Source organism: Miscanthus floridulus, chromosome 3 (genome assembly GCF_019320115.1).
Source record: "Miscanthus floridulus cultivar M001 chromosome 3, ASM1932011v1, whole genome shotgun sequence".
NCBI lineage: Eukaryota > Viridiplantae > Streptophyta > Magnoliopsida > Poales > Poaceae > Miscanthus > Miscanthus floridulus.
The window spans coordinates 42,595,940-42,667,011 of NC_089582.1; the positions used below are offsets into that span (position 1 = coordinate 42,595,940).

General features: G+C 45.3%; 4 protein-coding genes and 2 pseudogenes across 5 annotated transcripts; 2 read left to right on the forward strand and 4 right to left on the reverse strand.

Moving 5' to 3' along the window:
- Nucleotides 1–19,922: 19,922 nt before the first annotated feature.
- Nucleotides 19,923–22,029, reverse strand: LOC136545557 (protein LURP-one-related 10-like). Its single transcript, XM_066537564.1, has 3 exons — nt 21,616–22,029; nt 20,368–20,595; nt 19,923–20,268 (listed from the first exon to the last, which is right to left on the reverse strand). Exons 1-3 carry the CDS (start codon nt 21,889–21,891, stop codon nt 20,128–20,130), a joined length of 645 nt encoding a protein of 214 aa, XP_066393661.1. The 5' UTR covers nt 21,892–22,029; the 3' UTR covers nt 19,923–20,127.
- Nucleotides 22,030–24,378: 2,349 nt separating this feature from the next.
- LOC136543618 (protein LURP-one-related 10-like) lies at nt 24,379–25,657 on the reverse strand (annotated as a pseudogene).
- Nucleotides 25,658–26,888: 1,231 nt separating this feature from the next.
- On the reverse strand, nt 26,889–28,092 carry LOC136543619 (protein LURP-one-related 10-like; annotated as a pseudogene).
- Nucleotides 28,093–51,064: 22,972 nt separating this feature from the next.
- On the forward strand, nt 51,065–51,775 carry LOC136543620 (uncharacterized). Its single transcript, XM_066536008.1, has 2 exons — nt 51,065–51,202; nt 51,347–51,775. The coding sequence occupies exons 1-2, from the start codon at nt 51,065–51,067 to the stop codon at nt 51,773–51,775; spliced, it is 567 nt and encodes a 188-aa protein (XP_066392105.1).
- A 9,044-nt stretch (nt 51,776–60,819) lies between these two features.
- On the reverse strand, nt 60,820–64,114 carry LOC136545558 (amino acid transporter ANT1-like). The gene is made up of 3 exons (XM_066537565.1): nt 63,726–64,114; nt 62,004–62,648; nt 60,820–61,553 (listed from the first exon to the last, which is right to left on the reverse strand). The coding sequence occupies exons 1-3, from the start codon at nt 63,972–63,974 to the stop codon at nt 61,161–61,163; spliced, it is 1,287 nt and encodes a 428-aa protein (XP_066393662.1). The 5' UTR covers nt 63,975–64,114; the 3' UTR covers nt 60,820–61,160.
- A 1,619-nt stretch (nt 64,115–65,733) lies between these two features.
- On the forward strand, nt 65,734–66,863 carry LOC136545559 (protein CHLORORESPIRATORY REDUCTION 7, chloroplastic-like). 2 transcript variants are annotated; one of them, XM_066537566.1, is made up of 2 exons: nt 65,734–66,120; nt 66,235–66,863. In XM_066537566.1, exons 1-2 carry the CDS (start codon nt 66,018–66,020, stop codon nt 66,624–66,626), a joined length of 495 nt encoding a protein of 164 aa, XP_066393663.1. In that variant the 5' UTR covers nt 65,734–66,017; the 3' UTR covers nt 66,627–66,863. The 2 variants fall into 2 exon arrangements, with proteins under 2 accessions (XP_066393663.1, XP_066393664.1); XM_066537567.1 differs by having other exon boundaries at nt 65,734–66,114.
- The last annotated feature ends 4,209 nt before the right edge of the window (nt 66,864–71,072 follow it).

A 71,072-nucleotide genomic window follows, 5' to 3' on the forward strand; every position in this document is an offset into this window, starting at 1 on the left:
GGTAAAACCGTCTTCCTCTTCTTGTCCGTATTAGCTTCACAATTCGGGTTCACCTTGACTTCCCTCTTATTAAACTTGTTCTAAAGACAGGGAAAACCATAATGCTTGCAACATTAACATTGATACTGACTTCCGAGCGTATTACTACCAGCACCTTCATTGGACTTGATTTTCTTCCAAGCTCTACCACTTGTCTCTTCACTGGTCCCTTTGGTATGTTGGTTTGACCCTATGGCAAGCACTATTGAAAACTCCCATGTTGAGTCATTTCTTCTAATACTTGTTATTGCATAGCTAAAAGCTTCTCCTTGTCGAACGCAATCAAGGACAATGTAGCTTGGTCCTCCTAACCTCTGATGCTGGTGGTCTCCTCATTACGACCCATCTATTTAGACAAAGAGAGACAATTTAGAATAGAGACAAGGCTTTCATAATAGAACAGAGGCTGAAGTAAGCATAACTTTTAGCAAATAACAAGGTTAGAGAGAAAGCAAGAACTAAGCAAAGATGGAAGCATGCTAAAACGTCCAGTTCTATCTAGGCTTGCGTCCTACAGTCAGCATTGCTCTGATACAAGTTTATAGCACCCGGTTTTAAGAACAAAACCAGATACACACCATATGTGAGCCTAGAAAGTCAAATCTCACATATAGCTACAAATAAAGGAAATATCGAAAGACAATGCTCAATATATAACGTACTTAGTATAAAGAGTATAACCTTAGACAGTAAACAGTGGAAAGACAACTCCGATCTTCGAGTGATGACCCAAATTCCACAGGGACAACTGAGTGGTTGATCACAAGCCTAATTCCTCCAAACTCTAGCAATCTGGTACCCATCCAAGATTTTTCCAAAATTTTAAAAAATAAAGTAACGGTAAGTACATGTCGTACTCAACAAATATAACATGGGGTTTATAAGGCTCAAAAGGCTGACACTGGTTTAACTGTGATTAGCTTTTAATGAGTCATCTTTTAGCAATTGGATGGCAACAAGTTTATTCACAAGCCCAGATAAACACATGATCAGGTAAGCATGATTAATGAATAGCATAAATAGTAATCATTAGTGAGCATCTTTATCATCAGTGTTCATCATCTATTCCGTAAGGGTTCCAAGGCCGCTCGTGACCATGAGCACGGCTGTTATAACAGTTTTACATTCTGCAGAGGTTGTACACTTTCACTGTGAGTCATGATTTACCCTTTCGCTCGAGGTCCTGAGCCTCTTAACCCACTACCAAGGAAGGTCGCTAGGGTTCACTATGAAGCCTTTCAAATATTTGTCTAACAAGTTAGGGCCATTAGATTCACTCGGCAAACAGATGTAGTGCCCCCTTTCCTGATGGCACAATGACACACAGCCTATACTCAAGGGGACAGAGGCCGCACTATACCCGATTCATCAAGATATTCTTATGCCAATAAAGGTAGCCACTAACAAGCTACAAAAGGTCCTCATACTGAGCTAAAGCCAGAGCCATGTAGCCCTCATAGTTGTACTGTAAGTCCCGGATGATCACTTACAGGTAAATCCTTAGGGAGAGGAATCTAGAGCACCATATCAACAACCCAATGCTCTAGCCCTCTTGTTCCATGTTGCTAAAAAGCATCTTTTAGTGTTTATTACATATACCATTACTCAAGTTACAAGATCATGGCTTTAGTTGAGCACTAGCATCATACTACCCAATGCAATACCCCATAGATAACAAGGTACGAGGTAACAAAGTACTAGGAAATCCTTAATAGCAGTCAAGGTAGACACATGCAGTATGAATTAGATGATTAAAGGTGTATAGGACAACTAGGAAGATCCCATGCTATACTTGCCTTAAAATTAGATCATTCTCCCAATCCAAATCTTCAAACATCTACTTCTTGATTCACCACGTATAGCTCACCGACTAGACATGATCATAAAGCACCACACAAGCATCCATGCAATCATACACGAAGCAAACAATAGATCTAAATTAGAACAGTACACCAAACAAAAAATCAAGATGAGAAGTTTATAAAATGAATCTACGTCTCGCTACGAACACACAGATGTGAAAAACACTCTAATCGGAGCTATAACGAAAAAGATACAACTACCGAAAAAATTACTTTAGACGTGGAAAAGAAAACTATAGTCTTTATTTATTTTATAAAAGTATATATATAGAATATTCTATACAAATATCTAAATCATATTAAGTCAAATTAGTTTTGATTTAGAAAACCAAGAGAAAGCTAATCTTACTTTATTTAGAAAAGATTGGAGTGAAAAACCTAAGTTGCTTTTAATTGGAAAAGTAACTACATATAGATTAATTACTATTTTATTCAAAACCTTTAAACATGTTAAAAAAATGCCACTAATACATAGATTATGTCGTTACGAATCTAACGCAGCTTTAACGGGTCAAATCGGAGTTAAAACGAAGAAGATATGGCCTACAGAAGGTAGTGGTAATTTTGTAAATAGATGAAACTTAATTTTTGAATTGAAATAAATAAAATCTAATTTTTAAATCTGCCATTGGAATGCGGGCACTAATAGGAGAAAGGACAGGGGCTCTTTAGAATAGAATCAAGGATGGTAGGTTCAATTTCATGAAAAGGCATGGGTGAAAACAGAAAAAAGGACTTCTTTCCAAATACTTTTGAACACAGGTAGACTGTGAGTTGATTTTGAAAAAGCTAGAGGTCTCTTTTGCAAAAGTGCCAGGACAAAGGGGTATCGATGGATCTGGACGGTTGGATTAGATCTGGACGGTGAAGCAAGAAGGGAGGGAGATGGGGATCGGCTGGCGTCATAACAGACGGCAGCGCCACCGCTGGCGTTCGGCGTTTGGCTGGTTCCGGGCATCATAGGCCAAATCAAGGACACATGGAGACCCAAAGTAGGAAGCGGCGAGCTCATCTTGGGGTTTGGAGATGGCAGTGAGCAAGCAGGGGCGAGCAGAGGCTCGAGGAGGCGGCTTAGTTTCACCGGCAGTCGCGCGGAGATAGTAGAGAGAAGGAGAGGGCAAGAGCGAGTCACCGGGGACTTCCTTACCAAGGTGTGAAGGTCGGGAAGCAGCTTAGATCGGCAGTGGAGCACGGTAACATCGGGGACATGTGAGACGATGGTGAGCTAGGGTTTGGCGGTGCGGCAAGCTTGAGCGAGGGCGGCTAGGCCTGCTAGGGTTGCGGGTAGAGGTTGCGGTGCATGCGCAACCGCTATTTATGAGGCTGGCGCGGCTTAGGGCGCACGCCAATCTGAGGAAATAGGGCGAAGGAGGATTTCTAGTCAGAGCAGAGCCCTCTCTAGACACGGCTGGCTGAAGAAGACGACACTGACAGGTGGGGCCAGTCGGTCAGCCAGAGAGTGGAGAGGAAATGCGGGGTGCGGCCGGACTCTATAACACCCTAAAATTTGAATTTTTAGAAATAGAGCTAAAAAGATTTAATTTGGGAATTTTGCGCACATGAAATATAGGAAAATAAAGATTTTTCATTAAATTAAAATTTATCATAAGGCATAGCAACATGTTTGAGCATACATACCCTTGCATTTGATTTATTTGGTTGAGTGGTTTTGGTTGAAATTTTAAAATGGTTCAAATTGCTTTTGCAAAAGAAATTAAAAATGGTTTTGAAGTAAAAGTAAAGAAAATTTGAAAATAAAAGAATTTAAAAAGTTGTAAAAATAGTTTTTGGGAAGACTTACTAAAATTCCTCATTTTTACTTGAGTTGAAAAAGTATATTTGAAACCCCATTTGAATTTGATTTGATTCATATTTGAAGTCGGTTTGAAAATGAAAAAGGAATTTCTTTTACTTCTCCCTCCTTTGGTTTCTGGCCCGGCCTGCCCCTCTCCTACAGGCTCTCTTCCTCCCAACCACATGGCCTGCTTCCCGTTTCCCATTTCCTCGCTCGGCCTTTGCTCCAGGCGGCCTGTCCCGGTCTCCCTCTCTCGCGCACCGGACCCGTCGGCCCATTCTCGCTCCCCTCCTCTCCTTCAGCCCAGTGCAGCAGCAAGCCACACCGATGCGCCGTTTCCTCATGTCTACGCTCACTCTCTGACAGCCCAACCCCGCCATGCTTCGCTAACACCCTAGGCCCCCATGTCAGCCGGTTTTCTTCTTCCTCATGTCGTCGCCGAGCCAGACTCCTCCGCCGCCGTGCCGAGTGTCCGCGTCCATCCCGTCGCCACCTTGCCTTGCGACTCAAGTAGACCGGACTCATAAATACCAAAACCGAGCCCACACCATTTTCCCTGAACCCAATTTCCAGCTGCTGCATTGCCCAAGCGCTACCCGCCAAGCGAAACGCCATCGTCATTCGCTCCGCGCCGCCAACCTTGGCCTAGGTGAGTTCGCCATCTCCTTCTCCTTCTTCTCGTGCTCCCAGTTGGTTCTCTCATGGCCCGTAGGTGTTTTCCCCTGCTCGTCGCCGAGATCCTCAATGCCGGCAATGGCGCCGCTGCCTGGAGCAGCACGCCGGTGACCTCCATCCCCCTCTCTTCGCTCTCACCGTCCGATTCGAAATCAAGTGTACAGATTAGAACGTACCCCTTCGCATGGTCATCTTGCTAAAGAGTCCTTGTGTTTTTCAATAATAGAACCCACAGTCCAAAACGTTTTCCTCGGTTTCATTTTCTTCTTTTGAAAGCGTATTTTGTTTTGGTTAAGTCTAAAATATGTTTTCAGTTATTTACAGATTTGCCACCGATTTTGTTTTAGCCATAACTTCTACGTTTTAGCTCCGTTTCGACCCATTCAAGTTGCATTAGATTCATATCAACAAGATCTACATGTTAGTAACAATGTTTATCATGTCATTATTTCTAAAATTTCATGGTTTAAATCATATCTTGAATATCAATTACGTAACTCGATTTTATAAATAAAATATGATTTGTTTCACTTTAGTTTTATAATTCAAATCTAAATTTGACTTAATTTATATTACCTATAAAATATCTTATATATGTTTCTATATAATTAAAACACATGAAGCTAATGGTTTTATGATTAGATCTCTTATAAGTTGTATCTTTTCAACCGTAGCTTTGATTAGTGTGCTTTTCGTGTCTGTGTGTTTGTAGCGAGACATAGATTCGTTTTACAAACTTTTCATCTTGATTTTATGTTTGGTGTACTGTTCTAATTTAGATCTATTGTTTTCTTCGCGTATGATTGCATGAATGCTTGTGTGGTGCTTTATGATCATGTCCAGTCGATCAGTTATACGTAGTGAATCAAGAAGCAGATCTTTGAAGTTTTGGACTTGAAGAAGGATCTAATTTTAAGGCAAGTATAACATGGTATCTTCCTTGTTGTCCTATTCACCTTTAACCATTTAATTCATACTGCATGTGTCTACTTTGTCAACCGTAGTAAATTTTCCTAGCTACTTGATATCTTGGAATCCTTGATACCTATGGGGTATTGCATTGGGTAGTATGATGCTAGTGCTCAACTACAACCATGATCTTGTAACTTGACTAATGGTATATGCAATAAACACTAAAAGATGCTCTTTAGCAACATGGAATCAGGGGGTAGAGCATTGGGTTATTTTTATGGTGCTCTAGATTCCTCTCCCTAAGGACTTATCTGTAAGTGATCGTCCGAGACTTATAGTATAGCTGTGAGGGCTATATGGCTCCGGCTTTAGCTCAGTATGAGGACCTTTTCTAGCTTGTTAGTGGTTACCTTTATTGGCGTAAGAATGGCTTGACGAATCGGGTATAGGACAGCCTCTACTCTTATGTGTATAGGCTGCATGTCATTGTGCCATTCGACAGGGGGGTTCTTATATATAATTGCTGAGTGAATCTAATGGCCCTAACTTGTTAGACGAACCTTTGAAAGGCTTCATAGTGAACCCTGCTGACCTTCCTTGGAAGTGGGTCAAGAAATTAGCTACCTCGGCCAAAAGGGTAAATCATGACTCACAGTGAAAGTGTACAACCTCTGCAGAGTGTAAAACTGGTATATCAGCCATGCTCATTGTAACACCCGGTTTTAAGGACAAAACCTGATGCACACCATATGTGAGTCTTTAGAAACAAATCTCACATATAGCTACAAATGAGGGGTGTTATCAAATAACAATGCTTAATAACATAAGGTACATAGTATAAAAGATATAACCTTAGGAATAATCAACGGATAAACAACTCCGATCTCCAGGTGTAAACTCCACTCCACTGGATCCAACTGACTGGTTGATCACAAGCCTAACTCCTTTGAAAACTAGCAATCTGAACTTCGTCCTGAGGTGTGGGGGAAATTGCAAGAGTGAGTCCATGTCGAACTCAACAAATATAGCAACAAGGTATTGTAATCCATAACCACATGATCAAGTGTAATTGAGTAATGAATTGCACATAAACAATTTAAATGAACATACAACAATTCCCTCAGTTTTCCGGGCCGCCCGTATCCATGGGCATGGCTAGTATACCAGTTTATTAAACTCTACGCAGAGGTGTACACTTTCACTGTGAGTCGTGATTTGCCCTTTTGCCCGAGGTGATCAGCCTCTTAACCCACTACCAAGGAAGGTCGGCAGGGTTCACTATGAAGCCTTTCAAAGATTTCGTCTAACAAGCTAGGGCCGTAGGGTCATCAGATATAGGAACCCCCCTTCCAAAAATAAAGAAAGGCACACTTTCAAAGCTATGCTCAATAGGACAGAGGTTGTCCTATACCCAACTCGCAGACCTCTAACCCGCTAGAAAAAGGTTCTCATACTGAGCTAAAGCCATATAGCCCTCATAGTTGTACTATAAGTCCCAGCTTTTGCCAAAGGTTAACATTCATCATTTATGTTTATATCACATTTCATTAAACAAGCCCAAGATCATGGTCATAGAAAGAAAACCCAAGCTATACTTGCCTTAAACACCGATCCTTCGGTAAGCTTTAATCTTCAACATTCTTCTTCTTCTTCTTCTTGATCACCACCGTATATCTCACCGACTGTACGTAATCATAAAACACCACACAAGCATCCATACAATCATACATGAAGCAAACAATAGATCTAAATTAGAACAGTACACCAATCATAGAAAAATAAGCAAAAGAGTTTGAAACACGATTCTACGTATCGCTACAAACACACAAACACGATAGACACGCTAATCGGAGCTTCGGTGGCAAAAGAACGGCTATGGAAAGATTCATCACTTTATAAAACAAATAAATGTAAGCTTTATTTATTTTAGCTAAGCAAAAGCCACGTGAAGTATATTAATTCAGATTAGTCAAATCATCTTTTAATTCAAAGGTCAAGTAATGACTAGTCATATCTTATTAATAAATACGGCGGAATAATTTAAGTCAAATCAAACTTTTAATTCGCAAAGATAGAAGAACACGTGAGAATATCTGTTCGAATTATATGTAATGCATGTTTGAGCTAAGCAAGTTGAAAACATATATATATATTTATTTGGTTTAGCAATTAAGCATATTACTATTTGCTTATGAAAGACCATGGTGTAGAACCTATGTTTGCTTTACATTTAGAAAACTGGTAGCATGGACACTGATCAATTTAGTATTTTATTTATAAAACTCACAAAACATGTGACATGATTATCGCTGCTAGATTACATCTAAATGACGCAGGCATGACGTTGATAGTATTTATGGCCAATAAAATAATAGGGCAAGGAAGGCTGGGCTGACCATTGAACATAGACATCCTGTCATTTACTTGCAGCCGATGCAACGTCCGTCAGGCGGCTCGGCGAGCTCACGTTGGTGGTTCTCGACAGCTTGATGGATCCTGCACTGCATGCCCGACAATGGAGGAACGACTCTTCACGTAGGTGTGCCCGTCAGCTGGTGGATCAATGATGTTGATGACTTGTGACTTGTAGACGTCGGGGCACCGGACACCAGATCGGCAGCAAGGGCTTTGGTTAGGCTTGGGCGTCCATCTTTGTAGAGAAGCTCAGGCGGTGATAGAACGCATAAGACATCGTGCAAACATTATTGGAACTGGCCAGCGAACAACTCTGTTCCATTGTGTCTGAGGTGAATATATGAACATGATGTCCAGCTGAGAAAGATTTGCAGGGCATCTGCATGACGGCTTATTGGCTAGTTGGAACACATACCTTAGGGCTCGACAATGAGTAGCAGATTGCATGGCCACAGAGCAACGACAGGATGTAGCCACGAGTTGGAAAACGGCAGGGACGGCGGCGGACTTACTTGTTGCCGAGGAGAGTATGGCCGGGCTAGGCAGTGCGGCGGCGACGGCGAGAGAAGGATGAGAAAAATATGATTTACTACACGAGAGATTTTCCAAACTAGGGGCTCCCCTTATGGTAGTTTTGGTGTACTTTACCCAAGGGGTTGGTTGGTATATATAGGAAGAAAAAACTCCCCACATCTACGTCAACTAGCGATATGGTACTAATTGACGTTGCACCATCCACCTGCACTAATGGGCCTAAATAAACATTAAAGCCCATTAGTAAATAAATGCATGGGCCTTTATGATTTACTAGGATTATTGTACATGGGCTTTGAGCGTTGGAAAAAATGAGAGATTTATTATTTTCGGAATTAATTAATTTCATAGATAAAATAATTCTAGAAAAGTCCAGAATTAATATTTAAGCCACGAAAAATACTCCGAAGGCTCCAAAAATTCAGGGAAAATTACTAGAGGTAGGTATGAACATGATAGATCAAAAGGAAGAGCTTGTATCTCATAAGAGAATGTAGAGATGATCGAGGAAAAAGAATAAGCTGAAGGAGAAGTAATTTTAATTGCAGAAAAGGTTAGAAACTTTTCCGAAGACAAAGAAATGTCGTCCTATCGTAATTTTGAAACCATCAGCACTCATCAACACCAAAACAAGCAACAAGCAAATATCACATCAACAAACAAGCCCATCATATTAGTTCAGATAAATTTAAAGATTCATATTTTTCCTATAATTAATTGACGCTATTTTAAACTAAACTTGAAAAAAATTTATCCAAATATCAAAACATTTATTTTAATTAGTGTTTTCTATGCACAACCCAAAATTAGAAATTTTGTGGTGTGACACTCATGGTCACAAGCGGCCTTGAAACCCTTATGGAATAGATGATGAACACTAATGATATGGAAGATGAAGATGCTCACTAATGGTTAATTGTTTATGCTATTCATTATTCATATTTACCTGATCATGTGTTTATATGGTCTTGTGATAAACTTGTTGCTACTCCTATGCTAAAATTGTGACAATTAAAAGCTAATCGCAGTAAACCAGTGTTAGCCTTTTGAGCCTCATGAATCCCATGTTATATTTGTTGAGTATGACATGTACTTACGCTTGCTTTACTTTTTAAATCTTTGGAAAAATCCTGAATGGGTACCAGATTGCTAGAGTTTGGAGGAATTAGGCTTGTGATCAACTAGTCAGTTGTCCCTGTAGAATTGGAGTCTTCACCCGAAGATCGGAGTTGTCTTTCCGCTGTCTGTTGTCTAAGGTTATATCCTTTATACTAAGTACCTTATATATTGAGCATTGTCTTTTGATATTACCCTTATTTGTAGCTATATGTGAGATTTGACATCCTGGGCTCACATATGGTGCGTATTTGGTTTTGTTCTTAAAACCGGGTGCTACAGACTCGGTCGTTGGGCCTATGCGGTGACATGGGCTAGCGTGAGAGAGGGGAAAGAGTTGGCCTACGCGCGCGGCTAGGCTTCCAGTCCGAAAGAAATGGGAGAGGAGTAGGCCAGGGTGGGCTGGACTGACAGGAGGGAGAGGACAGGGAAAGGATTTTTTTTTTCTTTTTCCTTTTCTATTTTTTTTCAAAACCAAATTCAATTATGAACCAAATGCAAATCCAAATATAGTTTTCAAGATGATAACTTTTGTGAGATTTCCAAAACTGAACTTCTGCAAACTTATGAAAACTCTTTTATTTCTCAATTCTCCTTTTGTTTTCTTTTATTTTAAAGCCATTTTCAAATTCATTTTCAAAAGCAATTTAAACCATTTTGAATTTTAATCAGAACCACTCAACCAAAATAAATCAAATGCACCGGCATGTATGCTCAACCATGTTGCTACACCCTATGATGAGTTTTAATATAATGAAAAGTATTCTTTTTCCTATATTTCTTGAGCATAAAATTCATAAATAAATCATTTCAATTCTATTTTCAAAGGAGCAAATTTTAGTGTGTTACAATTCTACCCCCTTAAGATGAATCTCGTCCTCAAGACTCAAAAGACATTGATTAGGAGTTAGGGATACTTCGCCTTTGGATTCTTCTTTACTTCCTCATATAGTTCCATCGTGTAGCTCCATCTTCTTGAAAGGATTCCACTTTACTTTGCATACCTGTGAACCTTACGCCAAGTATCTTGCCAAACTGATTCCAAGATTCTGACACATACTCCAACCAATACTCAGGTAACTCCAATCACTAGGCCACCTTTCCTTTTAAGTCCATAATTATTAGACCTCTTTCTTCATATGTTCGCCTTCCAACAGAGCCTGACGAATCTCTTGGTCAGAAGGAGATTCTACTACCAATCTTCAAAACATTAAGGATTCTGGTTAAGTTGCTCAAACTTGGAATACAATTCTTAGTCCTTGTGTCACCCGAACCTTCTTAGCACAATTCTCTGTTGCTAAGAGCATCGGCCATGACTTTGCTCCTCGAAGTGATAGCACTTTTCCAAGTCATAATCAATTTCATTCCAACGAGGATATCACAAGCTCAAGACCAACTTAGTGAAGATGTCCTGTAGATTCTTGTGACCCTCCTATATGTCCCTTTTACTTCCAAGAAGATATTACTTCCATGCTCCATAATGGATAACTCTAGATCATTCGTCAGATGTTCCATCTCATGCCTTCCTGCATAAACTTCTACTTTTCTTATTGCATAAGGACACATCCCACATGTTTACAAGATGCATCATTGTAGATATAAAGCCCTTGTCCGGATCTGGCAAAGCTAATACAGAGGTTTTACTTCAACCTCTCTTTTTTTACTCCTTCAAATACTTAGCTGAGGTCTCTTGATCCAAGCAACTTAAAAGCTTCTTTAGTAACATTGTCAATATCTTGATGGTCTTGGATAAACTTCCCTTAAACATCTGAAAGTATTTTACTATTCTAAGGAACTCCATGTCACTCTTACATGCTTGGGTGGGTTACAACCAAACTCATCATTAAAAACTCTGAGTTTCTCTCTCACATCCTTGAGTACCACCTTACCCATCAGATTAACCGATTCTTCCAAGTGAGAGTTAGAGAGCATAACGGAACTTCATATGGCACCTTGAGCATTCGAACCCTTCTTAGTTGGATAGTTTGCATAGGTATGATTGTCTATCTTATTGATCTCCTCCAAATGTGTTTGTTCCTCTAAAGGTTTCGATCCTAGGATCTGTGGGTTATGGGCCCAGCACGCTTCCGCTACGTAAACTAGAACGTACGATACTTCAACTTACAAATCCTTCAACTTGGCTACCCCCCTTAAGAAAAGATAAAGTAGAGGACACCAAAGTATAGCTTGCACCTCCTTCTAGATGAGCTAATTAGTATCAAGACACTCTGACATCCCAATGTTACTCTCGTGTTTGGGCAAGAACAAGAAATCTAAAATTCCTCGTGAGCTAAAAAACAAGAATGCAATAAAACAGCTGTAACTCTCATTTTGTTAATCCAATGATGCTTAAGATTATACCTTTGGAAAGTTTATAAAATTCTCCACAACTTCCTTATCGAACACTTTTCCAAATTCTGCTATTCAGGTAGTCGAAAAACAGTGCACAACAAAAACTACTGTAGATTTTAGACAGCACGGTTGCATCATCTTGTGATTTTCATAACTCCATAACCAAAATAGCTACCAGGGTGATTCTTGTGGTTAGAGAAAGATGTTGAAATCCACCGTTGTACAGAATTTTCTCATGATTTTTTAGTCATCCAAGAATAGATATATAATCCGATAAAGACAGGTTGCTCCGAGAGACAAGATAGAGGAAATAGGAGAAACCAAAACCCAACTATTTATTACACTGATCCTTATACCTTAGGCCTATAAACTAAATGAAATTGTGGGAACACCCAACAAGATCATTGCAATCATCACAAAGATTCAAAACAAGCATAAGCACCTTGACAATTCAACAAAGCAATAAAGGTGCAGAACTCAATCATTGACTCAACTTTCGATACTATCGTTTTCATTACATAGAGGGCACAAACTCATATTCCTTAACTAAGGTCATCTTGGGTAGTCTAGCATGACTTCTTGATTCATCAATCTCACCAAATGCTTCTTTTGAGTTGGGTATCACTGACACTTTTTGGTAGCAAACTTGTAGTGATCCGACTCTGGCCACTTACATGGTACAATTGTTGATTCTTCTATGGGCAAAGTTTAACATAATGTCCATCCTACTGACAACGATAACACCATTTCTTAGCTAGATCTTTTGTGATGTCATACTCCACAAAATTGTTGCTTAGAGTATTGTCAGCTTGCTGACTCTGAAGGTTCATCTTTGTTTGACTGGACAGCTTTCTAGCTCGCTTGATCTTTTGGGGTTGAAACTCCTTATAGGTGATTGTCCACCCATCTATGCATACCTCCTATGGAAAGAGTGAAGTAATCTTAGCTTGAGAAACTTCTGACTCTTTAGAGTATGAGTTTATCTGACCATGGATTAGAGCTGGATGTGACCATGTAGTAGAACTTAAATGTTGATTGCTTCCCAATTCTGGCTCTGGTGCGACCGTCTTCCTCTTCTTGTCCACATTAGCTTCACAACTCGGGTTCACCTTGACTTCTCTCTAATTAAACTTGTTCTAAAGACAGGGAAAACCATAATGCTTGCAGCATTGACATTGATACTAACTTCCGAGCATATTACTACCAGCACCTTCATTGGACTTGATTTTCTTCCAAGCTTCTGCCACTTGTCTCTTTACTAGTCCCTTTGGTTTATTGGTTTGACCCTGTGGCAAGCACTGTTGAAAACTCCCATGTTGAGTCATTTCTTCTAATACTTGTTGCATAGCTTAAAGCTTCTCCTTGTCGAACGTAATCAAGGACAACATAGCTTGTTCCTCCTGACCTCTGATGCTGGTGGTCTCCTCATTACAACCCATCTATTTAGACGAAGGGAGGGGATTTAGAATAGAGACAAGGTTTTCATAATAGAACAGAAGCCGAAGTGAGCATAACTTTTAGAAAAATAACAAAGTTAGAGAGAAAGAAAGAACTAAGCAAAATGGAAGCATGCTAAATTGTCCAGTTCTATCTAGGCTTGCGTCCTATAGTCAGCATTGCTCTGATACAACTTTGTAGCATCCGGTTTTAAGAACAAAACTAGATACACACCATGTGTGAGCCCAGGAAATCGAATCTCACATATAGCTACAAATAAGAGTAAAATCGAAAGACAATGCTCAATATATAACGTACTTAGTATAAAGGGTATAACTTTACACAACAAACAGTGGAAAGATAACTCCGATCTTTGGGTGAAGACTCCAATTCCACAGGGACAACTGACTGGTTGATCACAAGCCTAATTCCTCTAAACTCTAGCAATCTGGTACCCATCCAGGAATTTTTCAAAGATTTAAAAAAAAATAAAGCAAGCGTAAGTACATGTCGTACTCAACAAATATAACATGGGGTTCATGAGGCTCAAAAGGCTGACACTGGTTTAACTGCGATTAGCTTTTAATGAGTCATCTTTTAGCAATTGGGTGGCAACAACTTTATTCACAAGCCCCAATAAACACATGATCAGGTAAGCATGATTAATAAATAGCGTAAACAGTAATCATTAGTGAACCTCTTTATCATCAGTATCATTAGTGTTCATCATATATTCCATAAGGGTTCCAAGGCGGCTCGTGACCATGAGCACGGCTGTTATAATAGTTTTACACTCTATAGAGGTTGTACACTTTCACTGTGAGTGATGATTTACCCTTTCGCTCAAGGTCCCGAGCCTCTTAACCCACTACCAAGGAAGGTCGTCAGGGGTTCACTATGAAGCCTTTCAAATGTTTGTCTAACAAGTTGGAGCCATTAGATTCACTCGGCAAACAGATGTAGAGCCCCCCTTCCCGATGGCACAATGATGCGCAGCCTATACTCAAGGGGACGGAGGCCTCACTATACCCGATTCATCAAGCCATTCTTACGCCAATAAAGGTAACCACTAACAAGCTAGAAAAGGTCCTCATACTGAGCTAAAGCCAGGGCCATGTAGCCCTCACAGCTGTACTGTAAGTCCCGGATGATCACTTATAGATAAGTCATTAGGAAGAGGAATCTAGAGCACCATAAAAACAGCCCAATGCTCTAGTCCCCTTGTTCCATGTTGCTAAAAAATCTCTTTTAGTGTTTATTGCATATACCATTACTCAAGTTACAAGATCATGGCTTTAGTTGAGCACTAGCATCATACTACCCAATGCAATAACCCATAGGTAACAAGGTACGAGGTAACAAAGTACTAGGAAATCCTTAATGGCAGTCAAGGTAGACACATGAAGTACGAATTAGATGATTAAAGGTGTATAGGACAATAAGGAAGATCCCATGTTATACTTGCCTTAAAATTAGATCATTCTCCCAATCCAAATCTTCAAAGATCTGCTTCTCAATTCACCACGTATAGCTCACTGACTAGACATGATCATAAAGCACCACACAAGCATCCATGCAATCATACATGAAGCAAACAATAGATCTAAATTAGAACAGTATACCAAACAAAAAATTAAGATGAGAAGTTTGTAAAATAAATCTACGTCTCGCTATGAACAGACAGACGTGAAAAGCACTCTAATCGGAGCTATAACGAAAAAGATATAACAACCGAAAAAATTACTTTATACGTGGAAAAGAAAACTATAGTCTTTATTTATTTTATAAAAGTATATATATATATATAGAATATTCTATACAAATATCTAAATCATATTAAGTCAAATTAGTTTTGATTTAGAAAACTAAGAGAAAGCTAATCTTACTCTATTTAGAAAAGATTGGAGTGAAAAACCTAAGTTGCTTTTAATTGGAAAAGTAACTACATATAGATTAATTACTATTTTATTCAAAAGCCTTAAACATGTTTAAAAAATGCCACTAATACATATATTACGTCGTTACAGATCTAACGCAACTTGAATAGGTCAAATCAGAGTTAAAACAAAGAAGATATGGCCTACAGAAGGTAGTGGCAATTTTGTAAATAGATGAAACTTAATTTTTGAATTGAAATAAATAAAATCTAATTTTTAAATCTGCCAGTGGACGGCGGGCACTAATAGGAGAAAGGACAGGGGCTCTTTAGAATAAAATCAGGGACGGTAGGTTCAATTTCAAGAAAAGACAGGGGTGAAAACAGAAAAAAGGACTTCTTTCCAAATACTTTTGAACACAGGTAGACTGCGGGTTGATTTTGAAAAAGCCAGAGGTCTCTTTTGCCAAAGTGCCAGGACAAAGGGGTATCGATGGATCTGGACGGTTGGATTAGATCTGGACGGTGAAGCAAGAAGGGAGGGAGATGGGGATCGGTTGGCGTCATAACAGACGGCGGCGCCATGGCTGGAGGTGACCCAACCTCGCTGGCATTCAGCGTTTGGCCGGTTCTGGGCATCATAGGCCAAATCAAGGACACAAGGAGACCTAGAGTAGGAAGCGGCGAGCTCATCTAGGGGTTCAGAGACGGCAGCGAGCAAGCAGGGGTGAGCAGAGGCTCGAGGAGGCAGCTCAGTTTCACCGACGGTCGTGCAGAGATAGCAGAGAGGGGGAGAGGGCAAGAGCGAGTCACCGGAGACTTCCTTACCAAGGTGTGAAGGCCGGGAAGCAGCTTAGATCGGTGGTGGAGCACGGTAGCGTCGGGGACGTGTGCGACGATGGTTAACTAGGGTTTGGCGGTGCGGCAAGCTTGAGCGAGGGCGGCTAGGCCTGCTAGGGTTGCGGGTAGAGGTTGCGGTGCATGTGCAACCGCTATTTATGAGGCCGGCGCGGCTTAGGGCGCACGCCAGTCCGAGGAAATAGGGCGAAGGAGGATTTCCAGTCGGAGCAGAGCCCTCTCTGGACACGGCTGGATGAAGAAGACGGCACTGACAGGTGGGGCCGGTCGGTCAGCCGGAGAGAGGAGAGGAAACACGCGGTGTGCGGCCGGACTCTGTAACACCCTAAAATTTGAATTTTTAGAAATAGAGCTAAAAAGATTTAATTTGGGAATTTTGTGCACATGAAATATAGGAAAATAAAGATTTTTCATTGCTCTGATATAACTTTGTAGCACCCGGTTTTAAGAAAAAAATAAGATACACACCATATGTGAGCCCAGGAAATTAAATCTCACATATAGCTATAACTAAGGGTAAAATTGAAAGACAATGCTCAATATATAACGTACTTAGTATAAAGGGTATAACTTTACACAGCAAAAAGCGGAAAGATAACTCTGATCTTCGGGTGAAGACTCCAATTTCACAGGGACAACTAACTGGTTGATCACAAGCCTAATTCCTCCAAACTCTAGCAATCTGGTACCCATCCGAGAATTTTTCAAAGATTTTAAAAAAATAAAGCAAGTGTAAGTACATGTCGTACTCAACAAATATAACTTGGGGTTCATGAGGTTTAAAAGGCTGACACTGGTTTAACTGCGCTTAGCTTTTAATGAGTCATCTTTTAGCAATTGGGTGACAACAAGTTTATTCACAAGCCCAGATAAACACTTGATCAGGTAAGCATGATTAATGAATAGCATAAACAGTACTCATTAGTGAGCATCTTTATCACCAGTATCATCAGTGTTCATCATCTATTCGGTAAGGGTTCCAATGCCGCTCGTGACTATAAGCACGGCTGTTATAACCAATGTTCGCCAAAACAGGTTAAACGGCCGTTTAAACGGCCACTAAACGGTAAACGGTGGTAAACTGTTTTGTTTAGGGGGTAAACGGGAATTAAACGGTTGACCGTTTAAACGGGAAAAAATGGTCTAAACGGCCTAAACGGAATGGAGATAAACAGTATTAAACGGGCTAAACAGCTGTTTAAACGGCTGTTTAGGCGAACACGGGGTAAATCTAATTCAGTTTTGTACGGATAAATTTATATACTTAAGTTTATTATATTTATAAATGTGTACACTTGATATGTTACATGCATAAATATCTATATTTGGTTCTTTTCACATGCATAAATATATATACATACCAAAATAATTGATTTTTACTTGGATAAATATGTATAAATGCTAGAATACTTGATTTTTTACGTGCACATATATAATTATATGTATTTTTTTAAGTACAAAACCGTTTAGACCGTTTAACTTTGTTTAAACACCGTGTAAATAGCCTAAACGCTAAACGAAGGGCGACCATGTAAAGACGGTTTACCGTTTAGGAAAACATTGGTTATAACAGTTTTACACTCTACAGAGGCTGTACAATTTCACTGTAAATCATGATTTACCCTTTCGCTCGAGGTCGTGAGCCTCTTAACCCACTACCAAGGAAGGTCGGTAGGGTTCACTATGAAGCCTTTCAAAAGTTCGTCTAACAAGTTAGGGCCATTAGATTCACTCGACAAACAGATGTAGAGCCCCCTTCCTGATGGCACAATGACGCACAGCCTATACTCAAGAGGATAGAGGCCGCACTATACCCGATTCGTCAAGCCATTCTTATGCCAATAAAGGTAATCACTAATAAGCTAGAAAAGGTCCTCGTACTGAGCTAAAGCCAGAGCCATGTAGCCCTCACAGTTGTATTGTAAGTCCCGAATGATCACTTTCACATAAGTCCTTAGAGAGATGGGGATTGGCTGGCGTCATAACAGACGGCGGCGCCATGGATGGAGGTGACCCGACCTCGCTAGCGTTTGGCGTTTGGCTAGTTCCGGGCATCATAGGCCAAATCAAGGACACAGGGAGACAGAGAAGGACGCGGCAAGCTCGTCTAGGGGTTCGAAGATGGCAGTGAGCAAGCAGGGGCGAGCAGAAGCTTGAGGAGGCGGCTCAGTTTCGCTGGCGGTCGCGCGGAGATAGCAAAGAGCGGGAAAGGGCAAGAGCGAGTCACCAGGGACTTCCTTACCAAGGTGTGAAGGCCGGGAAGCAGCTTAGATCGACGGTGGAGCACGGTAGCATCGAGGACGCATGCTACGGCACCGAGCTAGGGTTCGGCGGTGCGACAAGCTTGAGCGAGGGCGGCTAGGCCTGCTAGGGTTGTGGGTAGAGGTTGCGGTGCGTGCGCAACCGCTATTTATGAGGCCGGCGCGGCTTAGGGCGCACGCCAATCCAAGGAAACGGGGCGAAGGAGGATTCTCGGTCGGAGCAGAGCCCTCTCTGGACACGGCTGGAGGAAGGAGACGGCACTGATAGGTCGGGCGAGTCGGTCAGCCAGAGAGAGGAGATGAAACATGCAGGCTGCGGCCAGACTCGGCCGTTGGGCCTGTGCAGTGACATGGGCCAGCACAAGATAGGGGAAAGAGTGGGCCTGCGCGCATGGCTGGGCTTCCAGGACGGAAGAAAGGGGAGAGGAGCAGGCAGGGTGCTGGACCGACAGGAGGGAAAGGATTTTTTTTTCTTTTTTCTTTTCTATTTTTTTTTCAAAACCAAATTCAATTATGAACCAAATGCAAATCCAAATGTAGTTTCAAATATACTTTTCAAGATGAGAACTTTTGTGAGATTTCCAAAAATGAACTTTTGCAAACTCTTGAAAACTCTTTTATTTTCCAATTCTCTTTTTTTCTTTTATTTCCAAGCCATTTTAAATTCATTTTCAAAAGCAATTTAAACCATTTTGAATTTTAATCAGAACCACTCAACCAAAATAAATCAAATGCACTGACATGTATGCTCAACCATGTTGCTACACCCTATGATGAGTTTTAATATAATGAAAAGTATTCTTTTTCCTATATTTCTTGAGCACAAAATTCATAAATAAATCATTTCAATTCTATTTTCAATTGAGCAAATTTTAGGGTGTTACACAACCTCACCACTAGCCATCCGCCCACCACTCAGGATAGTGGCATCCCCGCCGTCCTACCTACCAACACCAGAGTTTGGCCAATCTTATTCCCTTGGTCATCCCTCCAAAGTCCCAAACCCTTCACCTTAACATTGAAAATCATAGCCCTAACCTGCCGAAGATGGAGGAGACAGGGATTTTCATTTCTCGCCATCGTTAGAGAGGAGGGTGAACATGGAGAGAAAGAAAGTTTTAGTCGTGATTTTGTTTGGCAGATCTCCTAGAGAAACCTCTACGCTAAATTCAGAAGAAGCTTTGTCAAACAGTTCTTTTTTGCTATGAAGTAAATCATGTTTTTGAATGAACTAGGAGACTGGGAGTTGGGAACAATAACTTCTCTTGATTTATTTCCTGCACAAAATCACTTTCAGAGAATCACTTCACAAAGAAAATCACAAGCAGGAGGAGCTATACCGAAGATGTTGAGGCTTGTTGCAAATGTGATGTTTCAGCTCGTGCTAATTATTTTGAGTTTGAGTGCATAAAATTCGTTGTTGTCAAAACCTCATTCATATGTTCTAAACAATGTAGTGAATTTTTGCAAATGTTTTAAATCCTATATGATTAATTCTTATGGATTTGCATTATTTACCACATGTACATGCGAGACAGTGGACCTGGTGGTCTGCTGGAGGCTGAAAATGGAGGAGCCCTTGTACATACATATTGGGCTGTTCCGTCAAGACCGATGGCCCGTCCTCATTCATTAGAACGGCCTGATCAGCTGGTTTGGCCATTTTAAGGGCCCATGCGCGGGTCATCGCAGCCCAAACAAGTCAGTGCACTCCTTGCGAAATACAGAGAGTTCCGGTTCCATCATATTGTACATACACACCAGCAATCGGAATCACAGGACAGCTCTCAAAACTCATAAGAAAAAAGTAAATTAATACACAATACTGTAAACGTTGGCATAATATGAAACAACAAAGTTCAATAGTCGATCTTGCTTGTATAATTGGACATATGCAAAACCCTCAAATACATGTAAAAAAGCAGTTGACAACAACTTGTGACAATATATAACATGCTGCAACATGGTGAAATAAGCTTGTGCTTGGTGTGTTCCTCAGTCGGATCGTTCCCTATGAATCTCATCCAGTATCACAACGAGAGCTGCGATGAACACGAAGTCAACATGTGGGAACACGGTAACACCGAACGTGTCCTTTCCAAGCAGTACATTCGAGACAGTAAACTGACGGTTCATCTGCAGCGGCGCCAAATGAATGGCAAACACATCAGCTAAATATTTAGTCCAAGATATGATAACAAACAAATGCTCCCAGTTTCTGTACTCTGTACTCACCTGAGCAATCATGTTGTTGGAGTCGCCAAGATAGAAGGCGCACGACCTGTCGAAGTAGCTGCCCTTGATCTTGAAATCGCACACCTGCTGCGCGGTGTTGGAAGCCAGGAAGATATCCATCTCTGTCTTCAGTTGGATGATTGAAGATTTCTTCGCGGTGAAGAGCAAATCACTTGCGTTCGAGCTATCCCCTCTGAAGACCTCCCACCTGTTGTGCATGCTGAATACCTGGTAATAATGTGCCACTGTCAGTGTCAGGTGATGCTGAACTTCTTGCTATGTATGATCGATCTACTAGAGTATGTTGGCAGGGGGCTTGTTAATTTTGTTGCAATGGCAGGAGGATTTTTGGTCTGCAAGATGCATGGAAATTGGGTGTGTTGGTAACAGATTGAGGTCCAATAAATCCGTTAACAAGACCTGGTTTGATGTAGCACAGGTTAAGACAAACAGTTAAAATCGGCTGCTTTTATAATAATAAAGTTCAGAACGAAGATCTTTTGAACCTCCTCACAAGACCTTGTTCCATATTTTGAGTTGTTTGACTTTCATATTTGGGCCTTGCAAAGTTTCGATGTGATGTTAACATTTAAGATATTATATGCTCAGTCTGAGTTCTGAAGGATATAATAAGGTTGCGAAAGCATTCCAAAGGCTGAAGTCCAACTCATGAAATTTCTTTTAGCAACGTTGTGATTATGATAGAGATTGCGCAGGGAACTAATAAATCATTGCTATCATATGGTCAACCCCCCATATATTTAACTTGAGTCAGGTACCATCAATTTCCAACGACACAGACGCGCTCCAAGCAATGAAGTTGACTGCCAGATTATAGTAAAGCTTATTCTACTTTGGACGGTTCCCCATCATCCCAAATTTCGACGCCTCCTGCGAAAATAAAACCTCACAATAGAAATTTGATACTTCCATACTGATCGTTATATTTCTTTATCAGGATTTCTAGCGCAAGTCTTTCTTGCTCAACTCTGCAATTGATGATCCGGCTCCTATGTTTGATGTTTCCTCTCCAAATCAACCCCCAAGAACAGTTAATAACTTTGACCAAATGGGAAAAAAACAGAGAGTAGATCAATAATACTGATGTTTCTGGTTTTTGTAACACGGTTTCTTGGATCTTTCATTCACTGTAGGAGTCAACGACGGTCCTTGTGACCGCAGATCAAGCCACAAATCGAAACTAAAAGAAAAAAATGAATGACCGATCGATCCGTGAAGCTTAATTACCTTCTCCTGCATGGAGAGGATGGGCTGGCCGGCGGCGTCGAGGAGGACGCGGCGGTGGCGGACGCTGAAGATGGCGCCCTTGACCCGCAGCACAACGGCGCCGTTGGCGTCGGTGACGGTGAAGTCGCCGTCGGAGAGGCTGATGGCCTTCTTGGTCACCGTCAGGGGCACCACGTACGGCGCGCAGAACTGCGGGGACACCACCGCCACAGGGGCCGGCGCCGCCGCCGCCGCCGCTCCCGGCGCAGGGCCTCCGTAGTAGGGCGCCGCCATCATATACCGCAGATCGATCGTCGCCGCCTTGTTCTTGGTTCTTGCTCGGTGGATTCGATCGGCGGCCGGCACGTGTTCTTGGTTCTTGCTGCTCTTTGAGCTTCCGCGTGCCGTTAATTGTTTGTGCCACTCGTCGATGGAGTTGGGAATGTTTATCTTGCCGACAAGAGGTGGTGGAGCTACCAAAGGAAGCGCGCGGGCCCCGGCTAATAACGTGTGGGCCCTGCCCAGGGAATTCAGCAACTGAACGGTGGGCTAGACGCGTACGCTGGCTAACTTGTGGGCTATAATTCCTAGGCCCGAGAGAATTTCATCTTTTTTTTATAATGGTCTTGTTTAGATTGCAAGTTTTTTCACTCTCTCTCCATCACATCAAATCTTTGGACACATGCATGGAGTATTAAATATATATAAAAAAATAACTAATTACATAGTTTGATTGTAAATTACGAGACGAATCTTTTGAGCCTAGTTAGGCCATGATTGAACAATAATTGTCAAATACAAACGAAAGTGCTACAGTGTCAAATACTGATTCATAATCTCAATCTAAACGAGGCCAATGGTTGATTTAGTGCGTCTCTGTCACATTACCTATTCTCATGAGTCATGTCCTAAAGTGACCATCTATTTAATAGTATTGTTTTTTTTCTCAATCATGTCCTCAGAGTTGGATAGGGGAGTAGAGTGATCTCCTACATTTGAAAAAATATTTTTTATAAGCTAACTCAGTGCCTAAGATGAAGATGTTCATGTTAGAACATTTGGAGTTAGCAAATTTGAAAACCTTGTGAGAAATGGGACATAATGCAATCTCACTACAATCACTTTATCCGGTGCCCTACCAGGGAAGTCACTGGAGAAAGAGGTGCCCTGAAAGGATTTTACTGTGCCCAGGGTATGCCACCAGAAATATTCGGTAGTAACTCACTGACATGCACCGGAAGAAGTGGTCCAGGAGTATTGTGCTTGGGCTTTTTCAGTGTGGACATTGAAATTCTGGTGGGGTCACCAGACTTATCCGGTGAACCTCTTAATCTCTTAGGTTGGGGGAATAAAAAGTTCTAAACCCAACTAGATTTCTCGGGTGGTGGTCGCCCGGAGTAGCACCGGAGCATGCAGCTTACTAGCAGTTGAAGCTTAAGGGCTAGTTTCTGTTGGACTAGTCTCAGGGTGGCCAATGAAAATCTAGGAGCACAGGAGGAATTGTCTGGGACTGTTTAGTCCAAATTTATTTCTGGCCGTTGGTTTTGATTAATCCTTTCTCCGGTGCAGCTTACTTATCCGGTGTGTACGTAGATAGCCCACCAACTCAGCCCAATGGTTAATTTTTAGTAGGGATTTATAAATAGGGGGTGTCTCGGTCCTTAAGGGGTCTCTTGGCATTCTAACTGATACACACCTCCCTTGAGAGCTCAAGAACACCTCACTCGCTTGCCTAGAGATTGATCAAAAGTAAGGTTGGGTAGAGATTGATTGAAGGTGAGTTAGGTGGTTTCGTGGTGGCTGCAGTGGCTGCCTATAGATGTCAAGGCTCACTTCTCTAGACGCTTGGAATATGGGAGGATGCCCTACCTAGCCTTAGCTCTGGGCCAACGGTATTGTCACAACCTGTGTCATTCACCTTCTTTAGGCATTGTTGAAAATTTCATTCAGTCGTCTGCTTGCCGGTGTTGATCTTGGGCTGAAAACCCTTTCCTTTCCTTGGTTGTTGTTTCATCCAATGATGATGGTATCCATGGATGTCACTCCCCCTCTTGAAGGTGTCATTGTTGTGCACCTTCCGCCGTGCCTCCTCCACTCGATCTATTGTTTCTCTTGCTGGTTTTGCTCCTTGTCGAGCCTATGTGTGCCCCATGTTCTTCGCAACAGTCTATCCTACTGGAGTGCTTGGCTTAGTTGCCATCATTTAGCTCTCGTGGCGGATGCTTTGTCACCTTCTTCCCTAGTGGATGCTTGGCTGATGTTGGATTCTCTAGCGGGTGCTGTCGATGTTGATCTGCTCCCCTCTCTGGCACATACTTTGTTGCTGAGTGCGCATTGGCCTCTCACCTTGTGGTTGCTTTGCCTCCAAGGTCAATTTGGTCTTCTTGGGCGGATGCTTTTGCCACCGTTATTGCTAGTTGTTCGTCTTGTCTTTCTAGGTTGATACTTTGCCACTACGACTATGTCCCCTCTGTAGGCAACGTTTGTGATGATTTGTACCTTCTTCTCATAGGTTTAGCTTGGTAGGGTTTTGGGGCTATGGGTCCTTCCCTGTCATTGCTCTTTCTTTTTCTTGTTACTTTGGTTTGCTTCATGTCACTTACCACTGGCTTGATGGTTTATAATATGTGCTACGAGGGCTCTCTTGCAGCTACGTTGTGCAACTCTCTTACTCTTAACGAAACACATGCTATGACACATTCACGAAGAAACCTGACAAAATATAGTTACTTGGCAGAAGGTGCATTATATCGGTAGCTCAATTGCTAATGCAACAACAATCAATCACATAATAATAACGACATTGGTGATGAAAGAACGGATATTGTGATTGTCGAACTCGATTAGCTTGCGATTGGAGTGGTTGTCAGTCAATCGTTCCCTATGAATCTCATCAAGAATGACAACAAGAGCCGCGATGAACACGTAGTCAACATGCGGGAACACGGTAACAACAAATGTGTCCTTTCCCAGCAGTATATGTTCGTGGCTGTGTACTTGTGGTTTATCTGCAGCATCAAATCAAATTAAATATTTATAGAGCTCTGAAGATGATTATTAATTAGAAAACCTTCCAAACCAGATTTTGCACTCACTTGAGCAATCATGGTGTCCGAATTGCCAAGATAAAAGCCGCACGATCTCTCAAAGTAGCTACCCTTCATCTTGAAATCACATACTTGTTGTGCATTGTTCCTGGCCAGAAAAACGTCAACCTCTGTCTTCAGTTGGAAGATTGAGGCTTTCTTCACTGCAAAGAGCAAATCGCTTGCGTTCGTGCTGTCCCCTCTGAACACACTTCCCATCTATTGTGCATACTAAGTACCTGATAACAACATTTAAATATTTTCAAGCTTTAAACAACAGCTTCATTTTTTTTTTGTATTTCCCACTTCAAACTAACATTTGTAAGAGTAGTGCACCTTATTACGTGATGGCAACATTTTTATTTTAGGTCACTAAATTCAGACTGACATGGTAATTATCGTTGACTTGAATACTTATGTAGTCTCTGTTCTTCTGTGAAGCTTATTTTGTTCTCAAAGCATAGGCCTTCTATTATTGAGCAGATCGATGTAATGATTACAGACTTTGAGACACTAATGATTTACGATGTCCTACTGAACACGATCTGATCCTGATCGAGCCCACAAACGAAAGAAAGAAAAACAGAGGTCCGTACGTGTGTCTGTTACGTACCTTCTCCCGCATGGAGAGGAGTGGCTGGCCGGCGGCGTCGAGCAGGACGCGACGGTCGTGGATGCTGAAGATGGCGCCGTTGACGCGGAGCATTTCAGCGCCGTTGGCGTCGGTGACGACGAAGTCCCCACCGGAGAGGCTGATGGCCTTCTTGGTCACCGTCAGCGGCACCGCGTGCGGCGCACAGAACTGCGGGGACACCACCGCCACCGGTGAGGGTGCCGGCGCCAGCTCCTGGGGCGGACCTCCGTAGGGCGCCGCCATTGGGGATTGCCGCTACGACGCCAGTGCAGCAGCGCTCGCGCTTGATATATCGGTGAGTTCAACTTCCACCGCGGCGGCACGCGCCTGTCCTAGCCTAGCAGTAGCAGTGGCAGCTTTGTGGCGGGTATACCGCAAGACACCTCTATCTCCCAAGTTCTAATCCAATGTTATCTTCACCAGGGCCGTTGGGGTCGGCCTCAGTTTAAAATATAAACAGAAGGGAGGCAGGCACGCGGTAGACTGAAATTTCGAGGGCCCTTCGATATAAAAGGAGACATACGGTTTGGCCACCAAACATCAGGGTATACTGTAAACAATTCCATGTTTTCTAATGGTGTTTTTTCCGTGTAAGTTCCTAATCGACGTAGCCCTGCGGAATGATAATTTTGAATAATGTTTAGTGTCGGTTCGGTGGAGTTTGGAGACATAAGCCAATATTCAAGTTCTTATCTCACACGCACCTTCCTTTTCGTATGACCAAAACAGCTATATTGCTATCAATTAAGAGAAGGTTAGCTTGGTTATAAGGCCCTCTTTGGAATGCTTCTAGGGGGTGGAAGGCGATCAAAACATCCGGTGAGTTATTCTAGTGGGATGTTTGCATAATCTTGTTCAGCACTTTACATATGCTTTCCACTGAGTACAAGATTATCTATAATACACAATATTTTAGGGCGGAGAAATAGTATTTATGCAATAGACTGCTAGCTTTGTTAACCTAAATGGTGACATGTCTAGAATTAAGGAAGAGAAATGAAGAAATAGTTTCTTAGACAAGATACGGATCCAGGATCCAAGATACGAAGAGATGTGTACATATATATGGTAAGAGAGAACCTTCTGAACATCCAAGCTAGTTAATTTTTTTAGGCGTGTAGTTTCTACGTGACTCGTCAATTTTAAAAAAATATGTCATAGTTTCTGAACTGGGACTACCATGATCGGAGGTGTTGCCTTGGGCTTTGGAAAACTATAGGTGGTGGAGCTAGAAGGTATGCATAGACCAGATGTTTTATAATCATAAACGCGTGGACTGGATTAACGATGGATATTGTGATGGTGATGAATGATAAAATCATGGATGCTAATCGAGGAGATGTTGGAGAAGAAGTTGTTGATTGGGTTCACACCGGCTGTTTTTTCTTAAAGATTGGGAAGAAATCCCGAAAACAGCTTTCTAGCACCATTGCTATAACAAATAACACTAGCACAAATCGACAAGAATATATGAACATGCAACTAGCATTGCAAACTACATCAGGTGCAAGGTCATATATGCTCACAACAATCACAGGTATTTTTCCCATAAAAGGGCAACCTGCCACATAACATTCACGAGCTCATGGAGTGATAAACAAGCTGTCTACTTTTGATCCAAGAGAAGGCCCAATTTATCAGTTTATCAATCGGGATGAACATGATAATAAACAACTGCCCAAATTACAAATAAAAGTTTTACATGTCAGTGATGACATCGAATATTGTGGTTCCATCGAACCGTTCCCTATGAATCTCATCTAGAATCACAACAACAGCCGTGATGAACACATAGTCAACATGCGGGAACACGGTAACAACAAAGGTGCCCTTTCCCAGAAGTATGTTCGTCGCTGTGTACTTGCGGTTTATCTGCATCACCAAAGTAATAAATACAGATCATATCTATAGAGCTCCATCCAAAGATGCTTATTAATTGCAAAACCGTCGAAACGATATTTGGCACTCACTTGAGCAACCATGGTGTCTTAATTGCCAAGGTAGAAGCCGCATGATCTCTCGAAGTAGCTGCCCCTGATCTTGAAATCACATCCTTGTTGTTCGCTGTTCCCAGCCAGAAAGACATCCACCTCGGGCTTCAGTTGAAAGATCGAAGCTTTCTTGGCTGTAAAGAGCAAATCGCTTGCGTTCGTGCTGTCCCCTCTGAACACTTCCCATCTATTGCGCATACTAAATACCTGATAATGCGCCATTGTTAGGTGGTAATGCTTCATTCCACACTCATTCCACACTCTACTTACTGATCATCAAAGTATTCAAGTCAACGATCAATCCAACTGGACACGATCTGATCGAAGCAACGAGAGCCCACAAATGCAAGAAAGAAACACATCAAAGCCTAGGAATGCAGTCATTCTGTTTTGTTTATTATTACTTTCTCTCGCATGGAGAGGAGGGCTGGCCGGCGGCGTCGAGAAGGACGCGGCGGTCGTGGACGCTGAAGATGGCGCCGTTCACGCGCAGCATTTCAGCGCCGTTGGCGTCGGTGACGATGAAGTCTCGACCAGAGCGGCTGATGGCCTTCTTGGTCACCGTCAGCGGCACCGCGTACAGCGCACAGAACAGCGGGGACACCACCGCCAACGGCGCCGGCGCCTGGTGGAGAGGTAGAGCTCCGTAGGGCACCGCCGCCGTTGAGGAATGAGGATTGCAGCAGCGCTCGCGGTGGCACGCGTCTGTCCTAGCTGTAGGCTGTCGCAGTCGCAGCTTTGGCGCGGGTCGTTGGGATCGCGGGGTCTGGACGACCTCATCATCAGTTTATAAACAGAAGATATGGCAACCTAGGCGCGGCCGCGCGGGCGCTGCGGTGTTCAGTCTTATACGCACACCGTCAGATGCACCTCCCATTACGTTGGAATCTATTCATTTGGGATTGAACTGATCAACGGTTTGCCACAAAACTAGCTAGTTCAACTGATCCGCTACAGAACCGGTTTGGTTCGACCGGTTCTCACTAGTTCAACTGCATGGCCCATCTTTTACCTGGGCACGAGCTACTAAGGCTATGGGTTATGGGTTTCTGAAATGCTTAGGCTCGGACGCCTCCGTTGGTGGGCCGCGACGCCAACCTGAATGGCCCAACATTCCACTGCGCTTGCTTAACTAAGAATCGTTCAACCAGTCTACTCTACTCCAAAAATAAGACCAAACCATACTCTCCACTCGGTGAGTTCTCCTCGCCGCCGCAGCATGGTCCACGACGACCCCTCTGGCATGACGTTCTTCACTGCGCCCGGCCGTCCGCCCGCCTTCATCCTTCCTCCCTACCACACTTGAGCGCCACCGCGCGGCTTCTTCCCTCTCCACCGTGCTCACTGACTGATGTGTGATTTCCATTCTGCATCGCACCCCTGCCCACTTCCGTCTCTCTCTAGCGACAGCTCGCGCTAGGAGCGGCGACCAATCGGCCTTCCCCTCTCTCTCTCCATGTCACCCGGTCCGCTGCCTCCCTCGGCGACGGTAGCCAACAGTAATGCGTGCGAGATTGGGTAGGGGCAATCCAATGTTTTCCTAAACGTTAAACGGTAAACAGTTGGTCACCGTACCTACCGTTTAGCCATTATTCGGGCTAAACAGTCCATTAAACGGGCTAAACAACCAATTAAACAGGCTAAACGGATGATTAAACGGAAATTGCGTACCTCCGTGTAGCGTTTATACGGTGTTTAAATGGGCTAAACGGCCGTTTAGGCGAATAGTGGGTAGGGGCGACTCCTCCAGCAGCGGCGACTCGCCCAGCAGCGGCTACGATGACAGTGGCCAGGATGCAGATTTCTGGAATCGACCGTTCCCCCGCTCTTTGTTGCGTCGTACGGAAAAAGAAGAGTGAAAACCGCATGTTGAAAGTGTATGTTTCAAGTGTTTTAGATGTTTCAGATGTATGTTGAAAGTGTTGTATATTGATGTTTCAAAAGTAGACCGGGATGTTGCACATGTTGTAATGGCTATATATGTATGTGTCAAGTGTATGTTCCAAATATTTCATGTGTTCCAGACGTATGTTGTAAGTGTTTTATCTAAATGTTACAAAAGTAGATCTGGATGTTGCATATACATGCATGTTGCAACCATATGTTTCAAGTGTTTTCAGATGTTTCATATGTATGTTTGCAAGTGTTTCATCTATGTTGCATATGTTTCTATTGGTTTTCAAATGTTTTTCAGGCGTTTTCGTAAGTGTTTCAGATATTTTGTTTCAAGTGTTTCATCTGTCTTCTTTTGTATGTTACAACTGTTGCATCTGAATGTTTCAAAAGTAGATCGGGTGTTACACATGGAATTCGCGTGAGAAGCGGCTGGCAGCATGGGCCCACTGCTAGCTGGTGCGCTCACTTGCTCCCTGTGTGGGCACCGTTCGGACGCTAGCGTCCGGATCGAATGTCCGGGCTCTAGCAAGTCCGTGTTGATTTTCTTGTCAACTCGTGAAGCAGTTCGGTAACTTTTACTATAGTCTATAGTGCGAGGTGTGGTGGCTGGTCAGCTGGTGTGAATGTGTGTGAACGTATGTGCTGTGTGTGCTTTTCTCCTAAAATAATGTGTGGAGTGTTGACACTGAATTATTATTAACAAAGCTATGGAAGATCACTTTGATACGTAACACATAAATGAATGCAAATATGAATGTTTAAAATTAAATTGAAATTCAAAAAAAAATCGAATTTAATGATAGAGTCCATCACATCTCATCAAGTCAATTTTCATGACCCAATGGTCGTTCCAACTTAAACATTTCAAAAACACCCTTGGAAGCTCGAACTTTTCAAAAACACGCTTGGAAGCTCGGAACCTGTCGATGTTTCACCACCGATAGCCTGCCACGGGGGTACCCGGGGCAGTATGTTCGGGCTTCGGCGTATGCTGAACTCGATGGTTAACGCAAGAGACAGTGGATTTATCCTGGTTCAGGTCCTCGATCGTAGATCGAGTAATAACCTTACGTCCAGTCGGCGTTAGCCTTTGCATTGGATTGATTGTGATATGTTGTGTTGTACAATTGTCCTTTCTCTCAGGAGCCCTGCCCTCCTTTATATAGTCAGGAGGCCAAAGTCCTAGTCGGTTTACAATGAGATTTCCTAAGAGGATTACCTAATAGTTCTACTACTAAGATTACATGGGAAGAATCCTAGTTGGACTGGATCTTCTCTCTCCCTTGCGGGGTATCCTGTGGGTCCCGCATCGACAAGCCCCCGAGCACTTCATGGTTGAGCTCTGAAAGTCTCGCTTTGCTCCTTCAAGTCTTGTTAAGTAGGAACAAAATGTCATCCGAGTGCTTTCTGGAGTGAAACCTTGTAGCGCTTCTTGGGATCTTTTGGTGGTGAGTGCTTTTTGAAGAAAAAGTGCATCCATCTGGTTGTAGCCCCCGAGCCTCTTACTATTTGGAACAAGGAGCTGAAGGATCTTGTCTTGAAGTTGCTCTGATTGTTCGTTGAAATTTTATCAAAAAGAACTCGAATATGGCTCGTTCCAGGTTCTTTTTGTCGTACTGTCTTGAAGTGGTCTGCGTTGAGGAAGTCTTTTGCGAAAAAGTGCACTCACTAATTTGTGTTCTGAAGTAGTCCCCGAGACTTGGATTATGTCATCATCCGAGTAGTTTTGCGGCATCTTTCCGAAGCGGCCCTTTAGTCTTGGATTAAACCATCATCCGAGTAGTTTCGCGACATGCAGCCTCCGAGCTTATGTCTGGGTTCTTTTTGGGTGGGTGCAATTTTTCGTAAAAATTGCACTCACTGAGTGTAGCCCCCGAGCCTCTTGCTTTTGCTTGCAAAAGTTGGAGGGTCCAGATTCTTGTCTTCAAAAAATTCTGGGGCTATGTATCCTGCAGCCCCGTGCTTTCTCCGAGTTCTTCTCTTTAGAAAAGAAGTTGGATGAAGAGTCTTGATGTGTCGTCGTTGTAGTCTTGAGTTTCTTGTATTCTTGGTCCTTTGTCTTTGGTTCCGAGCCTCCGGGAGTAGTTGAAAATGAAGGCTGAGCTCCCTAACTCAGTGTTGATTAAGCTATGATGCTGGCCGAGCCCCCGAGCGTATATCCATGTTGTTTTGTTCAGGAAGAACTCGGATGCTTAGTTTTGGCGTATTCTTTGATAGTCTGCTGTTGTCAGATGTAGTTGTATGGTGGTGGTTGAGTGTAAATGCCTTTTGTTCACGGGTTGTACTGTGCTGGTATATTCTTCTGAATATGCCCGTCTTCGAGTACTGCTTCCTCTCACCTGAGTCGTCCATTATTGTGTCCTGTCTTTTTAATGTGTCCTTTGTTAGGCTTATTTCGTTGGTACTCCTAGTCCATGTGCGCCGCTCCTTTGGTCTATAAATATTGTCCTGGAGTGCTTTGTTTTCATCCGTTAGACATTCTGTTGAAACCTTCGCGGTTATGAACATGGTAGTTTGTGAAGTAGAGCAGCCCCCGGGCATATTTTGTAGTTCCTGTGTGTCTTGTCGTAGCTGGAGGAAGTCTTGTGATAGGGATTAGAGGTAGGCTAATCCCGCGACAGCATTGTGCTAGGATGTACGTGGTGGTAGTTGGAGGAAGACTTGTGATGTGGGCTTCGTTCCTTCATCCGGCAGTTCTAGGTTGATCCTCGTCGCCTGTCTTGAGACTGTCCAGTGCAGATCAACACCATATCCAGCATCACATCGGTCTTGGGTAGACAGATGCCCGCCGGCCTTCTCTGCTCCATGTTGCCCTGTCGTGCTGTCGATTTCCGCCTTGGATGCACTGCGTCCGTCCTTTGAAGAAAACAGTGTAGCTGATGGCGGTTTGTCCTTCCGAGTAGCAATTTGGGACACGTAGTCATTCCAGAGCCTAGCCGTGTCCGTGTTCCTCTTTGCTACTTTGCTTTTCGTGGCGCCGAGTTCGTTGGGTCTTGTAAGATTTATAATCTTTTATTTTTGAAGTTGCTTGTAATGTAATAAATCTTGTCTTCTGAGTTGTCTTTTACTTTTCTGCTGTGATCCCTGTCGTTCATGAGATTACCGAGTTCTTTCTTAAATAACTGGGTTACTTTGTTCCTTGCGAGGTAGCCCTTTCTTTCTTCTTGGTTTGACATGTTGTTCTTGTAGTTATCTAATAACCCTGCGGTGGTGCTGTGCGGATAAGTCTGAAATCTGCCCGTTGGTTTGTACCGTTGTGTGGATTCATGCCCTCCGTCGTTTTAGCTGCGTCGGTAAATGGACCGTTGCGTTCTCACACTGTGCTTTAACGGGCCTTGTGGGCCGTTTTTGTTACTAAAAAATCTATTTAAAGACCTTTCATCTTCCTTTCCCTTGCTGCCTAGCTCTTGCCTTTAAACCCTAGCTTTCAGAAATCCGCCGCCGCCATCGTCGCTGTCACCCGAGCACCATCATCCTAGCTTCCTCTTCCCTAGTGCCTTCTTTGCTTCCGCCAGTTCATGGGAAAGAAGAAAACCGCAAGCAAGTCTCAGGCGACCTTCATGGACGAGGAGTCGTCCCTTTCTTTGATCGAAAACCAGGAGTTCGTGGCCATGAGGGCTGCTCAGAAGGTTTGGCCGGCTCCAACAACAAGCGAAGACCAGTTGCGCGAGCTCATTAGCGACGGCTTGATCCAAAGCAAAGTCATCACTGAATGGAGAGTTCCGGGCGAGCATCGGGTTCCGGCTCTGGGTCTTGGTGAGATTGTCCTCTTTGTTTCCTTTGTCCACGCTGGACTTTGTCTTCCTGCTTCCGCCTTCCTTCATCAGTTTCTTGGTTATTTCAGGGTTAGTCTGAACCATCTAACCCCCAATGTCGTTCTCTATCTTTCTGTTTTTGTTCATCTTTGTGAAGCCTTCCTTGGGATCCCTCCTTCTCTATCTCTTTTTCGCTTTTTCTTTCATCTGAAACCTCAACCCCGCCGTGAAGAAACTAGCGTTCTTGGCGGCTGCGGGATTTAGTTTCGCTAGGGTCTCAAGATTAAGTTTTTTGACTATGACCTGGTCGATTCTGTAAAAGATTGGCGTGCCGAGTGGTTTTACGCTGCCAATTTGATCCCTTCCCTCGTCGTCCACTCTGGGTCTGGTCCTGTGGTGAATGACCGATGGGACAAGAAGCTTGAGTCACCTGCTGAGATTCAAGTGATCCAGCCGCTCCTTGATAGGATTAGCATGCTGAAACAGCAGGGTTTGACCGGCTTTGGTATCGTTTCGAGCTTTCTCCATCACCGGGTTTAGCCTTTGAAGGAGCGGGAGCATCTTGGCTTTGAGTATTCTGGGGCCGAGGATCCTTCACACATGGTCCCAGCTCTTGAGCTGACCGGTGAGGAGGTACTCGAGCGCCTCCAGAAGATGCTGAAAGGAGTAAGCGTCATTCCTCCTGCCGTCTCCGAGTTCTCAGCCATCAACCCGCCCCCAGCTATGAGTTGTCTATCTTTTTGTTCGAGTACTTTATGTACTCTTGCTGCATCCGTTCTTGCTTAGCTTTTCTTTGTCTCAGTGTTTTATCTTTTTTCATAGGAGCTTGGGTGGAACTTTGTCGATCCGATCCCCCTTGATGCTCTCCCTGCCGTGGCGGAGACTGGGGATCGTCTAGCTGGAACTTCTGCAACTAGTAAGTCCCAAACCTCTACCGCCCTTCCTGGGGTTTCTTCTGGATTTGTTGATGTATATGAAGAATATGTTCCTCGTCTAGTCCCTCGCGGTCCTTGTAGTGTCCCGAAGAGGGGGCGAACGGATGGGTCTCCATCTAGCCTGCCTGTCTTCAAGAAGCCTCACAAACCAAGTACTCCCTCAAGTACTCCAGTCGTTGCTAGCATGCTCTTAGGTGAGCACATTTAATACTCTTTGTTCCTTTATTTTCCTGTTTCTCTCTTGAACCGAGTACTTTTTTATCCTCTTTTCAGCAGGTGCTCTGGTTTCCTTGGTTGAGCAAGAAGAGGACGATGAAGTACCCCTCGTCATGCGGCGGTGAATTGTTTTTTATATTCCTACTGCATTGAATTTCTCTTCTTTGTCTTGACTTTTACTTTTGAACTTTTTGAAGTAATCGGAGGTCAGGTGTGAGTTCTTCCGAGGCTCCCGCGCCGACTTCTTCTGAAGTTCCGGTGTCGAGTTCTTTGGTTGCCTCTGTCCCGAGCTCTACCGCTCCTCCAGTGCGGAGTTCTTTCACGGTTCTAGCCCCGGCTTCTTCCACGGCTCCATTGTCGGCTATCCCACTTCCGTCGCCGGGTGGCGGGGATGTTTTCGCCGTCGTGGTTCCCCCTGCGAGGCCTTCTTTTGGCTTCACGAAGAAGAAAGTAGTCGGGTGAGTAAATCCTGGCTTTTATCTTTTTGGCTTCTTTCTTCCTTCTTCTGGTTCTTATCGGTGCTTCCTTTTATCACTTTTCAGTGTTTCGTCTTCTCTCGTTTCTTCATCGACTTCTTCTCTGCCTCCTGCCGTGCCAACGAGTTCCAAGCCTCAGGACTCACAACATTCTGTTGATGAAGTTGCTGCGGGGGCTTCGGAGCTACCTGGCGGAGTTGCGGATTTGGCCACTCCGGAGGTGACTGTGGCCGTCGCGTCGGGTCCTTCTGAGGGTTTGGCTCCGGCTTCTCTGGAGGTTGCTTTGGTCACTCCTTCTTCGCCCCAGCCGGCCTCTCCTTCCCCTTCTCTTGCTTCCGGCGGTCCCTCTTTTTCCGGTGGCGTGGTGCAACAGTTTGATGCCACTCATCGGTTATCGGAGCTGACCACAGCCTGGGGGAGCTTATCGACCCTCGCGACTTCTTTTGGTGAAAAGCTCCAGGTAGGTTTTACTGCCACTCTTTTTTTTGCGTGCTTGTTTTTCTTCTGTCCTTACGCCTTGTTTCTCTTTGCCTCTTTTCGCTCAGTCTTTCTCTCGTGATCATTCTGGCTTCTTTTTCTCATCTGAAAATGAGAGAAAGTTGTCTTCTGAGGTGGACGCTCTAAAAGCCGATTTCGACCTTCTCCGGGCTGAGTTAGAGACAGAGCGTCAAATGCACCGAAAGGAGGAGAAGACCCTTCATGCCCGGGTAGTGGAGACGGAGAAGCAGAGAGATGCCGCGGTGGAGTCTACGAAGAATGAATGCAAAGGTACTGCGGGTTCTGCCTGTTTCTTCTTGTATTTTGACTTCTTTTTCCGCTGACTTGTTCTTGGGTGTCTTGTCTAGTTCTCCGAGTTGAGAAGCAGAAGCTCTCGGAGAGTATCGATGAAATGAAGGCTCTTGTCCGCTCCAGTCATAATAAAGCTGAGGAGGTAATTACTCATGCTGAGGAAGAACTCGCCCTTGCAAAGCTGATTAGGCGCGGAGCTGACAGAGATCTTGTGCAGGCCCAAAAAACTATTGAAGGCTTGTCCGGGAAGCTGGCGACAGCTACTGAAAATTGGAACGTTTTGTGGAAATCTTTTCGTTCAGTAGCCGATGTTCTCCGGACTCCAGCGGATGACGGGCAATCTTGGGCACAGTTCATTCCCCGGATTCCGACTCGTTTCCAAGAGTTCGCAAAGAAATGTGCTCAAGTATGTACCAAGAATGTGCTGGCCCAGGTCCGGGTCCTTGCTCCAGAGGCGCCTCTATCCAAGATAGCAGAGGAAGCTGAAAGCCAAGAATACCTTGACGCCGTTGAGAGCATGGAGCCTGAGGTCGAAGGTCTAGCCAGTAGGGTTGTAGACAGTCTAAATATTGACATTTCCTTTTCTGATGACAATGCCTGATTTGATTGAGCATACCCTTGTAATATTACACTCCTCTTTAAGTGAAGATTCTTTATTTTTGTTGATGTATTCTTTGCCTGGGTGCGGTTGAAGTTATTTGACTTGCTGAGTACTGAGACCCCTCGATTTGTCGAGTACTTTTCTTTCCTTCCTCTTTTGTGATCCATCGAGTGCTTTGTCCACACTATGACTTGTTAGATATAAATCTTTGTGTTGATAACCTTTCGTCCGCGCTATGTAAAAAACAACTCGGCATAGAAAGTTGCCTTGATGAACTTGGCGCTTGTGCTTTTCTGAGGAAAAAGTATTCCTATCTGGATGTAGCCCCCGAGCCTCTTGCTTTTCGGAACGAAGAGCTAGAGGGTCTTTTGAAGTTCAATTTCGGTCAACTAGTTTTAGCTTTTAGCTACCTTCATCGGCGGGCTCAAGCGTCTTTTCAGCTATTTTGCTCTTGACCAGGATGCTCAGGTATGTTTTCAGCCATTTTGCTTTTTGTTTTGGGTGTTAGCTTTTAGCTACCCTCATCGGCGGGCTCAAGCGTCTTTTCAGCTATTTTGCTCTCGGTCGGGATGCTCAGGCATGTTTTCAGCCATTTTGCTTTTTGTTTCGGGTGTTAGCTTTTAGCTACCCTCATCGGCGGGCTCAAGTGTCTTTTTAGCTATTTTGCTCTCGGCCGGGATGCTCAGGCATGTTTTCAGCCATTTTGCTTTTTGTTTCGGGTGTTAGCTTTTAGCTACCCTCATCGGCGGGCTCAAGCGTCTTTTCAGCTATTTTGCTCTCGGCCGGGATGCTCAGGCATGTTTTCAGCCATTTTGCTTTTTGTTTCGTGAAAACAACTCGTTGGAAGTCATGACAAGACATGCTGTGGATGAATATCATCTTTATTGATCATGAGTATAAACTAATACATATGTTGTTGAAGAGTATTGTCTTTTGTTGATTGTGAACGTAGGTCCCTTGTGGCTTGCATATCTATTTTTTCTTGAGTTGTTTTTATGCGTAGAATCTTCTTAGTTGGCTGATGTGCCATGTATTGCTGACTTCTTTTCCATCTTCGGTCATTAACTTGTATGTGCCTGGTCCGGTGACTTTTGTGACAATGAACGGGCCTTCCCATGGACTGAGTAGCTTATGTCGTCCGTCAGTCTTTTGTATCCTTCTTAGCACTAAGTCTCCAACTTGTAGTGATCGAGGTTGGGTACTCTTGTTGTAGTGCCGTCTTAAACCTTGTAGGTATTTGGCTGATTGGAGGGTAGCGTTTACTCTGACTTCTTCTGAGCTGTCAAGTTCTAATCTTCATGTGTGTTCTGCTTCTCCTTCATCGTATTGTTCTATCTTTGGGGATGTCCAAATCAAGTCGGCGGGTAGTACGGCCTCTGACCCGTAAACTAGGAAGAAGGGTGAGTGGCCTGTTGCTCTGCTTATTTGAGTTCGTAGCCCCCATACTACTTTCGGTAATTCTTCAATCCATTTGGACCCATAGTCCACTAGTTCTTCGTATAACCTTGGTTTTAATCCAGCTAGTATGAGTCCATTAGCCCTTTCTACTTGTCCGTTTGCTTCTGGATGTGCAACAGATGCATAGTCTATACTGAAACCACAGTCTTGTGCCCAGCTCTTGAATTCTGTAGCTGTGAAGGTAGAGCCTAGATCTGTTATGATTCGATTGGGCATGCCAAAGCGGTGCATAATGTCTTGGATGAACTCGACTGCTTTGGTTGCGCTGTATTTCGTGAGTGGTTTGTATTCAATCCACTTGGTGAACTTGTTGATTGCTACAAAGATGTACTCAAAGCCGCCTTTTGCTTTTTTTAGGGGTCCTACTTGATCCAGCCCCCAGCAGGAAAAAGGCCAAGCGGGTGGGATGCAGATAAGATTGTGAGCTGGTACATGGGCTTGTCTTGCAAACATTTGGCAACTTTTGCATTTTCTGACAAGCTCTTCTGCGTCTTTCAAAGCGGTTGGCCAGTAGAATCCGGTGCGGAATGCTTTGCCAACCAGTGTCCTTGAGGCGGCATGATTTCCACAGCAACCTGAGTGTATTTCGTCTAGGATCTCTTTACCTTCTTCAAATGAGACACATTTTAGGAGTACTCCTGATGATGCTGCTCTTCTGTAAAGTTTATCTCCTACTAGAACGTAGTTTTTGCTTCTGCGAACAACTTGGGTGGCTTCTGCCTTATCTGCTGGCAATTTGTTTTCTTTGATATAGTCGATGAAAACTTGGCTCCATGAAGTGTTGATTACCAAGATCTGAACGCTTTTAGCCTGAATTTCATGTGTTGTTTCACCGGGTTGTTTGATAGAGGGAACTGATAGCTCTTCTATGAACACGCCGGGTGGAACCTTCGCTCTGTCTGATCCGAGCTTGGCAAGGACATCTACTGCAATGTTGGAATCGCGTAGGACGTGTAAAATTTCTAATCCTTGGAAATGTTTTTCAAGTTTCCGTATTTCAGCACAGTAAGTACCCATGTTTTCTTTGGTGCAATCCCAATCTTTGTTGACTTGGTTGATGACTACTGCTGAATCGCCGTATACGAGTAATCTTTTTATTCCGAGGGTAATTGCCACTCGTAGCCCGTGGATGAGGGCTTCATATTCTGCTTCGTTATTTGTAGCTTGCCATAATATCTGAAGGACGTACTTGAGTTGTTTTCCTTCTGGAGAAATGAGGAGAACGCCTACACCGGCCCCGCCTAGTTTGAGTGATCTGTCAAAGTACATCTTCCAGTGGTCAAGGATTGTATCTGATAAAGGCTGTTGAATCTCTGTCCATTCAGCCACAAAATCGGCGAGGGCTTGAGATTTGATTGCTTTCCATGGGGTGAAATCGATGTCGAGAGCTCCAATTTCAACTGCCCACTTGGATATGCGCCCCATGGCATCTTTATTGTGTAGGATGTCTCCGAGTGGAAAATCTGTCACCATGGTAATCTTGTGGCTTTCGAAATAGTGGTGAAGCTTGCGTGAGGTGATGAGTAGAGCGTAGAGTAGTTTCTGTACATGCGGGTACCGGATTTTGGATTCTGACAGTACTTCGCTGATGTAGTATACGGGACGTTGTACTTTATACACGCGCCCTTGTTCTTCTCTTTATATGACTATTGCCGTGCTGATTACGGTAGGAGTCGCCGCAATATATAGCATCATATCTTCATCTTTCTTTGGAGGTGTCAGGACAGGCGACGAGGTGAGGTATTCTTTAAGTTTTTTGAAAGCTTCGTCGGCCTCTATGGTCCACTCGAACTTGTTTGTCTTCTTTAGTAGTTTAAAGAAAGGTAACCCTTTTTCGCCGAGTCTCGATATGAAGCGGTTGAGGGCCGCCATGCATCCTATTAGTTTCTGCACATCTTTGACACTTCTAGGTGGGCCCATTTCTATAATAGCTCGAATTTGCTTGGTGCTGGCTTTGATCCCGCGCTGACTGACCAAAAATCCGAGTAGTTGTCCTGAGGGAACTCCAAATACACATTTGTTTGGGTTCAATTTCCATCTCCATCTCTTCAAGTTTTTGAAGGTTTGCTTTAAATCTTCAATGAGAGTGTCTGGGTTCTTTGTTTTTACCACTACATCGTCCACGTATGCCTCCACATTTTCATCGATTTGATTCCCAAGGCAAGTTTGGATAGCTCTTTGGTATGTGGCGCCAGCGTTCTTTAGTCCAAATGACATGGTCTTGTAGCAGTAGGCACCAAACGGGGTGATGAAAGATGTCTTGCTCTGGTCTTGTTCTTTTAGTGCGATCTGGTGATACCCTGAATAGCAATCGAGAAAAGATAATAGTGCAAATCCTGCTGTTGAGTCAACTATCTGGTCAATGTGTGGTAGCCCAAACGGATCTTTTGGGCAATGTTTGTTGAGATCTGTGTAGTTGACGCACATGCGCCACTCGTCCGTGTTTTTCTTCTGCACAAGGACCGGGTTTGCTAGCCAGTCTGGATGAAGGATTTCCCTGATGAATCCGGCTGCCATCAGTTTTGTTATTTCCTTTTTAATTGCTGCCTTTTTGTCGGGTGAGAATCATCGTAGCCGTTGCTTTACAGGCTTTGAGCTTTCATTAACATCAATTCTGTGCTCAGCCAACTCCCTTGGGACTCCTGGCATGTCGGCCAGCTTCCAAGCAAAGATATCTTTGTTGTCCCGAAGAAAGTTGGTGAGCGCGAGTTCCTATTTTGCCGAGAGGTGACCACTGATGGTTGCTGTCTTGGAGGTATCGCCTGTGCCTAAGTCGATTTGCTTGACGTCGGCTTCTTTTGGTGGAGCGATGATGCTGGGCTTTTTAGCCGGTATTTCTAATTCTTCTTGGCTTGTCTCTACAGCGATTGCGGCTTTTTCTTTTCTTCCATTGTCGGCTTGTGCTTTAGCTGTAATTTGGATCGCCTGAACGTCGTAGTCAAAAGCACGTTTCAAATCGCTTCGAAGAGAAAGGATACCGTTGGGTCCTGGCATCTTAAGCAGTAAGTACGGATATTGTGGTATTGCCATGAATTTGGCCAGTGCTGGACATCCGAGGATTGCATGATATGACGAATCGAAGTCAGCGACCTCAAATTTGATAAACTCTGTTCGGTAGTTTGAAGGAGTTCCAAAAGTAACGGGTAAAGTAATTTGTCCGAGTGGCATGGCTGCTTTGCCAAATACTATTCCGTAAAAAGGCGTGCTTGTTGGCGTGATCATCCTGGCGAGTTGTAGTCCCATTTTTCTTAGAGTTTCTGAAAAGATGATGTTGAGTCCAGCTCCTCCATCGATTAGTACTTTGGTGACGGTCATACCAGCAATAGTTGGATCTAGAACCAGTGGATAATGGCCTACGTTTCCCATGCTAGTCCATTGGTCTTCTCTGGTAAATTGGATAGGATATTGTGACCAATTGAGGTATCTTGGTGTAGCCGGTTCTGCTGTCATAATGGTCCGTAGTGCTAATTTTTCTTGATGTTTGCTTCTGCAATTCGGAGCCCCTGAGAAGATCACTGCTACCGTTCCCCTGGGTTTTTGGAATCCTTTGTCCTCGTGGTTGTCTTCCTCTCTTTTCTGATTGTCCTCTTTGGTGTTTTCCTTACTATCTTTTCTTGTGTATCGATCATTGAAAGTGTAGCAATTCCCGATGGTGTGCCTCCCATTAGGGTGCAATGGGCAATGTATGTTTTCAATGTCATCATATCTTCTGGGTTTGGAAAACTTCTTTGATTTGTCGTCCATTGCCACAGTATTGTCTGGTCTACATTTTCTTTCTTGATGTCTACTATTTTGGTGATTTTGCTTGTCCGAGTTGTCCTGGTTGCTTCTGTCCGAGAACCTCTCTCGTGTTTTTTCTTCTGCAGTAATCATCTTTTCTACTGTTCGTCTGAATTCTTCATTGTTTCTCGGATTTTCTTTGTAGAAGTCTTGAAATTGCCACCTAGCCATGATTCCGTGAGAGAAAGCTTCAATTACTTCTCGCTCGGTTATGTCATGCACTTGAGCTCGTAGTTCGCCGAATCGTCGATAGTAATTTCTGAGACTTTCACCTCCCTTTTGCTTGAGTCCTTTTAGTTCTGCATGAGTGATTGGGTGTGTAATGATTCCTGCAAAATTCTCACAAAAAGCTCTTTGCAAATCCTCCCAATTTTTGATAGATCCTGGGTTCAGTTTGTCGAACCATTGGAGGGGCATGGCCTCCAGTGCCATGGGAAAGAAAAGGGTTTTGATATCATCGTCTCCTCCAGCTAGTTCAATTGATTATGAATATATTCTGAGCCATTGCCTTGGTTCAGTTTTGCCATCATACTTGGAGTGGTTAGACAGTTTGAATTTGTGAGGTAATCGTACCAATGCAAGCCTGTTCACGAAACATGGGAACCTGTCGTGTGTCTTGGTTTCTTTGAATTTAGATTCGGCACCTTCTTCTGGCCAACTGTCGTTCTGATGGGAATAATCTTGCGAGGTTGTCTGGGTAGGTATCCTACTCCTAGTCTTCCTTGGTTGTTCAAATCGGTGGCCCTGATTATGTTCCTTCCTACTTCCTCCGTCATGGCTTCCACCCGGCCCAAGTCTTTCGAAAGCGGATTTCCTTTGATTTTGATCTTCTTGCCTGTGGGTTGTTGATCTGGCGGGTAGTCTTGATCGAGCTCTCTCTTCATGCATTCTCGGGATCGTCGATCGGAGCAAGTCCTGGAGCTGTTCATACTTCTCACCGGGATGTGAAGTTGCTCCGAGTTCTTCTAATGCTTCTCGAATCTTATCGTAAGGCGTATTTGCCGTGCGTCTTCCTTCGACTTCTCGTTGCGACTTTCTTTTGTCGTACTCAGCCAATTCTAACTCATATCTGATCCAAGCTTCCCTGCGCTGCCTAGCACGGTGTTGGCGCCCTTGCTTCAACTTGTTTTTTCTTTCTCTAGCTTGTTTCTGACTTTCGGTTTCTCCATCGTAGCCCTGGGCAAAGGGTGATATTTTGGATTCTGATTCATCTGATGATCTGACATCGGGTGCTTCCGGGGGATTTAATGGTGACCGCGGACGTCGAACCATGAGCACTTCTCGTGCGTGAGTCGTTTTGTTATTGGCGTTAGTTTTCATGTTGTCGGAGTCACTGATAACTTTAGTAGATGTCTCGGTATCGTAGATCGAGTCTCCTTCTTGGTAAGGTACAATAGCTATTGTTGTTGTGCCGACTAGTTGGGTTCTGCTACCTTTAGGAACGGAACCTGGCCAGTGGATGATACAGTCTTGCGATGTTATCGTTAGCACGAGACCCTCCTGAGCTCCTGTCAGTGGTATCCCAAATCTTGGATTGAAAGATCTTTCGAACTGTCCCTGATAGGATTTTGCCATGTTGTCGAGCCCAAATGGAAAAGAACTCGACTTTTTGAAAGAACTCTGAGGGTAATCCGAGTTGTTTTGGGTTGTGCTCTGGAATCTTGCCAAAAAAGAACTCGGTTTCTTGAAAGCACTCGGATAAGACTTCGCCTTGGAGCTTGAATTCGAATCGGATACGAGTGGTCGTGAAATCTGATTTGAATCGGATACTATGAGCTACGCGAATCTTCTGGTGAGGTGATCCGTTGTAGTTGTTGAAATAGGAAATTCTTTATGATGATCTGGATCTTTGAGGAGATGGCTCTGAAGCTTGCCGTTGTTGTCTGCCTCGCAGATCCATGAGCCGAAGATGAAAGTTGATCCCATCGGGAAGATTATGTTGTCGAGGTCCATCGAGCTCTCGGATGCAAAGTCGCCGAAAGCCCCTACCTGGCGCGCCAACTGTCGATGTTTCACCACCGATAGCCTGCCACGGGGGTACCTGGGGCAGTATGTTCGGGCTTCGGCGTATGCTGAACTCGATGGTTAACGCAAGAGACAGTCGATTTATCCTGGTTCAGGTCCTCGATCATAGATCGAGTAATAACCTTACGTCCAGTCGGCGTTAGCCTTTGCATTGGATTGATTGTGATATGTTGTGTTGTACAATTGTCCTCTCTCTCAGGAGCCCTGCCCTCCTTTATATAGTCAGGAGGCCAGAGTCCTAGTCGGTTTACAATGAGATTTCCTAATAGGATTACATAATAGTTCTACTACTAAGATTACATGGGAAGAATCCTAGTTGGACTGGATCTTCTCTCTCCCTTGCGGGGTATCCTATGGGTCCCGCATCGACAGAACCCTAACCAACATCTCCCTTGGACTCCGACCTAAACCCCTACTACACATAGTAGCGCGTTGGATCCAAATCTCCATCAACTCTGGCATAAGGCCATAACCCTTTTAATCCGCCTATTGCGATGGACAATCTCGTGTAACTAATGAAAGCCTCGGGTCTCAACTCTCAATGGACAAGGACCCAAATCTAGCTAATAGACATCACAACACCTCCTAGTCAAACCAAGTCAGCTCTGATCAACCCAATCGTGTGTGAGGTACGCATATGATGAGTTGTCATGATCATCCACGATCACCCGGACTTCATGACAGGCAGGCACCACTACAAATGATCCCTATTTTGGATACGCATGATACATGTTCATTATGTGTTGCATAACATTCAGTGATGTTTAATCAACAAATATGACTTCAATAATCTAGCTCAACTCACCTAGGTAATGTTGGCCTCTTCAACTAATATATAAATGGGTTTGGGACGATTAGTATGCTTAGTTGTACAGAACTGGTAGAAGTCGAGTGTGAGCGGGAACACACTCTCGCACGTGTAGATGATTGATTGAGTATAGCCAACACTAAAACTTGCAATTGGGTTCAACTTGACTTAACCTTGAACTTGTTTAAGGTCAACTTTCAATTTGATTTGATTATGAACTTGATGCGAGTTTCAACTCAACGTGGGGTAAGGTCAATGCAAGTGTTGGATCTCGAGTGGCGTAGCTCATGGAGTAGCTAAGGATTTTCCTTTGGGATAGTAAGTTGGAGTAACCCCCGTATAGACCACATGTCGCAATGGGAGTGGCAAGTTGAGTACTTAGTGGTGACTTGCTAATCGTGTGGATTCAACTCGGGATGTAGCGCGAGGTAGCTCATGAAAAAGTACCTCGACTCATTATCGTACCATTCATGGGCTAGAAAGCCACATTAAGGAAATGTTGGAACCTTGAGGCAAGCCTTATTCGAGCATGGATATGGAGGTTCACCCCTTGTCTGCATGTGGGTACAGTTGTACACCTCTGCAGAGCTTTCTTCTAATGCTTGAAGTCTTTAGATGGAAATTTTGTTGTTCTCTCTTCTAGATTCAGAAAAGTGAGAGCATGATGCAACAACCTTTGAGATGTACATTGATCACTTGCTCCTTATATGAAAACTTAATGAGTACAAATTACTGGGGCGTATCCTTGCATATATTGTGCCTAGCCTTGGATCTATTTTCCTAGGGCAAAATTTCTTTGTGGGGTTATTGCATTAGTTTATGTTGTCACTTTTTTGGTGTTGTTCATGGTGTGATAGTGCTTCTTGCACATATTTGCCTCCATATTTGTCAAATGTAGTAATTTTCATCTTGAATAGCTTCCTCATTTAATTGTGTGATCATATTTGTTAACAAGTGGTGAAGAGCGTAGCAAAATCTGAAGTGCCAATCTAAGTTTGCCTAAATAGCGATTTGATGATGACCCTTTCTTAAGATGATCTCCCAAGAGATTATTGTTCAGCTAGTTATATTTATTATACCGTAGGATGCTGTGGGCCTAAACTATATAAACTAAACATTTGTACAAGTTTGTTATCTTTTTTATCAGTTACCATTATTGTAGTATTTGTTTCTCCGGACGAATGGTGATTGATCATTCATTTACTATTTTTGGCCTTCAGATGCTATTGAGTATCCACATCCATTAGAAGGGCAACATGACTACAAACCTTTATTAATGTAAATTGGGTACTCATTTGTCCAATGGATATGGGGAATCAGGTACGAGCAAAAGCGGGAGGGGAATATGAGCATAAGCAAGATATGGGTGTGCTTATGGGTAGGCGTGGGTGTGCCCATACCCTCCCCGAATGACAGGCCTACTACATGGACTTGGTTATATCCTTGCACATCCATACATTGTTCAATATCTTGTTACATACTCAAACTATAATTCATCACCACAATCACTTGTTGCTAGCAGTAATCTAGTTTAAGCTACATCTTCAAATCCCAATGAAGGTGAGAAGGACAGCAAGGAAGTTTCTGCATCTTAAAAACCAAGGTGGTGTCCTCAGGCTTATCTCACACGCAAAAAGAGGAGATTGCAGCGAATGTGCAAAGAGAAATCAATGGAGCATAAAGTGGAGGTGATTCTAGTGAAGCCTAAGCAGAAGACAACGTCTACGAAGAAGGCTTGGAAGCCAAAATAAGGTATTTCTACCTCTACATGAGATTTACCAAGAATTATGGTCGATAACATGATTATCACCCTTAGAGTACGACAATGGCTGAATTGTTGTTGATCATTGCTCTTAGATTGTTCTGCTATTAGATTGACACCGGCTAGGCCAAGTTGGGCATGGCCAGGGGGTTAGATGAGTTTGTCAAAACACATAATGAACTTCATTATTGAGTTGGACCAGGATAAAGAGCGACACGTCGCGCTTAAAGTCAAGCGCGCGACACCGGCCGTACTCCTTTCCGTTTTAGAAAATGACGCCCGCGCGGCGCCCCTCCACTTTCCTGGTTTTGGGCCTTGTTTAGACCACTCCAAAATTTCAGTTTTTTCACTCTCTCTTCGTCACATCAATTTTTAGCCACTTGCATGGAGCATTAAATATAGGTAAAAAAAATAACTAATTGCACAATTTAGTTAGAAATCACGAGATGAATCTTTTAAACTTAGTTGGTCCACGATTGGACAATATTTATCAAATAAGACGAAAGTGCTACTATTCATCGAGTTGAAATTTTCTTCAATCTAAACAAAGCCTCGGAATACGAGCGCGCTACCCGTCCTGACATTGCTGCAAGCGTGCACGTGCCTCAAGCAGACCCACTCTGCTCACCCCGCTACTCGCCCCGACATCGTTGCATGTGTGTATGCAAGCTGACGCAAAAAGAAGAAGAAAAAGAAAACTTTTTCTTTCAAACTGCTATAACTTTTGATTGTTGTAGCTGTTTTTTAATTTCATTTGAACTGGTATGTTATATCAACGAGACGAACAAAACTAGACCCGTTTGTATATGTTTCGAAATATTTTATTTTACTAGCAAATTATGTATAGTACATGTTAGGAGATTTGTCAAATGAGTTACAACCATGTAATACTAAAGTTACTGCTCCAAAAATATACTAGTTGTTACATAGTATGTACAGCTCAGAGCAAAAAAATCAAAAGGAGTTACTAACATGTAATACTAAAGTTGCTACCATGCAATACTATAGTTGTACAACTTGAGGAGCAAATTATTAAAATAAGCATAAAATAAGTTGTCAACTAAGGAACAAGTTATTATACAACCCAATCTTCGACCCCTAATCCTAATATTTTCTGTAACCTCTAATCCTAATACTTGCGACCCCTAACCCCAACCCAATCTGCCTTGTATGTGTATGTGTTTTTTCTTTTGTGGCAACTTACGTGTGCAATGACACCTTTTTTGGCAACTTATACATTGTAGATGAAACAACTAATATGTAGGATTTAGGAAGACATTCGAACCTAAAAGGGTGACTAAAAAATAAAATAAAAAAACATAAAAAAAGATCTTGACTGAAAACTGAAACTAAAAAATAAAAAAAAATTGACTGAAAACTAAAAATAAAAAAGGAAAAAAACTAAAAAAGGAAAGAAAAAAAAGAAAAAACTAAAATAATGAACTAAAACTAAAATTATAACCAGAAAATAAAATTGATTGAAATAGCTACCAAAAAACTGAAACTGAAATTGACAACCAAGAAATTGAACTGAAATTGACAAACAGAAACTAAAAACTAAAGTAGACACAATGAAAAACAAAAAAATGAAACATAATTATCGGGTTCATAAACCCGGGGTCCCTCGGAGACCGGCTTCCACGCCAGGGCTAGGCCCAAGAAAACAGTATATAGTTCATGGTCCGGCCCAAGAGTCTAAAACACGACGGGCCGGAAGGACAGTCCGGTCGTCGACCGGGAGGTCTGCCCGAAAGAACAAGCGCCCGCTCGTCAACTTCTTTGGCCCGCCTCTCCGACACGAGCACTCGCTTCGGGCACCAGCCGCCTCTGGGCGGTCTCTCAGATCGGAAAGGCCTGGCCCAAAACGCTGCTTCCTACTCCGACCCCGCGTCTCCGACCGGGGACCCCGTAGGAAGCCTGCATACCACTCTTCTCCGACTGGCGCGGCCAGGGCAGACTGGGGCCATCCGACTGGAGACGTCCGCTCGGAAGGGACCAGGGGCGAACGGAGAAGGCAGTGCACAAAGTCAAAACACCATATCAGGACCATACCCTGTACACCTACGGGAACAGTGCTTCACAACCGCCCTGACACAAACAGTATTGTAGGCGCCGATATTTGTGTCTACAGTATTGTAGGCGCCATTGGCTCCCATACGGCAAAAAGCCCCCACATGCCTCGAGGCATCAATAGTGGGCACCAGGACTCACCATACCTGGTACACGGGGTAGGGCTCCTCACATACCAATAGTATTTTACAGGTACCAACATCCACCCTTCCCGAAGAAGCCAACGCAACCTCCCATGTGCACCTGACTTTCTACAATGACATCAACAGTATTGTGGCCGCCTACCATCATCGCTACCCTCATCGACGTGGGCAACAAGGCTTAGAAACATCCGTACTCTCTCCCTCTCACCTGTAAAGCCATCCCCTTTATCTATAAAAGGGGATGCGCTCCCTCCAACAAAGGAGGTCGACTTCTTCAAGTTCAGACTCACTAGATCGATAGCTCACAACCACTCAAGCACACGCTTGAACTTCTAGCTCATAGCGGAGTTCCGGTCGCCCTCGACCCTTCTGGTCAGACCCGACCGGGCCTCTTGAACACCCCTCCTTTCTCCTTCTCGTTTATAACCCCACTACAGATTTCGAGCACCTAGGCTCAGGAATAAAGTCACTGACCGACCCCGACTGGACGTAGGGCTCGTTGCCTGAACTAGTATAAATCATGTGTCATTGAGTGCTAGGCCACCTCCGATCACAACATACAGCAAAACTACAAATATTTACTAGTTGGTCACTTTCTGTACCGATAGTTGGCGCTATCCGTGGGGAAGACGATGTACGTTCAACACTTTTTGGTCATCGGATGGCCCATTTTTCCGCCATCCCCGCCGTGGCGGGCTCGAGCGATACGATTCGCTTTGGCTCGTTGGAGTTTCCCGCACTCTCGACCGCCTGGATGCGGGTTCCACCCATTTTCGAGCCATCCCAGGCCTTCCTCTTTGGAAGCCTGGACTTCATCGCCGACCGGCTCAGTGTACTCCACCTCCGCGAGGAGACTCGCGACCCGGCACCCGTCGGAGAGAGACCCTCCACCGACTTCAGGATGCGCGACTTCAACGGCGCGGCATCTGCGCTTCATTCCAAGCAAACTCTCTACTCAAACCCCACTATAAGTAATATGCATACTACTATTCGCTCTTTATTTACTGTCTCCCGCCAATCACCCGGAGGGAATGTACCGCCCACGCCACAAACATCGTACGATCGATTCCCCTACGGCCTCACGTCCTTCGCGGACGCATACGCTTGGGGGCTCCGAAGGATGCTGGCATCATCCCCCCTCATGTCAGAGTTCATGGGAATGGCAGGCTGTGTTCCCGTATTTTCCCACGAACTCCCAGAGGGTGAGGGCGAGAGCGATGGTTCCAGCATCGATGATGTAGCGCCCAGCCACAGTCCGTCCTAGGAGTGCGCTATGGCAGACGCTCTGGGATAGCTGTCGGTGGTTGCGGAGTCTGCGCAAACTCACACCCCTCTGGACCCGCGTGTGGGGGCCCTCGCATCTACGCAGGCACATGCCGAGGAATTACGACAACGACGGCAGAACCTACCGCCGCCCGCGCCAGCACGCTTGGTGCGGCATGTTGCGCCCCATGCGCATGGCCCGATGGGTGGCGCCCGGGGTCGCGCTCGTCAGGTCCAGCATGATATCATGAACGAGGGGAACGATGTCCCACAATTCGCTCGGGCCGGGCAAAATATCGCTGCTGCAGCAATGCTTCTGCGTGGTGTCCCCAAGCCCGTCGACCCATAGGAGCGGGCAGTCTACCGGAACCTCCGGGTTCTAGTAGAGGCCGCCGCCGTCCAACAGGAGGAAAGCTCCTCATCGTGACTCCGACCCGCGCCCTCTCTCCCCACCAAGGGGACGGGGACGGGGACGGGGACGCGCCAGCTGAATCGCTCTGTTCGCTCGCCGCTGCAGCCGTCAGGCCCGCTCGAGGTGCGACAGCCACGCCTCGGTCCGACCGAGCGCCTGCTCCACACCGACCACCGGTACATGAGCAGCCCGATCCGCACCAGGACGCCCATAGCGCCATTAGCAACCGACATCGGGCCCAACACGATAACGATGTCCGCCGCATGGCAGCGGGCGACACGGATCCTGGCCAAACCATCGAGGGAAGCGGTGAAATGCGCCCCAAGCACGATCGCCGGCCAGACGACTAGAGCCCCAGCCCTGAGGGCCTGGGGCCACGGGCCTTTAGCTGGCGCATCCGGAGAGCACCATTCCCATAGCATTTCTGACCTCCCTCCAACGTCACCAAATACACTAGGGAGACAAACCCAGGCATTTGGCTCGAAGACTTCTAGCTCGCCTGTCGAGCCGGAGGAGTGGATGATGACTATTTTATCATCCAATATCTTCCCATTTGCATGGGGGAACATGTTCGGGCATGGCTCAAATTCCTTCCACACGACAGCATCCACGACTGGGCAGACCTCAAGAGGGTCTTTGTCGGGAATTTCCAGGGGACGTACGTCCACCTGGGAAACTCCTGGGACCTCAAGAGCTGCCAGCAGGAGCCTAGCGAGTCCCTACGAGATTACATCCGTAGGTTTTCTCAATGATGCAACTCCCTCCCTAATGTCATCGACGTAGACGTCATCAGCGCGTTCCTCTCCGGGACAAACTGCGAGTCTCTGATCCACAAGCTTGGCTGCCTAAAACCCCGTACCACCCACGATCTGCTCGACATCGCCACCAACCACGCCTCTAGCGAGGAGGCGGTCAGGGCAGTCTTCAGCGGAGGCTGGGACAAAGGCAAGCCCAAGCGCATAGATCTAGACGAAGGCCCCTCCACTCAGAGGGGCAAGAAGAACGAGAAGGATCGGCGCCGGTCGGACAACACCACATTGGTCGCCGCGACTGATCGCACACCTAGGTAGCCCCAACAGGGACTGCCTGACCACTTCAACAAACTCATAGATGGTCTGTGCCCCAATCATGCCTACCCCATCAAACACCTCTATAAGGAGTGCGAGCTCCTCAAACATTTCCTCCGACATGCCGGCGGGCCAAAGGAGGGAGACGGCAAGGAGCCAGCAGCCAAGAGGAGAGGCGCGGCAGGCAAGGAAGGAGACGGTTTCCCCAAACCTGAGGAGTGCATCATGATCTTCGGTGGATCTGATGCCAACTAGTCCAAATGCGAGCATAAGGTATGCTACAGGGAGGCGTACGCAGCCAAGATGGATGTCCCCTCCTTCCTCAGCTGGTCGGAGTCCCCGATCACCTTTGATCAGAGGCACCATCCCTCCTACATTGCAAGACTGGGACGCTACCCGCTCGTCGTCGACCCCATCATCCGCAAGAAGCGCCTCACCAAGGTACTGATGGATGGGGGGAGTGGCCTCAACATCATGTATGTTGACACCCTCGACGCTATGCGCATCCCCCGATCAGAGCTCCGCCTGGCGGGCTCCCCCTTCCACGGGGTAATCCCAGGAGCATAGGCATACCCGCTCGGATAGATCGATCTGCCCGTCACGTTCGGTAACCGGACCAACTTCTGCTCGGAGGTCCTCACCTTCGAAGTGGTGGACTTTCCAGGGTCCTACCACACCATCTTGGGGTGGCCATGCTACGCAAGATTCATGGCGATCCCCAACTACACCTACCTCAAGCTAAAGATGTCAGGTCCAAACGATGTCATCACCATGAGTAGCGCCTTCTCGCATGCCTTCGTGTGCGACCGCGGGCACTACGAGCTTGCCACCATAGTCGTCAACTCCTCCGAGCTCCTACAGCTCGGGGAGTCATCAGCCCCAACATTCCTAGACTGCAACAAACCGACCTCCTCAATGGCCTTCCGCCCACTCGAGGAAACCAAGGCGGTGGGTGTCGACCCCACCGACCCAGCCAAAACAGTGCAAATTGGGACCCAGCTCCCGGCCAAATAGGAATGCGAGCTCATTGACTTCTTGTGCGACAATCACGATGTCTTCGCATAGCAGCCCTCTGACATGCCGGGGATACCGTGGGGGGCCACCGAGCACGCACTATGCCTTATCCTGGGCTCAAAGCCCACCAAACAACGCCTGCGTCATTTCGACGACGAGAGGTGCAGGGCCATAGGTGAAGAGATCGCCAAGCTCCTAGCAGCCAGATTCATCAGAGAGGTTTTCCACTCCAATTGGCTCGCCAATCCCGTCCTCATTAGAAAAAAAGACCAGGAAGTGGAGAATGTGCGTCGATTACACCGGACTTAATAAAGCGTGTCTGAAGGATCACTTTCCTTTACCACGCATAGACCAGATAATTGACTCCACCTTGGGTTGCGAGATCCTCTCCTTTCTAGATGCCTACTCAGGCTATCACCAGATCGTGATGAAGATTCCGGTTAGCTCGCGACCTCGTTTATCACCCCGTATGGTTCGTACTGCTACGTGACCATGCCTTTTGGTCTGAAGAACGCTGGCGCCACCTACCAAAGGTGCATGCAGCAATGCTTCACCGACCAAATCGACCCGCCTGATCAACCTGATCAGGATGAATGGCCGAAACCAACAATCGCCATCTATGTTGATGACATAGTGGTCAAAATGGCTCGAGCTTGCGACCTGATCGCAAACTTGGTCGCAAAGTTCGTGAACCTCCGAAGGTTCAACATCAAGCTAAATCTTGAAAAATGTGTTTTCGGGGTTCCAAGGGGAAAGCTGCTTGGATACATCATATCTGAACACGGCATCGAGGCCAACCCCGAAAAGATCGCAACCATCTCCAACATGGGCCCCATACGCAATGTAAAAGGCATACAAAGGCTCACCGGCTGCCTGGCAGCCCTTAGTCGCTTCATCTCCCGGCTCGGCAAACGGGGGATGCCACTCTATAAGCTCCTCAAAAAGACAGATGCCTTCATCTAGACTAAGGAAGCCCAGCAGGCTCTCGAAAGCCTCAAAACATCCCTGACGTCAGCCCCGATCCTCGTCGCTCCCGAACAGGGAGAACCCTTCCTCCTTTACATTGTGGCAAGTAATTACGTGGTGAGTGCCGCCCTGGTCGTTGAAAGGGAAAAACCGAGACACCAGCTCAAGGTACAACGATCCGTATACTTCGTTGGAGAAGTACTTACCGACCCTAAGGTCCGGTACCCCCAGGTGCAAAAACTCCTATACGCCGTGCTAATGGCCACTAGGAAGCTCCTACACTACTTCACCGACCACGAAGTCATAGTTGTCACTTCATACCCACTCGGAGACATCATCCGCAACCACGACGCTGTGGGATGAATCTCTAACTAGGCCCTTGAACTCATGGGCCATGACATCAAGTATACCCCCCACACCATAATTAAGTCTTAGGCTCTCGCTGATTTTGTCGCTGAATAGACGGAGGTCCAGCTACCGGCCCTAGATGTCTCCCGCGAGTACTGGACAATGTACTTCAATGGGTCCATAATGGCGCCCGGCTCGGGGGCTAGAGTGGTTCTGATCTCTCCAGACGGGAGTAGGCTCCGCTACGCCATCCGCCTCCACTTTTCGGCTTCAAACAACGCTGCGGAATACGAGGCCCTTATCAACGGACTACGCATCGCCATCGAGCTCGGTGCTACGCGACTCTACATCCGTGGCGACTCGAAACTAGTCGTTGATTAGGTCATGAAGGAGTCCTCCAGCAAAAGCCCCCTGATGACAGCATACAGCCAAGAGGTGCGTAAGCTCGAGGACAAATTCCAGGGAATCGAACTACATCACGTCCCTCGAAGGGACAACGCCGTCGCTGATTTCCTCGCAAAACTAGCCGCCAGGCGGGATCCATCCCCAAGCGGAGTCTTCATCAATGACGTCCACGAGCTATCCGCCCGCATCCCTGAAGGTCCAACCTAGACACGCCCCAATCGCCAGCCGGCGCTCGGAGGCTCCGACCCCAACGCCGAGCCAGCGCTCGGGGGCTTTGATCCCAGCACCTCTATAACGACGTCACCCGCGGACGTCGCCGTGTTGGCACTTGATCAAACCGACTGGCAAGTACCACTACTCGCCTACCTCCTCGAGGAGGTTCTCCCACCTGAAAGAACTGAAGCCCGATGAATCGCTCGACGCGCCAAGACCTTTGTCGTGCTCGGTAACGAACTCTATAAATGGAGTCCATCAGGAGTGCTCATGAAGTGCGTCCCCACCAGCCGAGGGAAGCAGATCCTCCTCGAGGTCCATGCCGGGATCTACGGGCATCATGCGGCCCTAAGGTCCCTGGTCAAAAAAACCTTTTGCCAAGGTTTTTAATGGCCCACTGTGCTACGAGATGAGGAGGAGGTCGTCCACAGGTGCGAAGGATGCCAGTTCTACGCTCGGCAAACCCATTTACCAGCGCAAGAGCTCCAAACCATCCCAATCACCTGGCCATTCGTGGTCTGGGCCTCGACATGATAGGACTCCTCAAAAAAGGCCCATGTGGTTTCACTCACCTACTCATAGCAGTCGACAAATTTACCAAATGGATCGAGGCCAAGCCCATCACCAATCTCTGCTCGGAAGAGGCGGTCAAATTCTTCCTCGACATCATCTACCGATTTGGCGTTCCTAACTGTATCATCACTTGACCACGAGACTAACTTCACTGGGAAGAAGTTCCTAGACTTCAGCAATGGATACGACATCAGAATTGACTGGACTTCGGTCGAACATCCACGAACTAACGGTCAGGTCGAACACGCCAATGGCATGGTCCTCCAAGGACTCAAGTTACGCATCTTCGACCGACTCAACAAACACATCGGGCGATGGGTTGTAGAGGTCCCAGCGATCCTCTGGAGCCTAAGAACGACCCCAAACCGATCCACAAGATTCACACCTTTCTTCCTGGCTTATGGAGCAGAAGTCGTGTTGCCCTCCGACCTTGACCATGGCACACCAAGAGTAAAAGCTTTCGACCGCGACCGAGCCGCGGAGGCTCAACAAGACGCAGTCGACCTGCTCAAAGAGGCCCATGAGACAACTGTCATCCGCTCTACTAGCTATCAACAAACCCTCCGCAGGTACCACAAAAGGAAGATCAGAGGAAGGATACTCGAAGTCGGTGATCTCGTGCTCCAAAGGACCCAATCGACGAAGGAAAAACACAAGCTCTCTCCACCCTAGGAAGGACCCTATATGGTAACCGAAGTAATCCGACCAGGCACCTACCGACTAGAGGACAACAACGGCAATGTTCTCAACAACACTTGGAACATTGAACAGCTACGTTGTTTTTTCCCTTAAATTTGGTCTAAACACTTTCGCTTAAAACCCATGCTCCTATAAGAGAGCCCCCGCCTGAACGCTTTCAACTCGGGTCGCTCGGGGGCTCCATAAGTATACAAATATTGAGTATTACCTCTCTTTTCTCTTTACTATCACATGGTATACAACTTTCTCCCCGAACGAAATCACATTTATGTAACCCTGTTATTACTCCCAAACCAAACGCACCCCGCCTTTCCCTACGGATACGAGCAACCAAGCCTCACGGGCCATGCCCTGGGCTTCCAACATCGCACCTTATGGGACAAACGGGCAGGTACGAGAAAGAAAGGATAAAAACAAAGGTTATGCTAGGACAAAAACAAGGAAACGGATATGGTGGTTTCGTCACAGGGGCAGTACGGTTGTATTCATTGATACAAATAAACTATTTACACGGGGACTTACCCACAAAACCTAACTATTACATTTTCTACTGCTACAAATACTACTGCGGCAACTCGACGACTTCGCCTGAAACACCATAAATCGCCCGGTTCCGCTCCTTCAAAACTTCGGCAAAACGCAACGGGTACCTCAAGGGCGTCGCACCTATAGATGCTCAGCAGAAGAACATGGAGCTCCTGACCTTCTCATGTAGTCGAGGTAGCTCTCGGGTGCGAGGTATGGTCGCCATGGCTGGAAGAAATCTCATCAAACTTTATGAATTGGCCAACTTGAGCAGCTGTAGGCACGGAACCCTCCGTCTGCACAATCGTGAGTAACCTCCCCTCCGACGAGGCTTGCCTGGTAAAGATCCACTAGAGAAAGTCTACACACGGCTCCATCCCAAAGAAGGCCTCGTAGATCAGACCCAGCATCACCTCCAGTCCGACATCACGCTCTAGGTTCACAAAAGGATCTGTAAGTCCTCCCCCTCGCTCACTCTCTCTCTCACTTAGGAACCACCACGGCATACAGGCACTCTCGGTGAGAAGGAAGAAGGAAGGGAGACAATAGTTGGAGAATAGGCAAAGGACTATGACGGAGAGCCCTCTCCCTCCCTCTATTTAAAGAAAAAAGGTAAACGATTAGAGCACAAAACTCTCCACCTACCCCCATTCAATACGAATGGGAAATGATGGGACGTGCACTGACTGACGGAGCAATGCTGGGTTAGACAGAACGCCACCTAGCAAGACGAAGCATGGCTAGGGTATGCCCCACCACTATCGCATGACCGGGCACAAAAACCGAAGCGTCACCATGAGCACGCAAGCAGCTCCCCACTTCCTAGGACAAACCTGGGGAGACCAAAAATGAAATCTCTGCCAGGAGAGACCACCGGACCTCCCTGAGTCAATCGAATCACCTAGGAGGGACACCAGGCAACAGGTAAGGAGCAAAGGGATGCCTCATGCAGGCCATGCCGACTCTATTTCGAACAACGAGCATGGGTCCCGGTCGAACATTTCCGACCGAAGCTCTCCGAGCCCCGTCACTCCAGTCGTCAAGGTAAACACTATCAAAATCCCCTCTATTTCGATATAAATCATTCATACATCCATACGCGCATTTCATTCCATACGTCCGCACCTCCCGGATGATTCGGGCCCTGAACCGCCCGGGGGCTCGGGAACTAAGCATCGCACGTGCAGCGAAATGCATCAGAACGCTCCGTGTTGCGTCACGAAGTAGCGGTTGCCTCATTCAACATGAGCAACCAACAGAGCCAGGGGAGAAAACCATAGATGAGCACCGTGCGGCCCCAGCTCGGTCTGGTAGACCGGGTCATCTCAACCTTCTCGTTCGATCCTGAGCCTCTTGCCAGGCCCATAGAATCTCCATCGAAGGGGAGGCTGTTAGGCCACCCGGGTAGGTCTCTGGAATGACCCAGGCATCTGTCGGGTTGCAGGTAAAGAAGTAGTGGAATATCACAAGAGGGCTATGCCGATCTCGTCACGAATGATGGACCCGGATTCCACTCGATCACACCCGTTAGCGAGCTCACCGAGCTAGTCTTTGAGCCCGAGCGATCGGGACAAGCGACGAAACTCAGCCCCTCTAGTTGTGAGGAACCGAGGATGGGGTAACGCACAATACTCACATCGACCCCCACGAAGGCCCGATTGGGCTCGGGGGCTCAAGAAAAACGCCAAGGACAGCGACCTCGAACTCGCCAAATCCACGACTATGACTCGCCCGGTCCCATGGCGCGCACCGACACTAGGATCCGCGAGCACCGCCTCGTCCGATCTTTAACTAAACTAACAACGTCTTCGTAACGGCTTCACTTCCGACTGCGCTCCAAAGAAATCTTGGGACCGCGACCCCGAACTCGCGTTGATAGGATTGGCGACATCCGGCTATGGCTCTTGGGACCGTGACTCCTAAACTCGCGTCGACAGGATCTATGACATCCGGATACGGCTCCTAGGACCACGACTCCTAAACTCGCGTAACGGCTTCACTTAGGATCCACGAGCTCCGGCTCGTCCGATTCCTAAAAACTAACTAAACTAACTCTCTCGATCCACGGCGTGCACCGACGCCTGGGTCCATTTGCCACTCCGCCTCGCTCGATCCCGCGGCGCGCATCGACGCCAAAGATCAGTGAGCTCTGACACAGCCGGACTGAGCTATCTCCACCCACGGCGCGCACCGACGTCAGGGCCCGTTCACGACTCTGACTCACCCGATCCCACGGCGCGCATCGACACCTAAGATCAGTGAGTTCTGCTTTTTTACCTAGTCCCCGCGCCTCACCGCCTCGGCTACGCACCGGAGAGGAATTTGTTTTGTAATGTAACCAAAAAAAAAACGTGTGGGCTGACACACACCCTAGAGACATATGGGCTGTCGCACGTATGACAAACATGTGGGCTAACGCACACATGGCAGGCCAGGCCGCCAGGGCACTCGCGCTGGTCACGCGCTAAGCCATGTAGCGCGACCGGCAGCGCAGTAGCTTTTGCGTATTGAGTTCATCTTATAGACGATAAAAATATATATATATAGAACACCTAGTTTAGAGGTCGGATAAAGAAATTACGGCTCCCCAGAGGCTCATCCTATAGAACCGGCTAGGCAAGGTTTGGCCCAATACGAGTCAAAACTAGGAAGCGTGTGCGCGCTTGCGCTTATGTCCACACATATGAGAGGCTCACGGCCGGTTGAGGTATGCAATGGATCCAAAACACAATTAATCTACTTTTATGTCTTCTCTAAATCATATCCCTTGCAACTCCATATCTGTTGTTTTACAAGCTTCTCGTTGGAGTTTGTGGGTGTTTATGTGGGCTGTTTTACAAGCCGTGATGCCGCAATGGATAAACAATATGCCTACCAGCCCTTATTACGCGTTTGGGGAATGAGTGGACTGGCACGCTCTGTTGTCCATGTGCACATAAAACGCATCGCTACAAGACTAAAACACATCTTGCAAATACGCTTCGAAAAGAAACCAAGGTAGGGATACTCATGAACTCACATATGAACATCTCTCGGCCTTTCTATGATACTTCAGTTACTAACAAGGAGGTAGGACCTCAAATAAATCTAAACCCTTAATTTTTAAGAAAATAGAAGTAATTTAATAAGTAAATAATCAGGAAAATCTTTCAAGTAGTCTCACAAGTGCCCGCGCACCGTTCATTTAATTAGCTAGATCCTACAGGGCGGCCGTCCGGACGCCGGCTTCAATTCCTGGGCCTGTGGACACTCCCGTTGGTGGGCCGTGACACCCAATGGCCCAACAATCATATATGCTCGTCCACACGCCCTCAATCATATCCGCTCGTCCAGCCCGCCACGTCTCAGCGCTGCGACTAACCTCCATGGCTCCACCGCGACCGTGTCGCTTCGGCGTTCTCCACGGCGTCTAGGCGCCCGCCAGCCATCCCACCCTCCCTCTGGACAACAAGGAGATGTTGTGCTAAGCCTGGGCGTTCGGGTTACCCGATTTTTTCGGGTCGGGTAATTCGGGTAATTCAAAATTCGGGTAATAAAAATTGCTACCCGATATTACCCCCGAAAAAACACTACCCGAAAATTCGGGTACCCAATAATTCGGGTTCAGGTTCGGGTATTACCCGATATACCCAAATTTACAGAAAACAACAAACTACACTAAATTTCAGTAGCGATCTATACATAATTTCAGCAGCAATTTGTATAGAATTTCAATAGCAATTTATAGAGAATAATATATTACAGTCACTCATTCAAATAGAGAGAATTATATTCTAATAAAGTGATAAGTTAAATGGTTCAGCTAACAACACATGATGAATACAAAGACAAAACAAATCTTTGGGTAGTTCGGGTAGTTTGGGTACCGGGGGATATTACCCGAATTACCCAAACTAATTTCGGGTAATCAAAATCGCTATCCGAATTTGGGATCGGGTACCTCGGGTTCGGGTAATTCGGGTCTGGGTTCGGATAATTCGGGTACGGGTAATGGATATCGGGTATTTTGCCCAGGCTTATGTTGTGCTTAAAGCGTATGTTGCAAATTTATGTTTCAGATATTTTCAGATGTATGTTGCAAGTGTTTCATACGGTGTTGTAAAAGTAGATCTAGATGGTACATATGTTGCAATGGCTATACACGTATGTTGCAAGTGTATATGTTCCAAATATTTCAGACGTACGTTGCAAGTGCTTCATCTGAGTGTTGCAAAAGTAGATCTGGATGTTGCATTTGTTGCAATGGCTATGTTGCAAATGTATGTTCTAAATGTTTCATCTGTTTTTCAGACATATGTTGCAATTGTTACATCTGGGTGTTGTAGAAGTAGATCTGGATGTTGCATATGTTGCAATGACTATGTTGCAAGTGTATGTTCCAAATATTTTATCTGTTTTAGACATATGTTGCAATTGTTTCATCTGGTTGTTGCAAAAGTAGATTTGAATGTAGGCATGGAGGAAGCCCAAGCCCTCGGTGGTCGTGCTGCTGCCCGAGAAGTGTGGCGACTGCTGGTCTGCCGTGACGGATGACCATAGGAAGCGGGCAAAGGGGACCTCCGGTGACAACGGCGTGGTCGCCAGCAGGTGCAGGCTGGACTCTCGTGGGGGCGTGAGAGGCGCGGTAAACACCTCGGTGAGGCCGCGGACACGGAGAAGGCCGGCTGCTGTTGCTCCTTGGTGTATGGGCCGATGGCGAAGATGGAGGCCGCGGACATAGGAGCGGCGGGGATGTGATGCCACAGGTGACGCAGGCACAGTGGAGATTGGAACTTACGGGCGCAGCCAAGGGCCGAACGGTAACGGGCACGGCAGATCAGGCAAGGATGGGGCGCGGGAGCTATGTCCAAACACTGGCATCCGTTCGGACGTCCGAGCGCTAAACTAATTATATGATAAATACGTGCATCCTTTATATGCTTTCAATATATGCGGAGTCAAGCCTATTTTTTATTTTTAGGAAATAGGCATAATATCGTGTAATTAGATCCAACAAACATACACATATACATCGATCCCTATCCCTAAGTGATAAACGTGAATAGTTGGTGCTTTTTTAAAAAATTAGAGGGTGTTTGAGACTCCACCGCTCCATGTTTTTTTTAGCTCCGCTCCACATTTTTTTAGCCAAACGGTTTCAGCTCTACGCACTCTGTTCAAGAAAAAAGAATAGAGTTATGAGAGCACCTAAAGATGTGCTCCACAAACCCCATTTTTTCATGAAGCTGCTCCACGATAGAGTTTGTTAAACATAGTTTGTGGAGCAGTCCCAAACACCACCTTAACATACATCAATTATGATGGATCCCAACATGTAGTCAGCGTAAACGCTTATTTGTTCTTTTTTTCCCTGAATGTGGCATAAGATGTGTAACATGCATACATGATGAAGATGACTCTTAAATTTCAATGTAACATATGTGGATTTGTAATAACATGCATACACAGCGTTAACTTCATTTCTGAAAATCACCATGGTTATAGCTTCCATAGTTGACTGCTGCTATATGGTTGGGGTTGAAGCGGATCGGTTCAGTCACGCACTAGTCCAAGCCGTGCTATCTGCTATGGTACTCCAGTCATCTCCATTTTGATTCCTGCCATCACAAGATATCCTGATTCCAGATCTGCACTTTCTGACTGATTGGGCCATCGTTCAATGCGGGGAGAGAGCAATGACAAGACCATATCCGGCAAAAGCCAGACCAAAGAGAAGGATGGCGTAGTCCAGCACCCACCTCCACAAGGGTATTGACGAGCCTACGATGCTGAGATGGAAGAGAGCGGGCAGCACGAAGGAGAGAAGCGCACACATCGTGCTCCCGACAAATGAGATGAAGGACCCAAAGGCAGGGATGTAGGACGCCACCACTGTCAGGACCGTCACCACAAGAATGCGGCTTGAGTGCAAGCCTATCCACTCAGCGCCACCAACGTTGCGGCAAAGCTTCTGAAAGCATCCGTTGGATCTGAATCTTGTCTCGACGATCTCATGGATTGGGTGCATCATGACTGGGAAAGTGAATGCCAGCACAATGCATAGGCCAACCTGTCAATTGACTTCAAATTGTTAAGAGAATATCATGATTCAACTATCGATCTATTGTTATCTAATTCCCATATGAAAAAAAAAAATAATCCCATGGATGGGCTGCACTATGACTGCGAATATGATTGCTACTCCAACACATAAGCCAATAATGTGTCATGGGATTTCAGACAGTCCAAAGTAATATAGATCTGTGCATTGTTGTCTGTGTCCAGTGTGACATTACTCACTTCTTTTTTTTTAGAAAAAAAGGATATCTCAAATGCATAATTGGTAACTTATAAGGCTAGATCTTATATCTTCAAATATCGAATTACTATTAGGTTGCATTTTCCGATCACAAAAGGAAAAAAGGGTGCAAAGTGATTGATTCACAAAGGCTTTCTCAAATAATCCACATCATGTTTCAGTAAGCAATGGCAACAAGCAAATTAAGAGAACTGTACTCACCTTAACTGCAGCAGACAACCAATTGTTTGGAAGATTAAGTGTTATGATGTCTTTGGTGGCCTCGCCATAGGCCAAGTACCCACACACTCCAAAACAGACATACACGGTTATAATGGAGGCAACTGCTAGAGAAAGTACCCAGCGGAACTTTCTCCGCTCAGCCATTGACGCTTCTAGTGCAAGGGTCATGCTGAATCCTTCGAAACAGAAGACTGCAACACCAAAGGTGAATGGTACTGCCCAAAGTCCATTAAAAGCACTTCTATTTGAAAAGGGATGGTCAAAGAGCTGAAGATCCTCTTTGATAACAATCGCCATGGCAAGGACATTGCACACATCTGCAAATATACTAAATGGAGAAAGGGAAGACAGTGAACGGATGAAGGAGAGTGCTATCTGCAGAGGCAGGAGGATGGCAAAGATGAAGCCAGCTGGTGACATCAACTGGCTGAACGTGGAATGGAGATTTTGGCCAATGAATATTAGGTACGCTACAGAACCACCAGCCTGCGAAACAAGGACGAGGATTTCTGTCAAGCATCGACCTATAGTCCCGAAGCACCTGTCACCCAAATCCCCATATGTGTAGTGACCATGAGAGCACTCTTCAGTTTCCTCCTCTTCGAGTTTATCCCTGCAGTCCACCTTCAAAATCAAAATGACACCGAGTAAACTAAACAGAAAGCAATTAACGTTATTCTAATTCATAGTTGACAAAGACATGGCATAGCAGTTCCAAGTCTTATTTGATTTATGTAAGTTACCATCTAAATACAGCCCATCAAATGTGAAGCAGCATCAACAGATTTCTTACGCTAAATCCAATCAAAATCTTGCACAATCTCAACATACAATATAAGAAGAACTATTATATTTGGGTATCTTGAAAAGAATTTTTCCTTTCAGTCAGAAAGAAACCAGTGAATTTTGAATTAAAATGGAACCAAGAGCTGGTCAATTGCAAAATCAAGTTTGGTTCATTGACTAATCTGTTGGCAGAATCTTAGTACATCTGAACACTTTAGGAGAGCCGTGTTTCAATTGGCAGCACTGCGGAATCACATTTTTAGTGGAAGATGAATGAAACGGTAATGAAAGCTAACACTTTGTCCTTTCGAGTTCTTCTCTTGAAAATTAGACATGGGAAACCACAAATGGCTAATCTGTACGGTACAACAGTTGGGAAATTTCTTATTCCCTCTCCCAAAAATTTTTTTTTGTCATCCTAGGTTTGGAGTAAGCTCCAAATAGATTTATTATCGAAATATGTTTCATTATTCATTCATCTAATGATTCTTGTTACGCATAAAAAATTAACTCATTTTTTTTATATATTTGACCAAAGTTAAGATTGATTAACTAGAAAGCTATTTTTTTGGGGGGTCGGAGGGTATGCATACACAAGTACTACGACGACAGCCTCGTCAGTGTTCGACTGCTGTCTCGGCCTTTACAGATCTGGAAGATTTTTACTTTTACGAGCCATTCGGATGATCGGATCTGGAAGACTGGAAGGGACCAGCACAGCAGCACCTACAGGCTGTAGCACAAAGTTGGCGAAGAGCAAGCCAGGCCCAGGCGCCCAGCAAAACAGCACACAGCAGAACAACGGTGGGCGAGGGGACAGAGCGCGCGACTGATGTGCACTGAGCTCGCCTACTCGGGAGCAGCAGGCAGTGTGAGGATTAGGAGGGAGGAATGGGGGCGGGCGAGCGTACTGACGAGTAGCAACATGCAGTAGAGCGTGGCGGAGCCGGCGGCGGCGACGCCGAGGGAGCCCGCGACCCACCCGGCGGCGCGGAAGGCGTACGGGAGGCCGAGCACGCCGGTGCCCACGATGGAGACCACCACGTTCCCCAGCGTCTGTGCCGACGTGGCCCCTCCGCCCGCGCCTCCTGAGCTCCCTTCCCCCGCCTGCGCCGGCAGCAGCGGCGCCGCCGAGCCGCCCGCAGCCGCCTTGGCCCCCGCCATCCCCAGCGCCGGCGGCGGTGGGACACGGGCACGGGTGGTGGTGGGCGAGGCGAGCTTCAAGTAGCGTAGCGAGATTGGATTGGATTTGGGTTCCAGCCTGCTCCCCGCCTGGCGGCTGGGCTGGCTGACGAGGAGCGAGGGAGTAGTAGTACTCTCTCGGAGTCTCGTGGGGCGCCGTGGTGGGTTCAAAGTAAAACACACATCCAGCAAGCAGTTGCGGTGAATGACCGCCGCCGCCGGGGACATTTATCATTTTACTAGCAGTATATAATGTACTCGCGGTCAAAAAAAAACATAATTCTAACTTTTACTTTAGTACTGCCTCCATCCTAAAAAGATACAACTATGGATGGCGCGTCACAAAATTAATTCATGTATGATCGAGTTTTTAGTGAATAATATTCACAGTTATGTCTTTAAATTAATTTATTATTTTATTAAAATATATTTTGTACTTAATCTGATAGTATTTATTTATTATCATAAATATGGATACTTTGTTATTTATAATTGGTCAAACTTGAGGACTAAAATGTGACCCTGTGCTAGGACGGAGGTAGTACTTTAGGATCATATTTAATCCCTCGTATTCACCTCACAATACTCACACCGCATTAAATATTCCCAGTGATAATGGAAATAGTGGAATACGTACATACTGACGGAGTTTGGATATCGTTGGTTGGATATGGAACTTTTCCCCAGATACAAATACAAATTCAAATGTTTTTATATATTCTAGAATACAAATATAAGATAAAAAGTTTGAATTCAAATTTGTATTTAGATACAGACTCGATTTGGTTAATATGAAAGATCTATCATTTTAACAATAGTTTTGGAAGAATGATGTCATTATACAATAGAGATCAAAATAAAAGTATATAGTAATGTTGCACATTGAAGATAATGTATTCATCAAACAAATATTTTGATTGACAAAAATATAAAAATAAAAGAATCTATAAATAAGTAATTATTTAAATCATGAATCATATATAAAATATTTATAAGAAGATAAATAACATATAAAATAAATATAATTTACAACAATAAATTGTACTAATATTCAAACTAAACTAAAACAATACTAAATTAAACTTAATATTTAATATATGTATATAAATTTTATATAAGTAGTTATTAATCATTTGTCATAGAGATAACTTTTAAATAATTTCAATAGATACATTATTAATATATCTAATATCATTAGTCATTAAAAAATAACTTACAAATTCCTCATGGTTATGGACAACAGTCTTTTATGATTTTGTTTCAAGTACTGATATGGATCCAGAAAAGAAAAGTTACGGAAGAATATTTGAATATGTCCATTTTATTATTCATGTAAAAATATATATAGATTTTGTAACTTTCTCAAAATCTATAATAGACTCCATCATTACATTTCTATCGTTGAAATGATCGAAAAACATAGAACGTTGAATTTGGAGTCCATATGAAGAAATTATGGATTTGAGAAGTTTTAATCTGAATCCATGCATAAACCAACCTAGGTCAGTTTTTGCTGTCTGGATTGGACTGGAGTCATTTTTGCATAGATTTATAAGAAATCTCAACCCCATGAGATAAGACCATCCACCTCTATATAAGATGATCACGATCAATTGGGCTATCCAACACAATCGAACTGCTACAAAGAAGCCCAATAGCGAATGACAGTCCAGCCCAATATCACCGTTAGAAAGAGAAGCCTATCCCAGTTCCCACCGATCGGTCTGGTCGTTCATTTTCCCTATATCCACATTGACCCGTGCGGTGCCTCTTCCTCCTCCACTCCGACGGGCGCCGGAGCGTCGCAGCACATCCTCCTCCTCCTCCGCCCTCTACATCGAGTGCTGGAGGCGCAAGCATCTCCCCGTTCCCAATTCCCATCTGCTTGGCCGGCAACCACCGCTCCTCCACGCACTCCAACGGCCGGCAGCAGCGCCTCCTCCACTCTACTCTGACGGCAGCAGCGCTGGTGCCTCCTCCTCAACAAGGACGGTCGTCAGCTCCGGTGCAGGCATCTCCACTCGAATGGCCGGCTGCGGGCTGCAACACGCCAACGCTGGCATCTCCACTCGGAGTCTCGGATGGGCAGCTGCGGCGGCGCCTCTGACGCTCCACTCCCAAGGCACCGGTGCTTTGCTTACTGACTACTAATCCTTTTCTACTTCAAGATTTCTCGATTTCTCCTTGGTGCTCAAGTGCACCAGTGCACGTCATCTGCACCTGACTTGTCTCCTCAACTCAGATGCAGGCAGATGGGGGTCACTGCTGCTGCCTCTGCCCCGACGCCGGCGCTCGCAGAAGAAGGCGGCGTCCTTGGGTGGCGCCGGTGCCGCGAGCTTTTGCACGGCCTCGTTGGTTCGTTGTGCAGCGCGGAGGAGGCGAGCGGACATCCAGTCGGACACGTACGTGCTGATGGAGCCCGGCATGGACGAGGAGTTCGTGTCCAGGGAGGAGCTGGAGGAAAGGCTCAAGGCCTGGCTGCAGAAGTGGCCTGCGGACGTCGCCCTGCCCCCGGACCTCGCCAAGTTCGACACGGTCGACGCCGCCGTCTCGTACCTCGTTAGGTCCGTGTGCGTGCTCGACATCGACGGAGAGGTTGGATCCCTGCAGTGGTACCAGGTCCAGCTGGGCTAGCTGTGCAAAGTACTGTGTTACATACGTGCATGTCTAAATTATTGTTATTTTCTTTGTTAAGTCGTTCTTATTTTTCTAGGTGCTTTTTACTTTTGCTCGGTATCTATTATATACTAGCCACTGCTACCCGCGCTTCGCTGCGGGTAATGTGCTTGGTATAGGTGGCTCATATGTTTAATATGTTCCTCATCGCGTTGGTATGAAATGTTGATCTATTTGGTATATTAAACGGGTAAATATGGGAAGGAAATATAACATGGCTTCTTTCATTACAATGTTGTAAACGAATATAGAGGTTGATTGTCATTACATGGTGCCTATTGTAAGCCAGCAAATCAATGACATGTTAATGGAAAGAAGTATTTGATGGAGTTGGGCTCAAGCAACTAAGACACTTAGATTCAAAGCACAACCTTGGCTAGGATTTTATTATAGGTGGAAAGAGCAAAAACTACAACACAAGTATGCCTTTTAACGTGAGGATTTACAAAAGAGTGAATTAGGATCCACTCTTCTTAGGCGATACTACAACACATTTCGTAAATCTGGAATCACACGAAAAACTACACGGCGTCGAACACTAAATTATACCGGGATTTAAAGTTACATGGTTAAGAGCAACCTAGTACAACCAAGGCTTAGTCCAGAAGTCGGGATAGACGAGGGCAATGGAGAAATAACAAGATAATGATTATCCAAAACATGGCGTATGACCAACAGATCCAGAAACAGGAGACTGAGAAGTAAAACATCGTTAACCCTAAGACCAAACTAACCAACGGTAGACTTGAACTTCTTTGAAAACCAGATCCTTTCTTCTCAAATTACACCATCACCTCTGTCAGACGAACCTAGTTCCACAATGACGACATGATCTCTTAGCTCTGGTTCGGATTCGAGAGGGACGAGGATGAAGGAGAAGAGGAAGGACCAAGGGCATCTTATAGTGGCGAACATAGATAGGGCGCAGCGCACCGAAAGTGGAGATGGCATGGATGGGAAACACTACTGGTTCACGCTGTGGGGATACAGCCAGCCATGGCGTGCTTCTTGCGCAAGCGAGCGGAGGGGGATAAAGGAGAGGAGAGAGGGTTTGCTCGATGAGGGAGGCGTGCGGGCGGCCTTGTCCCCAAAAGAAGAAAGAAGGGAGGGGGGTCCGGTACGGGGACGAGGGCGAGTATCAAAAGCGGACCGGAGGACGGGAAAAGTAGAGGCGCACAGCGCACGAGGACGGCGAGTGCGGCATGATGTCGTGGCCATGCGAGGAGAAGGTGCTAACGGTCCCGACACCGACGGCGTCCGTGGGGCACGCGGTGACAGTGACCCGACGTGCGTAGTGTGGTAGAGCTGGGCACAGTGCTTGGTACTTGACATCCACTCAGGCTTTTCTAAGCACTCCCTACTACCCAAGGCTAACTTTTCCTAGGTGTTCTTCTTTCCTTCCCTTATCCACAATATGCGCCAACCTTTGTATGAAGTGAGATCGCAACATCTTTTCAGAATTATCTAAACCATGAGGATGCCAGTGACCTTTGTCTAGGCATGGCTCCATTTGCTTTGCTCTGTTGGCTATGTACACCACACCCTGATACCCACATCTTTTTTACCTTTTTTCGGTAAAACTATACCGTACTCGAGTGTTTCTCGAGCGGTGAGCACTCAATTTTCTACGGGTACGATCTAGAACCGATCTAGCATGGACAGCCGTTCGCGCCTGTGCACGACGCGTGCTCCAGAGTCCAACGCGTGGCGCCCCGAGGTGCATGGTCTGGTCCGCCTCTGCACCGACCAGTTGCAGGTGCATGCATGGCGTGCTGTGGTGTGGTAGAACAGACCAGGGTCACCCGCTGCCATCAATCACCTCGCCCGCTGCATGAACCTATGCATGCATAACTATTTGTAGCGGTAGAGAAGTTTGACTTAGAAAAAAAGCAAAATAAATTTGTTCACGGTAGAGAAGTTTGACTTAGAAAAAAAGCAAAATAAATTTAATCACGGTAGAGAAGTTTGACTTAGAAAAAAGCAAAATAAACTATAATTTGGATTAGAGGGAGCAGTGGTCAACTCTTTATGAGCAATTCTAGTAGTCATTTAACATTTGGGTTGCACGGTTGGATGTTCTCTCTTCGTTTTCTACAAGTAAAATAATTGGATAAGAGTTTTGCAGCCCCTAAATGGACTTGTTTGGTTCATGGGCTCATGGGCAAACTCACCGAGCAATCTTTAGTCTTTGATTCTTTGCACTGTTTGACCACTTCAGCTGTCATGTTTTCTTAGCACCGTCTCACATGCTATAGATTTATTTTATAGCCACAACTTCTCACTATTGTGCAGTCCAAAGTTTTCGTCAGGAGTCCAAATTCTCCGCCACAAGAAGTGTGGCTCGTTACACTTGATGACTTGACTAAGCTTAGCTGTGGCAACAGTGGTGGAGCCGCAGGGTATGCTGGGTATGCACCGGCATACAGTGCAAAACCGGCGGCAAGTAGTATATATATACTATATAATATAGTGTATACGCTGTATTTATAAAAAATAAAAATGAAAAAGCATACCTGGACACCATCGCTTGATGACGGGAGGCCCATGTAACGCGGTCCACTCGGCAAGTGAACCCATACGTTATGCGCGCTCTGAGTCTTCGACTCTGTACACGACGTTTCAGTTTCCTAATTTGAGTACGGAGCCATGGAGGAACACACCACCTGCGCCTGACGCCGTGACCGGGTGAGTCGAGTCGGTGCCGCCCTAGCCCCTGGTGCCTGCCGGCTGCCGCCCTCCGCCCTGCTCTGAATTGGAGGATCGCCGTCTATTTCTCGCACGTCTCGTCTGCAATATTTACGGAAATTTAAACTTTGTTCTTCATGTTTTTATAGAAAAGTATTGTTTAGCCTTTTGAATGATTGTCTAGTCACTTTCGTTGAGCGAGATGTTTTTTAAAAGTTGATGAAAATGATATAGTCAAGACATTCATGTCCCTTTATAAGCGTCGAATAAACCGATGAGAAAAATAGCATTGTAAGTCTCTGGTACCCTTTTATGGCTATATTTGAACTATTTATATTGTATTTAGTGGATGGTCTGAATCTAATCCTTGAATGTATCGAATCATATTGTAACATTTACAATTATTATCGAATTGCTAAAATGGATTTACCGAATTGTATATGAAAATTTTTGAGCGGCATACCCTAAGTTAAAATCCTAGATTCGCCACTGCGTGGCAAGGTTAAGCATGAAATAAACTATAACCAATGGCACTCCTAGCTACAAGTATCAGGGTTAAATTTAACTAATGTACCCGAAAGATCCCTTGATACAATCTTGGATTCTTGGTGAATGAGCATCTATATATGCAAGCAGAATGCATGCATCTATATATGCTAACGATCTTTCGTGTTCTAATCGGCCGTGTGTTCGTGTCATGTTCTTGTCTGTCTTGTAAGGGCATCGCGAACCGCGGGGCGTCGGTGCGGGTGGCCCGCGACACCGAGAAGGAAGGCAAAGGTGAGAGGCAGCGGAACCGGTTTCTTTCTTTCCAGTGCGGCCTTTTGCTGCTTCGGTTGGTTCTTGCGGCTGAACTGAACCATGTGAGGTTTCTTGGTTTGCCTCAGGCTACTTGGAGGATAGGAGGCCAGTGTGCAACATGGACACGTACGTGGTGACCTCGCTGATCGCAGAGACAACCATCCTGTGGGAGCCTAGCCACTCCAACGACAGCGGCAAGGGCGCCGCGGCTCCTTGATTCTCCGGTGGGGACTGACCTACCTCTGTGTGAGAGGCGGGCTGCGTAGATGGCAAATGAGACTGACGCTGTCAGAAACTTGACATGCCCATAATAATAGCTGCGGGTGATGTGCTTGGTATAGGAAAATTTTGAGAAATATGGCTCATATGTCTAATATGTTTTCTCATCGTGTTGGTACGGAATGTTGGTCTCAATATTGTAAACGAACATAGAGGTTGGTTATCATTACATGGTGCCTATTCTAGGCTAGCAAATCAATGACATGTTAGTGGAAAGAAGTATTTGATGGAGTTGGGCTCAAGCAACTAACACACCTAGATTTAAAGCACAACACTGGGTAGGATTACATTATAGGTGGGAATAGCAAAAACTACAACACAAGTACTTCTCCTAATGCGAGGGTTTATAAAAAAGTGAATTAGGATCCACTCCCCTTAGGCGAAACTACAACACGCATCCAACAACTACGGACGACAACAACGGCAAGAGTACAATATAGGAGGACAGCGACGAAAAGCACTACTACTACGGGTACAACATCCCAAGGCAACTAATCTACCTTGGGACCACACATCTTTATTCATGTGCTCGGTGGATTCTTCTACCGCCCTGGCTATGGATCCGCATCTTCTCGTGGCAATGGCTGAGTGAGAGGAACCAAGGGTTCTGCTTCTAACACTTCCGAAGGTGGAGGTGCT

Coding starts and splice junctions, on each gene's coding strand:
- LOC136545557 (XM_066537564.1), bottom strand. CDS start 21,891: ATGATGGCGGCGCCCTACTACGGAGGCCCTGCGCCGGGAGCGGCGGCG. Junction 20,596..21,615: donor TCCTCTCCATGCAGGAGAAG/GTAATTAAGCTT, acceptor CATTATTACCAG/GTATTCAGCATGCACAACAG. Junction 20,269..20,367: donor CCAACAACATGATTGCTCAG/GTGAGTACAGAG, acceptor GCGCCGCTGCAG/ATGAACCGTCAGTTTACTGT.
- LOC136545558 (XM_066537565.1), bottom strand. CDS start 63,974: ATGGCGGGGGCCAAGGCGGCTGCGGGCGGCTCGGCGGCGCCGCTGCTG. Junction 62,649..63,725: donor TCTACTGCATGTTGCTACTC/GTCAGTACGCTC, acceptor TTGATTTTGAAG/GTGGACTGCAGGGATAAACT. Junction 61,554..62,003: donor GGTTGTCTGCTGCAGTTAAG/GTGAGTACAGTT, acceptor GTCAATTGACAG/GTTGGCCTATGCATTGTGCT.
- LOC136543620 (XM_066536008.1), top strand. CDS start 51,065: ATGGATGTCCCCTCCTTCCTCAGCTGGTCGGAGTCCCCGATCACCTTT. Junction 51,203..51,346: donor GCAAGAAGCGCCTCACCAAG/GTACTGATGGAT, acceptor CCGCTCGGATAG/ATCGATCTGCCCGTCACGTT.
- LOC136545559 (XM_066537566.1), top strand. CDS start 66,018: ATGGCCGGCTGCGGGCTGCAACACGCCAACGCTGGCATCTCCACTCGG. Junction 66,121..66,234: donor GCTCCACTCCCAAGGCACCG/GTGCTTTGCTTA, acceptor TCCTCAACTCAG/ATGCAGGCAGATGGGGGTCA.